The sequence below is a fragment of the Lithobates pipiens genome, unplaced genomic scaffold (assembly GCF_037356315.1).
Source record: "Lithobates pipiens isolate NorthernLeopardFrog02 unplaced genomic scaffold, aLitPip1_a1.2 Scaffold_18, whole genome shotgun sequence".
NCBI lineage: Eukaryota > Metazoa > Chordata > Amphibia > Anura > Ranidae > Lithobates > Lithobates pipiens.
In genome coordinates this window covers 227947793-228019881 of record NW_027507758.1, presented here as the reverse complement: position 1 = coordinate 228019881, position 72089 = coordinate 227947793, and positions in this window count along the sequence as shown.

Sequence of the window (72089 nt, the reverse complement as noted above, 5' to 3'; positions counted from 1 at the left end):
CATATTTTCTCTTTTCTGAATTTCTTCACCTTTAAATTGTTTACATCTTCCTCCACCATTTTTTTTTAAAACGTCCAAACTTTCATTATTTTTAGATTTGGGATTAAAAATGGAATTATTCCTTAATTGGGTATGTTTAAACTCTGTATCAACTATTTTTCTTTAAGGGATTTGTTTTGATGCAAAAAAGTTTTTTATGTTTAGTTTCCTAATAAATTTCTGCAGGTCAATGTACACTTCGAACTTGTCTAGAACTTTATCTGGAGCGAATTTCAGACCCAGTTTTAATACCTGCATTTCTTCCTCATTGAAAGTGATATCTGTTAGCCCTTGTATACACGGTCGGAGATTCCAACGGAATGTGTCCGATCAGACCGTTTTGTCGGATATTCCGACTGTGTGTGGTCTACACCGGACTGTTTCCGTCGGAGTATCCGACGGACCAAGTTTTCCAACTTGTTGGTAAAATTTTCGGACAAAGTGCCACGCATGCTCAGATCAAATTCCTACACCAAAGCTATTGGCTACTAGCGTGAATGTAGTCCCGTCGTAACGAAATAACGTCATCACGTCAGATTTTCCAACAACTTTGTCTGGCCGCGTGTATGCAACAGTTTCGGACAAAATCCGTCGGACAAAATCCGACAGATTTGGTTGTCGGAATCTCCGACTGTGTGTACAAGGGCTTAGATTAAAAATACCATTCCCTAGTATTCTTACCTTCTTTTTCTTTGTCCCCCCTCATTTACCTCTAGTCCACTTTCACTTTCCCATCTTTGGGGTCTCTGGGGGGCTTCTTGCCTGTCCCCCTGATGGGGTCTTCCGTAATCCCATTTGACTTCTCTCTGTACTGGGTAGTCGGCCCTCTGATGTCTCTGTGTGTTGCATCCTCCATGGTTCCTTTGTGGTCCCCAATTTTGATAATAATTTCTTTGGGGTCTTTCTTCTCATTGTGGTCTTTGTGGTCCAAAACCCCGTCTTGTTCTTGGGGGTCTCCCCCTGTTCCCTCTGGGAAAAAATCCCTCCTTTTTTATGGTTCATTTTGAGGGTAACCTTGATTGATGTGTCTAGGGGGAGAGTACCTGTTGGGATGCCTTTGAAACCTTGGTGTTCTCTGAGCATTCCCGCGATGGTACTCATTCGGTAATCGCTCTTGATTTCTCTGATCTCTGTATGTGGGAGTTATTTCACCTACTCCATGTGTGGGACTTCTTTCATTCCTTGTTGCAGGTCTGGGGGTTTCTGCTGTCTGTAGTCTGATTTTATTCCATCCTATTGTTTCTCTTTCTAATGAGGGGTCCCTAGAGTCTTCTGTCATAGAGATTTTATTATCTTCCTCCAGATAATTATCATCTGCCTGCCATTTGTAAACCTGTTGATTCCTATAATCTAGTACATCTCTGCGGAATTTCTTTTGTTTCTTTTGTTGTATTTCCTTATCATATTTTTTAATTGCTTCTTGAAGGTTGGTTTCCTTCTCTTTAAATTCATTTTAATCAGCAAATGGGAGGAGTTGTTCTCTTAGGAGTCATACTTCTGTTTGTATGTTTTTTCATTTGTGTTGTCTCCAAATGATTATTTTCAGGACATTCATGCAAGCCAGAAACATGTACAGACACAGGCACTGCCCATTTTTCATCATCCAGGAGGAAACTGCTCTGCATGTTTTCTGGGAGTTCCCCTTTGAGGGCCTTGAAACCTGAACTTAAAGACTTTGTGCCACAGACTGCCATCACACACTTTTGTGAAACATATTCCCAGAAGGACATTGACAGCACCGGGTAGGTGCTGTGTTGCTTCAAGAACATTTTATGGTGCGCCAGAAAGCACCTCATCCACCAGCAGGAGAGGATGTCCATTGAGGGCGGTCACAGACTGGTTCACAGTCTGCTCAGAGACCATAACTTGATGGACTTTAAAGAGGAAAAGGAGGTCTGAAGACTTCCCCTCCCCCCTCTCCCCTGTGTATCCTTGGCAGTTCAATAAAGCTTCGGGCCTGTGAACTCTTTTTCCCATCCCGTATCCCCCCCACCCCCATCACACCCGTTGCCTGTTGAAATGTAATTAGTTTGAAACGCTACATGATTTGCTTAAGTTATATGTAGCCAGTAACATGTTTTTAGCTTTTGGGGTAATGCGGTGTCATCATGCATGATGAGATTGTTAATGTGCAACACATTAGGCATCATACCGAAGGATGAATGTAAGTTATTGTATGCTTGGAACTGTATTGTTATGTAGTGTATTTATGCGCTGTGTCACAGTACAGGAGGAATGTACCCTGCTGAAGTATTTGTTATTTGTATATTTTAATGCAAAATAAAGTATACATTTTCAATCAAAAATTGGATTTGATTGACAGCAGTGGGAGCCAATGGCTGCGCTGCTACCAATCTATCCAAAAAATAGCCGAGAACCCTGGCCAGAGAGGTAAACTGCATCTCCAGCATGGGAATTACAGGGTTCAGCTGAGTAAAAACAGGGGGATGCATTAAGTTGCAAAAACATGAGGGTTTACAACCTCTTTAAGTTTGCAAGTTCGTGCCATTTTCAGGGAAATTACGTATTCATGACAGTCTGGCCACCTTCATTGCATATCTAAACAAGGGAACCTTTGAAGTGAATATTTGTAGAACAAAGAGGTTTGGGTCTCATTGTTTAGATAAATGAATCAAGGCCCCTGCAGTGTCTGTGAAAAAGACTTCTCACATAATTAGAATAATCCCCCTGACAACTTAACCCATCCCCACCTGTATAATAAGGTCTTCTGGGAAGCTATATTACACACCCACATTGATACAACTCTACATGAAATATATTCATAATTACAATATTATTTACAGCTGTTAATTGAGATTTCACATAAACTCATTATGTCGTGGTAAGATTTAGAATAAGAAAGCAAATTTAAATCTGCTACAGGAAAATACTCTTGATGAGATGTATTTGGATTTTGCCAAGCATCTGATACTGTACATATAACATTTTGGTATAGAAGTAGAGGATGCAAGGGGTAGGGACTTTGTATATGGGTGAAGAATTGGGTTAAAAAAAGGGCGCAAACTATTTTAAAATGTTAAAATACAAAAAGTTAGCAGTGATGCATGAATGTTATCATTGGCATTTGGCTTAGTTTTTTTTAATCTGGGAGAAGTAATAGAAAATAACATTACTGTCTTTGCTAATAACGACATAGACAGTTAAATGGCAAATTACGTTTAATGTTGACAAATGGTTGTTTACCTATGTAAACAGCATTGTCTCTATTCATGGCAGGGAATACTCTTAAGCAAAACATAGCTAGAGAAGTGAAGTAGGATTTTAGGCACTGATACAAGATGATCTTGAACCTGATGGAAACAGTCAAAGTAAATTTTCAAGTGAGTACTGGCCTGAAAGCTCATAGAATGTCTATTGATAGTTCATGTGATAGTTTAGTTTTTGGGGTCAAAAGTATACTTTTGCCTAGAATCAGGAATTAAGGGGCTAGATTACAGTTAGGTTAAAGTAGAACTAAGGACAACATATATTTTTTTTTATTTTGGATAGAGTAAGGGAGGAAAAAAACCCTGTCAGGTTTTTCAATCCCATGTTCCTTATGGGAAATCTTCTCAAAGTGAGGGAATCTCTGGTTGTCTCCAGGGCCATCATAATTAGTTTTCCTGTGGAAGTTTTCCCTTCTTTCGTGTTTCTGAGGACACACCAAAATTTGGGATTTTCTTTCACTTTTAGTGTTAATGGGAAACATGAAAAATAGAGAGGGTGAATCTCCCTAATAGGGGCACAAACAGAAATACAAATCTGACAGGTATTCTGATTCCTCTCCACTCTATCCCCCCAAAAATATGGACTTTAGTTATTCTTCAAGGGTTAGGATTAGGGGGTTTTAGTATGAATGTTTGATTAGTTGTTAAGAGGTTTTAACCACATGCCGACCGGGCCATAGCCGAAAGACGGCTGCAGCATGGTCGGCTTATTCTAGGAGGACATCCATGGACGTCTTCCCAGAATCTTGCTCCCGTGCGCCCCCTGGGGAATAACCCGGGAATATCCATGACCGTCGGGTCCAGAGAACCCAGCGCATCACGGGTCACGATAAATGGCCAGTCACAGCAGCTGTTTACCATGTGATTGCTCAGTCAAATGATGGAACGATCACTAGTAAACAAACTGGTGTCATGTCCGGTTCCTCTCTCCCCTCCCTGTACTTATTGATACAGTGCGAGGGGAGAGGCGAAAGATCAAGTGCTGCAGCGCTGTGAGCTGGATGTGTAGTGCCCACAGTGCTGCTCTGTGCCCAATCCAGCCATCCATCCATGCTCACACAAGTACTCAACCATCCATCCCATCCATGCTCACAGAAGTGGGCGGCACAGTGGTGTAGTGGTTAGCACTCTCACCTAGCAGTAAAAAGAGTGGCTGGTTCGAATCCCAAACATGACACTACCTGCCTGGAGTTTGCATATTCTCCCTGTGCCTGCGTGGGTTTCATCTGGGTACTCTGGTTTCCTCCCACACTCCAAAGACATGCAGGTAGGTTAATTGGCTTCTGTCCAAAATTGGCCCTAGTATATGAATGGGGACCTTGGTTTGTGGGCTCCTTGAGGGTAGGGACTGATGTGAGTGTGCAATGTACAGGGATAGGGACAATTGTAGACACTCACTCGTGTTAAACTGGATAGACTGGTGTCTTAATTCAACCTTTCTAACTATGTAACTATACTAACTATGTAAGTACACATCCATCCATCTCATCCATGCTCAGAAATATTCATCCATCCCATCCATGCTCAGAAGTACTCATCCATCCATGCTCAGCAATACTCATCCATCCATCCATACTCAGCCATACCCAGACATCCACATTCATGGCTCAACCATGCTTAGCCATCCCCATCCACAGCTTATCCATGCCACTATAGTGCCTCAAAGTGTAATAGGTAGTCAGATTAGATTTGCCATTTATGCCCCTAAAACACCTGACAGTGCTCCCTGCATGTTGGGCCTCTGTATGTGGCCAGACTGTGTAAAAGTCTCACACATGTGGTATCACCATACTCAGGACGAGTAGGAGAATCTATTGTGGGGTGTAATTTTTGGTATGTACATGCTATGTGTATTGTATAAATGGACAGCTTTGGGTAAAAAAATGCGTTTTCTTTTTCTTTCCACATTTTCCAAAAACTTGTAGAAAAAATGACTTGTTAAAAAGACTCAATATGCCTCATAGATTATACGTTGGGTTGTTTTCTTTCCAAAATGGGGTAATTTTTGGGGCGTTTCCATTGTCCTGATGCTTCAGGACCTTCAAAAAGGGTAGTCAAGAAATGAGATGTGTAATTTATGCCCCTAGAACGCCTGATGGCGCTCACTGCATGTTGGGCCTCTGTATGTGGTCATGCCGTGTAAAAGTCTTAGCCCTTGTACACACGGTTGGACATTCCGACAACAAAATCTGTCATATTTTGTCCGACGGATTTTGAACGAAACTGGTGTTGCATACACACGGTCGGACAAAGTTGTCGGCAAATCCGATTGTTCAGAACGTGATGACGTTATTTCCTTACGATGGGACTACGTTCAGGCTAGTAGCCAATAGCTTTGGTCTTGTAATTTGATCTAAGCATGCGTGGAACTTTGTCCAATCGGAATTCTCTACTAAAGATCGGACCATGTTGTCGGAGAATTTTATAGCCCAGCACTCGGAAACAGTCTGATGGAGCCCACACACGGTCGGATTATCTGACAACACGGTCCGATCGGACATTTTGCATCGGAATGTCCGACCGTGTGTACAAGGGCTTACACATGTGGTATCGCCATACTCAGGAGTAGGAGTAGTAGAATGTATTTTGGAGTGTAACTTGTGGTATGCATATGCTGTGTGTGAGAAATAACCCGATAATATGACACTTTTGTGGAAAGAAAAAAAAGAAAAAGAAAATCTTGATTTTGCAAAGAATTGTGGAAAAAAATTACAACTTCAAAAAACTCACTATGCCTCTTTCTAAATACCTTTGAATGTCTACGTTTTCAAAAAGGGATCATTTGGGGGCTATTTGTACTGTCCTGGCTTGTTAGGGTCTCAAGAAATGAGATAAGCTGTCAGTACTTCAGGTGTGATCAATTTTCAGTGATTGGCACCATAGTTTATAGACTCTATAACTTTCACAAAGATCAAATAATATACACTGATTTGAATTATTTTTACCAAAGATATGTAGCAGTATAAAATGGCCAAAACGTATGAAAAAAAATTCTTAATTTGCAAAATTGTATAGAGAAAGAAAGAAAAATGTATTTTTATTTACAGAATTAAGTTTTTTTCATTTATAGCACAAAAATAAATAAAAAACAGCAGTGATTAAATGCCACCAAAAGAAAGCTCTATTTGTGTGAAAAAAAGGACAAACATTTCATATAGGTACAGTGTTGCATGACTGAGTAATTGTCATTCAAAGTGTGAGAGCGTTGAAAGCTGAATTGGTCTGGTTAGGAAGGGGATTTAAGTGCCCAGTTGTCAAGTGGTAAAATTGTATGTATAACCAAAAACTGAAGGCAAAATATTTTTATACAATTTTAGAAAGAGTGGATTAGAACATGTGTCCATTTTTATTTCTGTCTGTATCCCTGTTATGGAGATACACCCTCTCTTCTGTTATTACTGAAAGTGAAAGAAAATGTCAAATTTTGAGAACTGTAGTAGAGGGGAATTTTTTCAAATCGGGACACTTGTTCTGGTGACCCTGGTGACAACTAGAAATGTCCTCTTTAGAGGGACTCCTCTCACTTCCAGTTGCAGCTATATGAAAAGAAGTGAGGGAAAGTAAATGGGAGGGTGAATCTACTCACCAGGGACACTTACAGCAATATAAACATGACAAGTCTTGACATGACATTTTCCACCATGACAGGTAAAAAGAAAATAGTCAAGTGTGAGAGTGAGGCCGCGTACACACGGGCGGACTGTCTGACGGACTTGGTCCGCTGAAACGTGTTTTAGCGGACAGTCCGCTCGTGTGTGGGCTTCAGCGGACTTTTTCAGCGGACAGTCTGGTAGACTAAGTCTTTCGGAATTTCCGTAATATTGTCCGTCCAACTTTGGTTTCAGCGGACAGTCCGCTCGTGTGTAGGCAAGTTGGACGGACTAAGTATGGCGCATGCTCAGAAAGGATTTACACGGCCGAAGGTTGCATTGCAGTGTATTGGACGTCGTATTTCTAGTCCCGTCGTACGTGCTGTACACGTCATCGCGCAAGCTTTCAGCGGACTGTCTGTTCATCGTGTGTGGTCAAGTCCGTTCATTCAAAAGTAGGACGGACTGTCTGTCGGATTGTCGGACGGACTTAGTTGGCCAGACAGTCCGCCCCTGTGTACGCGGCCTGAGAATCATAGGGTGGGTCATTTTAAGAATATGAATGATTACAGTGGAATTAACACATGATCTTGGTTAAACAATAGAAAGCAATAACAATTGATAGGATGGGAAAAATCCTATCTTAGGTAAAGGCACCGTATATAAATAAACAGATATGCTGTGTATGGTACAAAAAATATTCCAGTTAGTGTTGAGTTTTCTAGATGCCTGTTCAAATTAAAACAGTGTTTCTCAAACAAAATGTATGTACCCATGAATAAAAATAGATGCTTACAAAGTACCCCCTGGTGCTTTAGATTATGTCAAAGGCTCCTCATAGTGCATGCCGTTATTGCCAACAGGGGCATATGTACAAATGATATGGACCTACTGCACAATTACTATAAGGCCCCTGGGACCTTAACCTCCATCTAAAAAGACAGTCCCACCTCTGAGACCAATGCCAGTTTAAACCAGGAACCAAACACTGCAGCAAACAAATTGCTTTCATAGTATTGCAACATACAGTGGCTGCTTCAACTATAAACATAAAAAATGTTGATGTACACACAGGAATAAAAAACAGTTGTGCTTACATGGAGCTCTGTTCCAACAAAAAGTACTGTGTAAATACCAACTGAAATGAATAGCCATTAAATGAAGACATCACAAAAAAAAAACATAAAGTAAATAAGACACGCTATTATCTGAAAAAGCACTTGCATAAAAATACAAGAAATGAACACATGACAATAAAAAAAACATAGAGAAAATGTCTAAACATATCTCTGTAGCAGGCGGCCCATGCACATGTTAAAACCATATATAATTGCTGACAATATAAATATATTTACAGTATATAATTCAATTTGTGAGCACTGCCTTTACTGTCAAGCTGTTGCTAATATACCATGAAAATGACGTGTGTGGTAACTATTCTGTTTCATGCCTTCAGGTTTATACTAGTATTTAAAATTATGTTGGAATTGGTGGTTGCACTCATTAAATATACAATAAGCTATATGCTAAACCACTATAATATACTTTTATATCCAATTCTAAATAATTTTGTCATGGAAAATGCACTACGTACAGTACGGTTGAGATCTCAAAGTTTGAGAAATTTGTATGTGTTATTCTTCTTTATTTTTGCGCATTGTAAGTAATTCACTGGCAGAAGGCTGTCATGTTTTACTTTTTTTTAAATGGAACTCCAAATAAAACATTTGTATTGCAGGGCAAGGAAGGATTAGGCCGCGTACACACGGGCGGACTGTTCGCCCAACTTTGTCCGCTGAACAGTGTTTGGGCGGACAGTCCGCTCGTGTGTGGGCTTTCAGCGGACAGCTTCAGCGGACAGTTTGACGGACAAGGTTTTTCGGAATTTCCGAAAAACTGTCCGCTGAAACCTTGTTTCAGCGAACAGTCCGCTCGTGTGTAGGCTTGTTCGTCAAACAAAGTTGCGCGCATGCTCAGAAAGGATTTTCACACCGAAAGCTATAATGCAGTGTATAGGACGTCGTATTTTTCGTCCCGTCGTACGTGCCGTTCACGTCATCGCGCACGGTTTCAGCAAACTGTTCGTCCGTCGTGTGTGGCCATGTCCGTCCATGCTAAGTTTGAGCGGACTGTTTGCCGAAACTGTTTGACGGACAAAGTTGGGCGAACAGTCCCCGCGTGTGTACGCGGCCTAAGAGTCTATGTGAAGATTGTATTCCATTGGGGAGATTTCAGCTCCATTCCTATTTCAGAGACACAACGGGGCTGATTTACTAAGATGAATGTGCTGCGCCGGTTCATACCTCAATTTGTGCACCAGATAAATTATCAAGTGAGCGTATAAACCGGCGCACGCATAAGCGCAACACATTATATGCCGGCGCAATTGATAATAGTGCATGCCGTATCATTAACAGTCCAATCACACAGGGGCAACACGACTTCCAGCGCAACTTTGGGAGGCAACTTGGACACGACTTGAGTGTGAATCACAGCGCAACTTGGTGCGAATTACAACACAACTTTAAGTCGCCCCCAGGCCAGGGGACTTTAATTTTTTTTTTTTTAACGGAATGGGTTCCCCTCCATGAGCATACCAGGCCCTTCAGCGCTAAAAAAAAAATGGTGTGGGGGTCCCCCCCAAAATCCATACCAGGCCCTTCAGGTCTGGCATGGATTTTAAGGGGAACCCCGCGGCAAAAAAAATGGCATGGGAGTCACCCTCAAAATCCATACCAGACTCTTATCCGAGCACGCAACCTGGCAGGCCACCGGAAAAGAGGGGGGGACAAGAGAGAGTGCCCCCCTTGAACCATACCAGGCCACATGCCCTCAACATTGGGAGGATGCTTTGGGGTCCCCCCAAAGCACCTTGTCCCCATGTTGATGAGGACAAGGGCCTCATCCCCACAACCCTGGCCAGTTGTGGGGTCTGCAGGCGGGGGGCTTATCGGAATATGGAAGCCCCCTTTAACAAGGGGACCCCCAGATCCTGGCCTCCCCCTGTGTGAAATGGTAATGGGGTTACAAAAGTACCCCTACCATTTCATCAAAAAAGTGACAAAAGTATTAAAAATTACACAAGACAGTTTTTGACAATTCCTTTATTAAAGTCTTCTTCTTTCATCTTCTATCTTCTGCTATTCTTCCTTCTTCCTTTCTTCATCCTTCAGTTTCTTCCTTCATCTTCTTCTTCCTCCAATCCTCTTCTTCTTGCTCCAGTGTTCTCATCCTGCATCTTCCTCCACGGTGTCTCTTCTTCGTTCTCAGGCCGCTCCAAGCAATGGGAGGCTCCCGCTGTGTGATGCTTCTCTTCTTCTAACAGGTCTTATATAACGGAGGGCGGGGCCACCCAGTGACCCCCGCCCCCTCTGAAGCATGGTTCCGTTATATAAGAAGTTTCAGAAGAAGAGAAGCATCACACAGCTGGAGCCTCCCATTGCGTGGAGCGGCCCGAGAACAAAGAAGAGACGACGTGGAGGAAGAGGCCGGACAAGAACACCAGAGCAAGCAGAAGAGGATCGGAGCAAGAAGAAAAGGATCGGAGGAAGAAGAAGATGGAGGAAGAAGAAGATGGAGGAATAAACCAAAGGATGAAGAAAGGAAGAAGGAAGAAGACCAGAAGAAAGAAATGAAAGAAGAAGACTTTAATAAAGGAATTGTCAAAAACTGTCTCTTGTAATTTTTAACACTTTTGTCACTTTTTTGGTGAAATGGTAGGGGTACTTTTGTACCCCATTACCATTTCACACAGGGGGGAGGCCAGGATCTGGGGGTCCCCTTGTTAAAGGGGGCTTCCAGATTCCGATAAGCCCCTCGCCCGCAGACCCCCCAACCACCGTGAGGATGAGGCACTTGTCCTCATCAACATGGGGACAAGGTGCTTTGAGGGGTCACAGACCCCCAAAGCATCCTCCCAATGTTGAGAGCATGTGGCCTGGTACCCTTCAGGAGTGGGGGTACTCTCTTGTCCCCCTCTTTTCCTGTGGCCTGCCAGGTTGCGTGCTCGGATAAGGGTCTGGGTCTGGTATAAGGATCTAGTATGGATTTTTATTTGAAATGATATATGCAGCAGAACATGCGAACAGGCAAAAAATTTGGCAAGAACACACAAACACCATTAAAGTCTATGGTACACGAACATGAATAATCAAAAGTGCTAATTTTAAAGGCTTTTTGCAAGTTATTGTCATAAAAAGTGTTTGGGGACCCGGGTCCTGCCACAGGGAACATGTATCAATGTAATTTTTTTTTTAAACTGACATTTTTGCTGGAACAGGGATTTTTTTAATGCTTAAAGTGAAATAATGAAAATGAAATATTCCTTTAAATATCGTGCCTGGGGGTGCCTATAGTATTCCCGTAAGGTGGCACTTTTTTCCTGTGTTTAGAACAATACCACAGCAAAATTACATTTCTAAAGGACAAATTGTCATTTAAAACTGTTTGCAGCTGTAATGAATTGTTGGGTCTCAGCAATATAGATAAAACTCATTGAAAAAAAGAACATGGGATTCCACCTGTCCATTAGCAGGCCCTTTTGGGTCTGGTATGAATATTAAGGGAACCCTGCACCAAATTAAAAAAAAATCGCTTAGGGGTCCCTCTAAAATCCATCCCATCCCAGACCCTTATCTGAGCAGCCAACCTGGCAAGCCACAGGAAGAGAGGGGGGACGAGAGTGTGCCTCCCTTCCTAAACCATACCAGGCCACAAAGGGCCTCATCCCCACAACCCTTGCCCAGTGACATATGCGGACGGGGGACTTATTCTGAACCCCCAGATCCTGGCCTCTCCCCTGTGTGAAATGGAAACGGGGTTACAAATGTACCCCTACTATTTCACAAAGAAGTATCAAAATGTTAAAAATGATGAAACACAGCTTGGGGACAAGTCCTTTCTTAATAAAAAAAATGTCCTACGATGTCCATTCATCTTCTTCTATCTCCCCACTATGGACCAAAAAAAAAGCTGAGACTAATCCTCCTCAATGGAAGTCTCCCACCATGTGGCGCTTCTTTGCTTGTGAAATTCTTATATAACTGATGTCGGGCCACCCAGTGACGTACCCGGATGATGTACCCAGGTGACCCCACCCCTCTGAAATTGCTTTGAGGTTCCCCTTAATATTCATACCAGACCTGGACTTAATCTTATCTATATTGCTGAGACTCAACAATTCATTACAGCCACAATCCGTTCTAAATGTAATTTTTTCCTTTACATAGGTACATAGTTACATAGTTAGTAAGGTTGAAGGTTGAAGTAAGGTTGAATAAAGACACCAGTCCATCCAGTTCAACACTCATATCATTCCCTACCCTCAAGGAGCCCACAATCCAAGGTCCCCATTCATATATGCATGTGCATATATGCATGTCTTTGGAATGTGGGAGGAAACCGGAGTACCTGGAGGAAACCCACGCAGGCACAGAAGAACATGCAAGCTCCAGGCAGGTAGTGTCCTGGCTGGGATTAAAACCAGCGACCCTTCTTACTGCTAGGTGAGAGTGCTACCCACTATACCACTGTGCTGCCCTTTAGAAATGTAATTTTGCCGTGGTACTGTTCTAAACACGGGGAAAATGTGCCACTTTACAGGCATACTATAAACACCCCCAGGCACAATATTTAAAGGAATATCTAATTTTTATTGTTTTATTTTAAACATAAAAAAATTTCTGCTTATGAAAAAACAGCCGTTTGAAAAAAAAAATCATTGATACATGTCCCAAAACACTTTTTATGACAATAAGTTGCATATAAGCCTTTAAAATTAATACTTTTGATTTTTCATGTTAATGCCCCATAGACTTTAACAGTGTTCCAAATTTGCCCTGAACACCGCATATTGTTCAGTGTTCGCAGAACATCCAAACAACCAAAGTTTGGCCTGAAACTTATGCTCAGGCCGAACCATTCACCCATCCCTAGTAGAGAGGTGGGGATATTGAATCCACACACTCTTTTAGTACTATTTGTGAACCACACTATACTTTCGGACCTATTGTGTGAAGTTATATTGTGTATATCGAACACACTATGTTTATACTGTTTTTGTTTTCATTTCCTCATTCTTTTTTGTTTTTTGTATATTGTTATATGAGAAACTTTCAATAAACAACATTGATAAAAAAAAAAAGAAAGGCCACAGAAGGAGCGGTGGAGAAGGTGGCCATCTGACTGATGCGTTCAGACAATTTTTTAGTCCGCAGCCCCAAGGTATGATCAGTTCCAGCAACCATCGCCAGCATCTGATTTACATGGTGCAGGAATACCTAGGGGCAAGGTCAGACTTGGACACCTTTCCCACCGAAAATCCTCTGGCTTACTGGTTCTTGAGCATGGATCACTGGCCAGAGCTTGCACAGTATGCAATTGAGCTACTGGCCTGTCCTGCATCCAGCGTTCTTTCGGAACGCACCTTCAGTGCTGCTGGAGGCTTTGTAACTGATAACAGAGTGCGCCTATCCACTGACTCGGTTGATCGACTGACCTTCATAAAGATGAATCAGTCTTGGATCACCACCAGCTACCAAGCACCTGAAGCTGATGTAACCAAATAATTTGTTTTGAAATGTCACATCCCTTCAAGACTGCCTATGCTGATGCTGAGTGACTGTCCTGCTATGTTGACTGACTATCCTCTTCCTCCTCAATGATCCTGCTGATAGCTTGGAAGAACATTTTTGGTTACACCACCAGTGGCTAAGGCCCAATTTTTCAGCCCCTATTTAACAGCGGCATTTAATTACAATTTTTGATATAATATTTCACAGCAGGGTCCGTTCCTGCGCCCACTGAGAGTAACTGTGAGGACTTATAGTGTTGTGGCACCAGCACCACCACCACCACCACAACCACCAAAGGCCCAATTTTTCTACTACTATTCAACAATGGCATGTAAGTACAATTCTTGATATAATCGTTCACAGCAGTGCGCTCCAGCACCCACCAAGAGTCACTTTGAGGGCTTACACTGTTGTGGCAACACCCACACCTTAGGCCCACATTTCTGCAGAGCATATAGGGTAGGCCCCTACTTTCAAACATCCAACTTACAAACGTCTTCTACTTGCAAGCGGAAGGAGACAACAGGAAGTGACATGAAAAAAAGACGGACGGCCTAAAAAATTATACAGGGGTGATAACCCTTCCCTATGTTTTCCAAAAAGCTTAAAAATAGATTTTTTGACTGGAGCTACACTTTAAAAATGTACCAATTCAAAATTACAAACAGATTCTACTTAACACAACAAACATATGCAGTCCTTGTCTTGTTTGCACCGCATGTATACTGCTGTTCTGAGTATATAGGGCCTGGGGGCCCCATGCCTTTCCTTTTTTAATTTAGGTACGGGGTTTCCCTTTATATCCGTACAAGACCCAAAGGGGCTGGTAATGGGCAAGAGGGGCTACCCATGCCATTTTTTTCTCAATGATTTTCATCCGTATTGCCGAAACCAGATATTACATTAAAACCGTAAGCAGTTTTCCGTTAAATGTCATTTGGTGCAGGGACTGTTCTAAACACGGGAAACACCACTTCACAAGCATACTATAGACACCACCAGGCATGATATTTGAAGTAATATTTCACTTTTTTTCACAACAATTTTGGCATTGACCCATGTCCCCTGGGGCAGGAGCCGGGTCCCCATACCCTTTTTAGGACAATATCTTGCATATTAGCCATTAAAATTAGCACTTTTTTATTTTGAGTCCCATAGACTTCAATGGGGTTCTAAAGTTCATACGAATTTTCGGTCCATTAGAAAGTTCTGGTGTGAACCAAAGCGGGGGGAGGGGGTATTCGGCTCATCCCTATATGCTACTGAGTTCATACATTGATAACCAATGTTTGTAGTGAGTCTACACATTGAGAATAAATATTTATACTTCATTAGACACTGCTGCAAGTTTGTTAACCACTTGCTTACAGGGCACTTAAACCCCCCTCAGTCCCAGACCAATTTTCAGCTTTCAGTGCTCTCACATTTTGAATGACAATTACTCAGTCATGCAACACTGTAACCAAATGATTTTTTTGTCCTTTTCTTCATACCAATAGAGCTTTCTTTTGGTGGTATTTGATCACCTCTCGGTTTTTTATTTTCTGTGCTATAAATGAAAAAAGACCGAAAATTTTGAAAAAAAATGGATTTTTTCGTTTCTGTGATAAAATTTAGCAAATTAGCAATTTTTCTTCATAAATTTTGGCCACAATTTATACTACTACACATCTTTGGTAAAAATAACCCAAATTATTGCATATTATATGATCTGTGTGAAATTTATAGAGTCTACAAGCTATGGTGCAAATCATAAAGATTTGCAAAAAAAGATCACATCTGATGTACTAAGGCCTATCTCCATTCTTGAGACCCTAACAAGCCAGGAAAGTACAAATGCCCCCCAAATGACCCCTTTTTGGAAAGTAGACATTCCAATGTATTTAGTAAGAGGCATGGTGAGTTATTTTAAGTTGTCATTTTTTCCCACAATACTTTGCAAAATTACAATTTTTTTTTCACAAAATTTTCATTGTAATAGCTTATTTCTCCCACACGGAATGTGCATACCACAAATAACACCCCAAAATACATACTCCTACTCCTCCTGAGTATAACGATACCACATGTGTGAGACTTTTACACAGCCTGACCACATACAGAGACCTCATTTTGAAGTAGCACCTTCAGGCATTCTAGGAGCATAAATTACACATTTCGTTTCTCAACCACCTATTACAGTTTTGAAGGCCCTGGAACACCAGGGCAATGGAAACGTCCAGAAAATTACCCCATTTTGGAAAGCTAACACCCCAACGTATAATCTATGAGGCATAATGAGTCTTTTCAATGGTTCATTTTTTTCCAGAAGTTTTTGGAAAATGTGGAAAAAATGAAAACGCATTTCTTTTTACACAAAGTTGTCCGTTTATAAGATATTTCCAACGCATAGCATTTACATAGCAAAAATAACACCCCAAAATACATTCTACTACTCCTCCTGAGTATGGCAATACCACATGTGTGAGACGTTTACACAGCCTGGCCACATACAGAGGCGCAACATGCAAGGAACACCGTCGGCGTTCCAGGGACACATAGCCTGCACATAACAAGAATTACACCCCCAAATACATTATGCTGAGCAAAGGGTAAAGAAAAGATTACCTGTGGTTTTAGAAGGCAGTTGTCCACAGGAGGATATCACTGGTCCAGGCAGCAGGCAGGGACTTGGTTAGCAACAGCGAACACAGTTTTTCAGGCAGCAGGCAGGGATACTGTCCATATTACAGTCCAGGGTCAGTGCAGAGATGTCAGCAGTGGCAAAAATATTGGTCCTGGTAGTAGGCAGGTCCTTGTGGTGTGATCAGTGTGGCATGACGGCAGTTAGTCCTACAGGAAGCAGACAGAAGTAGAGCCTCGTTCAGGACAGAATGGGGATAGGGGTAGAGGCTTCTCCCTCCCAAATCTCTTTGAAGCCTCCGAGTCTCCAGACCCTAATCTAGGAATAAGAAAACAAAGAAAATTGTTTTCTTCTTCCAGAAAAACTATACTGGAGCCCCTCACATATGTGAGACCCCCGTGTTAAATCCCACTAGTCCAGTTGCAGAATACAAGATCAGTCCAAGAGGCAGGCAAATATCGTGGTCAAACAGTCCAAGGTCAGTTCCAGATCAGGCAGAGGTATGTACAGAATCGTTAGGCAGAAGCATGGTCGAATAACAGTCCAGGGTCAGTTCCAGATCAGGCAGAGGTATGTACAGAATCGTTAGGCAGAAGCATGGTCGAATAACAGTCCAGGGTCAGTTCCAGATCAGGCAGCGGTATGTACAGAATTGGCAGGCATAAGAGTGGTCAAATAACAAGCCAGGGTCAGTTACAGAGTAGGCAGTGGCATAAGGGGTGTGAAGGTGTATGAATGCAGGAACTGAGGATTATGTTTACCATACTTCACTAAAAATGTATTGAAGTATGGTAACGCCGAAAACAGTCGCCTATGCAGAGGCCTGGTTGGGAAGGACATTGTGCACAATAATAAGATGTGTCTCTTCTGACTCCTGCTCTGGTACACACCTTACATCTTATTTGACGTCTTTGGCCTGTTGGTTTGGGAGGGATTTTATCAGGAAAGTGGCGCTCGGAGAGTCGACTAATAACATCTGATCGGATATTTTCTGGTGGGCAGTTTGGGAAAATAAGGGCAGTGAAAACTTCCTCCTGGTAGCCAAAGAAACGTTTGGGGTTTTGGGTGGAGTTGCGGTAAATGACATAGGAATTGTAAATGGCCAATTGAAAAAAATAAATTGCTACTTTTTTGTACCAATGGTATGTCCGTCTTGTGACAAGATATGGTTCCATCATTTGGTCGTTGAAGTCGACTCCCCCCATGAACAAATTGTATTCATAAATGCATTTTGGTTTTTTTACGGGGCCATTCCTTCTGGGGATTTCCACGAAGGTATCATTGTGGATAGAAGACAACATATACACATCCCTTCTGTCCCTCCACTTCACTGCCAGAACCTCCTTGTTTCTCAGACTTGCGGTTTCTCCTTTTTGCAGCTTCTTATTCACAAGACTTTGAGGAAAGCCCTTCCGATTCCTTTTTACGGTGCCACATGCTGGCGTCTTCTTCCGGTTGTGGAACAGGGGCAGAGATGTGTAGAAGTTATCTACATACAGGTGGTAGCCTTTATCCAATAGGGGGTATAGGAGGTCCCAAACAACTTTTCCGCTGGATCCCAAGTAGTCTGGACAATTAGGGGGCTGCAGCTGGGTGTCCTTCCCTTCGTACACTATGAATGAATATGTGTACCCTGTGGCTCGGTCGCATAATTTGTAGACCTTCACCCCATAGCGGGCCCTTTTGCTGGGCATAAATTGCTTCATTTTAAGCCTGCCGCTAAATTTAATAAGGGACTCATCCACACATATGTGTTGGTCCGGGGTAAACGATTTGGGGAATGTTTCTGAAAAATAAATAAGTATTGGTCGAATTTTGTAAATCCGGTCGTAATTTGGATCATTTCGTGGAAGGCACTGGGAATTGTCGCGGAACTATAAGAACCTCAGGATCATCTGATACCTGGTTCTGGGCATTACCGCGGAGAAGAGCGGTGTGTGGTGGAGGGGGTGGGTTGACCAATAGGTACGCAATTGATTTTTTTTGTTGAGTCCCATGTTAAATGTGAGGCCTAAAAAAACCTTGAACTCCTCCACCGTTAGGTCTCTCCATTCGTAGGGACGGGCATAATAAGATGTCGGATTTTTCAAAATAAATTGTTGTGCATACAGGTTGCACTGGGCCACAATTGACGACAACATATCCTCCGTAAAAATTAAATTAAAAAAATCTATTGGGGTAAAATTCTCCGTGTCCACCTGGACTCCTGGCTGGGCAGTGAAAGGGGGAACATTGGCCTCTCCTGAATTAGGAGGAAGCCACAAGGGGTTCTGAAGGGCATAGGGAAGGCCGGCATGGCTCCTAACCCTTTGGGGCTGAGATGACACCCCACTGGTACTTGGCCTTTCTTGCCGGGGCACTGCGGTGCTGGTGGACGGCACTTCGGTGCTGGTGGATGGCACTGCCTCACTAGAATGCCTTCGTTTGATGGGCCGGATATCTTCCTCCTCGGATTCAGTCAGTGTTTCACTGCTGAGGACTGGCTCATAATTTATGTCGGCTTCAGAATCCGAATCTGAAAAGGACTCTGAAGAGGAGAACTCCCCGTTGCTCTCGTCGGCCGTGGAAAGAATTTGGTACGCCTCCTCGGCGGAAAAGACTCGTTTAGCCATGGTTACTAGTTAAGCCTGCACTGATGGGCACTGATGAGGTGGCACTGATGTGCACTGATTGATGGCACAGATGTGCACTGATGAGGTGGCACAGATGTGTACTGTTGAAGCAGCACAGAGGTGGCACAGATGTGTACTGATTGTACAGATGTGCACTGTTTAGGTGGCACAGATGGGCGCTTTTGAGGTGGCACAGATGGGCGCTTTTGAGGTGGCACAGATGGATGCTTTTGAGGTGGCACAGATGGGCGCTGTTGAGGCGGCACAAATGGGCACTGATGGGTCGGCACAGATGTGCACTGATTTATTGCACATATGTGCAAATTTATTGCACAGATGTGCGCTGATAAGGCAGCAGATGGGCACAGATGGGCACTGCTGAGGCGGCACAGATGGGCACTGAGGCGGCACAGATGGGCACTGCTGAGGCGGCACAGATGGGCACTGCTGAGGTGGCACAGATGGGCACCGATTGGTACAGATGGGCACCAATTGGCACTGGCGGGCACTGGCGGGCACTGGCGGTGCACAGATGGGCACTGCTGGGCACTGGCGGGCACTGGCGGTGCACAGATGGGCACTGGCGGTGCACAGATGGTGCACAGATGGTGCACAGATGGCACAGGTGGGCACAGGTGGCCACAGGTGGGCACTGTCGGGCACTGGCGGGGTAGAGATGGGCACTAGCAGGGTAGAGATGGGCACTGATGGCACAAAAACACTTTTTTTTTAACTTACGGAATCTCTCTCCTCACATGCTATCTCTGTGTGAGGAGACAGATTCGGCAATGGGTGATGATCTCATTTGTTTACATTTGAGATCATCACCCGTTGGAGGCGGCGATCACACTGTAAACGGCCGCTGTGATTGGCCGTTTACAGTGATCTGTGATTGGCCGTGTCCAGGGGACACGGCCAACACAGATTTTCCCTGATGCACGCTCCCGGGAGTGCGCGGGGAGCCGTTAAAGGGGACAACGTCAATAGACGTCCCGGCAATCGAGATCCGCGCTGTAGCCGTCATTTGACTATAGCGCGGATCTCAAGTGGTTAAGAGTCAACTTATTTGATCCCCTCTTTTTTTAATACATTGTCATTGTTTAGGAGTTTTCTGCAGGTGCCAACTCTCCCATTCCTCGGAGGACGTAACAGTGTGGCCCCTTGTAAGCCCTTTTGGCTGGGCTCCTTCCTCTTGGGGAGGTGGGGACAGCCATGGAGCCTTCCGGATCATTCAATCGATTTTAAAATTTCTGGTCACAAGATCACTTATTCATCTTCATCAGCGGTAAATATAGCACTGTGGTTTATATTGAATGTGGCGCATGATGAAATGTTGTTTTAATTCTGAAGATGTTTAATAGATCTTAGAGTTAATTATCCCCTGAAGAAAACCGCAACTGCACAGGTCCAAACGTGTCAGTGTTTTCGCATAGTCAAACATTATGTAATGTAACACTGTGTATATTTGTATTTGCATTTCTTTATTGTGGAATATGCATTGTATCCTGTGGCCAGAGCTTATATTTTTATTGTAACATAACATTGGCCTATTTCAAAATAAAGAATTTTATATTTATTCCTTTTTTTTATTCTGATACATTGCTGCTAAACAAAAAAAACCTTGGGGGAATTTTCCCATGTTGTCTGTTTTGGGGTGTGCAGCCCATACATCTCTCTTATATGTTTCTTTCCCATATTCTGATTCTTAAAGGTTTTTCTAAAAAAGTTTTCACTGATAAAATAAACAAACAAAACTTATTATGAATCTTCAGCAGTGAAACTGCATATTTACATTAAATATAAGCAAAAGAGATGCAACCTTTTTATCACAAGCAATAAGGCTATCTGCTATAAACGAAACATATACATTTACTGCTTGCTTTGCATACTGGGGCACACAGCACTGGGAGCTGAATTAAAGCTTGTGAATTGGGTTACACTCAAATATCTGAAGCTGCAAAAACCACCACCTCCAGGAACATAGAAAAAAACCTACACACATTTTTTTATGCAATTAAAACACAATGGAGACCCTGAGTTAAAATGCTTTACTTGAACTTGTGCCACTTGACCTCCCACAAAATGGACACCTCCAGACAGTAATTTTATGCAGATTGAATTCATTTTGTGAAATATGTCATAATAACATAAGTCTTATTAAAATGCCTACATCAAGTATGCAAATTATAAATCAGCAAAGTTACAGAACAGCTCAATTTAAAAATGTGTCAAAAGCTTATGCTTGCATTTCTTTTACATTGTACAGTATAAACGATATTTACTCAAATGTCTCATAGTAACTGAATATAGCTTAGCTATCTTAACTTAAAGATCATGATACTTAGATTTAAACTCCAACTATTTTAAACATTGAACTATAATAATTTGCTGCATAAATCAAAAGACAGGAAGGAAGATTAGGGATTTTGGCGGTGCAGGTTAACAAAGTATAATTAGGGTACAAAATTTGTAGTACAAATATTTATTAAGTTTGAAGTTAAAATCAAATAGCAAGATATGCTTAACAAGTACAGGATAATACAATACAGTGGTTGTTCTTGTTAAGCACACATAGTCCCGACATGTTTCGCATTAGGTTGCTTCTTCAGGGGATGTGTGAAAGTTTGAACAAAATCTAAACCAAAAATACAAAATAATATAGTAATAAAGTATATCACAAAATTCATAAGTGCAGACATGAGAAAAAAAAAAAAAAAAGGACACACATACATCAAACCCACCTTCAACCACTACGTTGATGGTAAAGTAGGGGAATTGTCCACGTCAGGGGTTAACTGCAGCAGCGCTGAATCGCAGGGGGCTAAAAAGCCAACCCAGGAAAACTAGTAATAGAAAAATTATACGATAGAAAGTAGAATTTTGCTTTTGGAGTAGTTAAAAATTCTTTAGTACATGGCTTAATCTAAAGGTTGCTAAAATAAATCAACCTATAGGGGTGAAAAACCCTCAAAAGTACAAAAATTGAAAAGGGTAGTACAAAGGTATTTTAATTCCAGATATATTACTTACATGGATTGGATTTACATGGGTTGGTCGTATTTAAAAAAAAAATTTTGAGCACTCAGGGAGACACACCTGCACGGAAGTACCAGCTGGGTGGCCAATCAAAAGAAAAAACAAAACGAAAATTAGAATAGTTGGGTAAATAAGATATAAATATCTCAACATGGAGGTGCGTGCATCAACATCTAAGTGTTATAAAAACACAGACATTCAAGCATGTAAACACACGCTGGAAATTACACAGTGGCATCCCAAAGCATAGAGTTCTAAGCCAGGGAGTCAATGCGGACATAAAAAAAAAAAAAGGGGGAAACGGATTCAAAAAATAGGGAAGATCGATTAAAGTAAATATAAAAAGATATAACATTAGGCTTACCAAGAGATACGAAGTCTGGAGGATCAAGCGTCACCCTCAGCTGCGGCCCGCAAGGAGTGACGGTATTACGAAGGCTTTTTATAAGCCCCGCCATCAAGCCGGCGTCTGACGTAGTCGGCCTGATGCGGACAAAAAGAGCGCTATTGCGCATGCTCACCAATGGGACGAGACTGAGTAAGCCTACAAGTCCCATAATACCTCAAGCCAGTGGGCGGGGGAAAGAGGGGAACGAACAATGTCATGATCGCCGCCCTTCGTGAGAGGCAACGGCATAGACGAACGTGACCACCAATCCAACCGCCCAATCAGGCATAGAGAGGCAAAAACGATGGAAAAAAGAAGGTCGGAAGGAAATGACCAAAAAGTGGCCAGTCTTTCCGACCGATCTAAGGGGAGCGTGGCAGCGCTGAAAAGGGGCAGCGGTACACAAGGCGCCTATGCCCCCGGGCGTCCGTGCGAACAGCACTGATGGGGAAACCGAAGAGGTGGACTGTTGTGTTGGGAAGAAAAAGAGAGAAAAGAAAAAAGAAAAAAGAAACAAGGAAAAATTCATAATTGAATACAGACTGAAATAAAAAATAAAAAAGAAAGAAGGATTTTTTTTCCTCCCGAAGCTGCACATAACAGTACCATGAACACATAACATATTAATTATTACAATGAAGTAGTCTTGTAACTATTAGCATAGTTATTTACAAACAGATCAAAACATACATATTGCAAATATAATAATGAAAAAAAAAAAATACAAATAACTCAGTGAGGATTATTACTTGCTATTCTAACCAGCATCGATCTTTTTGTCCGCATCAGGCCGACTACGTCAGACGCCGGCTTGATGGCGGGGCTTATAAAAAGCCTTCGTAATACCGTCACTCCTTGCGGGCCGCAGCTGAGGGTGACGCTTGATCCTCCAGACTTCGTATCTCTTGGTAAGCCTATTGTTATATCTTTTTATATTTACTTTAATCGATCTTCCCTATTTTTTGAATCCGTTTCCCCCTTTTTTTTTTTATGTCCGCATTGACTCCCTGGCTTAGAACTCTATGCTTTGGGATGCCACTGTGTAATTTCCAGCGTGTGTTTATATGCTTGAATGTCTGTGTTTTTATAACACTTAGATGTTGATGCACGCACTTCCATGTTGAGATATTTATATCTTATTTACCCAACTATTCTAATTTTCGTTTTGTTTTTTCTTTTGATTGGCCACCCAGCTGGTACTTCCGTGCAGGTGTGTCTCCCTGAGTGCTCAAATTTTTTTTTTTAAATACAACCAACCCATGTAAATCCAATCCATGTAAGTAATATATCTGGAATTAAAATACCTTTGTACTACCCTTTTCAATTTTTGTACTTTTGAGGGTTTTTCACCCCTATAGGTTGATTTATATTAGCAACCTTTAGATTAAGCCATGTACTAAAGAATTTTTAACTACTCCAAAAGCAAAATTCTACTTTCTATCGTATAATTTTTCTATTACTAGTTTTCCTGGGTTGGCTTTTTAGCCCCCTGCGATTCAGCGCTGCTGCAGTTAACCCCTGAGGTGGACAATTCCCCTACTTTACCATCAACGTAGTGGTTGAAGGTGGGTTTGATGTATGTGTGTCCTTTTTTTTTTTTTTCTCATGTCTGCACTTATGAATTTTGTGATATACTTTATTACTATATTATTTTGTATTTTTGGTTTAGATTTTGTTCAAACTTTCACACATCCCCTGAAGAAGCAACCTAATGCGAAACATGTCGGGACTATGTGTGCTTAACAAGAACAACCACTGTATTGTATTATCCTGTACTTTTTAAGCATATCTTGCTATTTGATTTTAACTTCAAACTTAATAAATATTTGTACTACAAATTTTGTACCTTAATTATACTTTGTTAACCTGCACCGCCAAAATCCCTAATCTTCCTTCCTGTCTTTTGATTTATGCTCCAAATTTTCAGGGATGTGGTGCCATATTTGTTAGGTGTTGTGTGACGCTGAACCATCAAAATTATTCCAATAATAATTTGCTTTTTTTGGAGGGTCTTTTATAAAATAAAAATACTGTTGTAAAATTATTTCTTTCTATGCAACAATGTCTCCACAGTTGTGTATACCTTGCTAGACAAGGTGGTTCAGTGCCTCAGACGAAATGACTGAAACAGGTTAGCTTTCTGAATTTGCAGTGCTGTAGTCTTGGTGTTATAGGGTATGGCAGACTCTCTGTGTTACAGATGAGCGACAGCTGACTGTGAGACAAGGTCAGAATCATTCAGGAGGCAATAAATCAGCAAGAAAAATATATGGCAAAAACAGAAACAAGCTCAGGGTAGGCAACAGGTTGGCAGAAGCAGAACTGATGGGCAGTCCAAGCAGTGGCCAGACAAAGCACAAATACCCCTGAGCAGGCACCAACTGAATGAACAAATTAATTCAAAAACTCCTGAGAGAGCCAGTGCAGTGATTCCTGCAGTGATGGTGACAAGGGATGAGCCAATGGTAGTCCCTGGGAGCTATGCATCATATGATAGCATCCTGCTGTCACTGGGTCCTAAGGAAGCCATGGTGTCCCTAGGAACCATTGATGTAATGGGGAATCCATTCTTTTTTTAAGAAAAGGGGTAGAGATAACAGTGACAACACTGTCCAAATGTGGCCACTGGTGATGTCTTAGGGGTAACTCCTGATGAAAGTGTATTTTTTCTATTACATGTGTTAGATGGATAGCCAGAAATGTCCCCCAGAGATCACTGAGATACCTAAAAAAACTGAACTGGAGGTCTCTCAGGACAAATGTGGAACCACCTAATTGTGACCTCACTCTCCCAAAAGGTTGGGAAACATGCAGGTTAACAATAGAAAACCAAGGTCACATGCCCGTCGCTGAGGAAGATGGAAGCCTGAGGCTGTAGCTCCGTTCCACCCGGTACTGTATCATCGCCCTGAGGGTCACCATGCTCCCTTACCTTAACGATTTCAACACCCCTCAGGTTCCCTAAACACGGTGCATGCCGGCGAAGAAGAGAAAATCCCGAAGCGCGATCCACAACATGCTCACGCAGTATGGCCTCCGTGCATGCAAAGGCTACAGCATGGTACAAGATGGCGCCGAGCGGAGCTGTATCACCCCTACACCTGCCTTACAGGCATCGCCGGACCCCTCACCCGGGAAAACTCTGAATGGTGAGTACGCAGCTCTCTCTAAGGCAGACCTCGATTCTAGCCTGGAAGCTATGTACACTAAGCTGGCTGATAAATTTAAAATGGAGCTGCACAAGACGTCACACACCTTATCTCAGGAGATTGCTTCCTTGGGCTCCAAAACAGAGAGATTGGAAACAAAGCATGATGAACTAGCGATAGCCTACAATGATCTCAGCAGAGAACATGAAGTCTTAGTGTCGGCATTTACAACGATACAAATGCAAATTGAAGATCTCGACAACAGAAATAGGTGCAATAATTTGCGCCTCCGCGGTATACCTGAATCAGAAACAGAACTAATCCCGGCTGTTATCCGTTTATTCAAATCTCTCCTTCCAGAGTGTGACTCCACAGCTTTTATGTGTGACCGCATACATAGGGCACTTCGCCCAAAGCCACCGGAGGATAAACCACCAAGGGATGTAGTTTTATGCATGAAGGACTTTTTAATTAAAGAAGAGATCCTAAGAGCGGCTCAAAAGGAGCAGCGGATCACTCTTGATGACAACCTCATCCAGATTTATCCGGATATTTCCCCTGCAACCCTGAAGAGAAGAAGAGGACTTAAGGAGATTACCACGGTGCTCCAAACAGCCCTCATTCGCTACAGATGGGGTTTCCCATTTAAACTGCTAGTCTTGCACAACGGCAGCACCTACTCAGCGTCAACTCTGCAAAAGTGCCAGGAGATCCTGGTGAAGTTAGGCCTCCTTGATGCAGTAGAAGTACGCAGACTTCCTCCCACTCCAGTTGTCTCATTATATTATTTTTCAATATTCTCAGGTAAACAATTTTTTTTTTCTCTTTACCTGACCCATTGAGAAAAAAACTATTATTGGAACTGAAAATAGAAGAACGCCGCGCTTGACAGAGAAAGTTAAACAAAAACCTGAAAAGAAAAGCAGCAACCCAAATGTTATACTACATTTGGCATAAAAGAAAAAAAGAGTGGGCTGCGCTACAAAAAATAAATAAACTAAAAAAATATACCCATGTGAAAACTCACAAAAAAGTTTGAACTTAGTGGTGTGTTTGTCGCAAACTAAAAGAAAAATTAGAATGCGACAAAAAAATCTACAGATTTTGAGATTTCTAAAGATAGAAAATGCTATGTCAGTAAAAATAGCAAATACTTCATAGTGTAGTTATACAAAGAGTACCCTTAATAGAAGTGAATAATCAAATGAATGTGAACAAATGCAAGCAAAACTCTGCTAACAAAGCCCAAACATATAAAAATAAATAAAACAAATATATTGCACCTAATGGTATCTGAAGATTAAAATTAGGTATCGGAAAATATGTGTAACAAAACTAAAAAAACACCTTAAGTGATATTCATAATATAGAGTGAACCTGCAAAAAAGATCAAATAAGATAACAAAAAAAAAAAAAAATTCTCTTATTTTAGAACAATCGTGAAACAATGTAACAACCAATAGTCCGTTAACTTATAACATTAGTGAAACGTGAATATGGGGATTGTTTAAGAATACAATGAGAATGGAGCAATGTTTAGAAAGTCCATATACAGTCTCTGTTTGTAAGGTTTCCCACAGTGAAGTAGTGACAGTAGAACTATCCAACACGAACGTGACTTGTGCTCAGCCTCCACCAATGATATTAATGCCGCTTACCAGAAACAGATGGTTCCTTATTACAGAGAACCATGTATAGCAGTTGACTGATTCCCCCAGTCCAGGGTCTACACGAATGAAATATAAGGGACTTCGGAGCCCGCTCGTCTCTCGATACAATCCCGTTCGTGGATTTACATAAAAGGCAATGAGACTCACAATAGTGTAAAACCCAAATATAACTTTTAATCAAACGAAAAAGACAAATGCGCACTTACAAAAATGAAGATAAAAATGATCGTTACAGCAAAACCGAGCCGGCCGGTCTCAGTTAGCGCCCGTTACACCGAAAACATACAACACGAGATGGTGGCGTCAGGACGTCGCTCCTCCTCCCTACGCGTTTCGTCACTATAGGACGTGGTCACGGGGTACGGGCGGCGTCCTGACGCACCGCTTAAATAGAACAAATAATAAACCAAGCCTCGGTTTGACCCCGAGATCGAAACGAAAAATGCCATATTGGTTTAGGGAAATTGGCAATACTACTGCCAGAAAGCAGCCTTCATATTGATTGAATAAGCCCAGCATATATAAACCTTAAAAAAATTATTAAAAAATGAATGTAAATATCTATATACATCCACAGAGAATATACATTCAATAGAAAGGATAAATAAAAATAAAACAAAATTTATACTATTTGCCCATAGAGGTAAAAATAATATAAAACAAAGATAATATGGTTACCAATGTGGCCATCTTAAAGGGCCCCCGGAAAAAATTCTGTTTTTTATTGTAGGAAGATCAAACAGTGGGCACCATTTAAAACTGGGTGAATAGAATAAACAATCTAAAAAGATTGACCACATGTATGATCCGCTCGGTTCCAGGGGTCAAACCATGCATGCATAGCACATATAGGGCAACTTTAAACTAAGAAAATATATCCATAATAAACATTTAAAACAATATATATAAGCATAATGCGACCTTCGTTATAACCTAATGGTAGAACCGTAAATGTATATGCGGACAATAAATATATAAAGACATACACAACCTCCAAAGATTATGGAGACCTAAATGTACTCCCTAAACTGAATAAAGCCACATATATATCCCTAACATTAAGTTCGAACTATAAATGTTCTGTTCAATAAATGACCACAGCAAAGTTAAGATGAAGTAACACTATAACGATAATTACATCGAGGGTCACAAAAAATGCCATACTGTGCCCAAAGGTTTGAACATGTATAGAGCATGAGGGCATAGGTGACTAAAAAACTATTACTAAATATAGAAAAAAATCTTTTTTAAAAGTGTAATACAAATATCGTATTAATATAAGAATATACAATAATCATGAGTTATCAATGAAACAATTGACGTCAACGTCAATATTCAACCCGAAAGGGGTGTAGCTTTTTAATTTGTGTACCCAGGCCATCTCCAACCTGGAGATACTACGGACCAAGCAACTACCTCTCCAGTTTGGCCTATATTTGTCTATGCCGAGAAAAAGGGTGTCCGAAGGGTCCCTATCGTGAACCAATAAGTAATGCTTGGAAACGGAATGTTTGGTAAAACCTTTCCTGATGTTGCTTATGTGCTCGTTGATCCGGACCTGAAGAGGTCTTTTTGTCCGGCCCACATATTGCAGGCCGCACGGACATTGGAGTAAATAAACAACACCTGTGGTGGAGCAAGTGATAAAAGAATCGATAGGAAAGGTTTTGGAAGTGCAGGTAGACGAAAAACTAGTAGTTCTTCTCGTAGTGCAACGATTAAGCTGGCACACCTGACATCTTCTACATTGATAATATCCCTTTAGTTCCGAGAACAGATTTGTTATCTCCCTAGGGGGATTCACACCACTTCTGAGGTACTTAATGTGATCAAATCCCTTAAATTAGGTTCAGCCCCCAGCCCTGATGGGTTTTCTGCGATTTATTATAAAAAAATTCTGCACATCTGGCCCCTAGGCTCGCCTACCTCTTTAACTGAGTGATGCGGGGGGGGGGGGGGCTTTCCTGATGAGATGTTATTGGCAAATATGTCCCTGATTCCAAAACCCAACAAAAACCATACCCTCCCACAAAACTACAGACCCATCTCAGTCATTAATAATGATCTGAATATATTTAGTAGAATCCTCACAGATAGGTTAGCCAAGATAATCCCCTCCCTTATCTCCCCTTTTCAATCCGGGTTTATTCCACATAGATTGATCACAGACAACATACGCTTAGCGACAAACATTATCCAAGATGCAAATATTAATTCCCGAAAACTCCTTTTACTTAGCTTGGACATACAAAAGGCGTTTGATAGTGTTTCGTGGACCTATCTTATGACCCTTTTACAACACATGAGGTTTCAGGGCGAATTCCTGCATTCATTTAAAAACCTTTATCAAAACCCGATGACGAGAATTAAAATCCCTGGTTGTAGCTCAGAATTTTTCTGATTAGGTAAAGGTACTAGACAAGGGTGACCTCTGTCGCCATTAATTCTTGCCTTAGCACTTGAACCCCTGGCTATAGCTATCTTAACCAACCCTGACATTTCCGGATACACTAAAGGCCCCTCATCCTACAAATTCTGCATGTATGCTGACAAAGTATTGATGTTTATAACGAATCCATTCATCTCATTACCTAACCTATTTGAAAATCTAAATTTGCTGTAGTCTCAGGATTATCTATTAACGTATCCAAATCCACTGTCCTCCCTGTGGGTATCCCACCTGCAGAACTTTCCCATCTTAAACAATCATACTCTTTTAATTGGTCTGACTCCCAACTTTCGTATCTAGGTATAGATCTCCCTGGGAATTTTAACAAATTATTTGAAGTCAATTACCCCCACTTATAATAAAATTGAAGAAAACTTTGAAACTTTGGTCAAACCTCCATATTTCCTTTATAGGTAGAATAGCAGCCCTCAAAATGAACATTCTCCTCCGCCTCCTATACATGTTCCGCTCCCTCCCAATTAATATTTCAAAATCTTATCTGTGTGGCTTCCAGGCCAATCTTAATAAATTTATCTCGCAGTATTAACCTCCCAGATTTGCTAAAGAAGTCCTTTATCGCTCCTCAAAACGGGTGGCCTGGGGGTCCCACAGGTTTGGCTCTACTATTTAGCCAGTAGATTTACGCAGCAAGCCCAATGGAACATTAGAAATTTCAAGGTCCCCTGGGTTAAATTCAAACAGGAGTCTTTAAACCCTTTATACCTCCCAGGCATTATGTGGTCCTCATATCAGGCTAACCAAACTCAAGCCCCAAAAAAACAAATTGTAACTAAGGGGTTAAAACTCTGGAATCAATATAAAACCAAATACAACCTCAGCTCACAACCCCCCTTGGCTCCTCATATTTGGGGGGCCACAGATTTCCGCTAGCTTATGTACAGCCAGCCTCTTTCCAACTCTGGATAGATTGTGGACTCATTTCGCTTGGAGACTTTCTGTTGGGTCCGAAATTTGCTACTTTTCTAGACTTGCAATCCTGATACCCGATCCCGGAAATGAATACCTCCACTATTTACAAATCCGTAATTTTTTCCAGCAACATTACTCAAGCCCCTACCCCGATGCCTCCACACACTTTGAGGATATTTGTCATACCACACCTCATCAAAAAGGACTCATATCAGGGGTCTATAAAATATTAGAATCAGCAGAAGAAAGAGGTAAATTATAATATAGATCCCAAAGGGGAACAAGAATTAGCAGTAGATGAAAATACAATAGATTGGGAGAAGGGCTGGAGAAATATGTGCAAATGCTCGAAGTCTCTAACCATTAGAGAAATGGGCATCAAACTAACCACTAGATGGTATTATACACCAGTACTTTTACAAAAAAAAATTCTCAAGCTTCCCAAAGATGCTTCAGGGGTTGCCCTTGCCCAGGATCTTTTAGACATATATTTTGGGAGTGTGAGAAAATTCAACCAATTTGGCAGAAAGGATTTAAGCTGATCAATAAACTAAAAGACAAAAAAGAACCGCGCTGTCCTAAGTATGAACTTAGGTCATGTGTTTCCCCATTAGTGAAATCAATTTACAAAATATTGTTACAATATCACAAATTATGTGAATAAAAAAAATTATTATAAGGAAAAAAATGATTAGTGAATACTCCTAAAAAACAGTGAAAACAAACACCTATAGCAAAAATAGGTATGTATATAGTAACATCTGTAGCCACAATTCTATAGGTGCAGATATAAACTATATAAGCTTAACTACACAACCAGTGCTAAACAGAGTCTTAACTCAAATGGATAAAACACATGGTATATTGCTATATCTCTCGATCGTCTCTCGGGTGCTGCCGCTGCCATCTTGGGTATGGGAATCAGGAAGTGGAGCCTTTCGGCTTCATTTCCCGGTTCCCTACTGCGCATGCGCGAGTCGCGCTGCGCAATAAGGATGGTCCCGCTGCCTCTGGGATCTGTGTGTTTCCCAGCAGGCAGCGGGGGACTTTCGGAAAGGGGCGTAGATCTACGCCCCTTTTCGCAGTTAGCTATGCTGCACCCCCTCCCCCCTGAAAGGTGCCAATTGTGGCGCCGGAGGGGGGGAGGATTCCAATGAGCGGAAGGTCCACTTTAGGGTGGACCTCCGCTTTAAGGAAATCTTTGTGGATCAAAGAGGCTCCCTTTGTATCAAAAGTTATGAAATAATTGTGTCATTTGTTGCTCACTTAATTGAGCCACCACCAGTCAGCCAGATTGGTGGAAAGTGTCAATAAATTCTGAAATGTATGCTGAAAAATATAGTGGACTAACATGGGAGAGATTGGGACTGTCTGTTGCCTTATTTATTGTTTGCAATTCAAAAAGTCCCACAGTCTTTTTATAAGAATTTTTTTTTGATAGCTTGGGAGAATGATGCCATGCCGTACAACAGAGGGAAAGCTTAGACACCCACTGTCAGGGAATATATATGACAGGCTCAGGAGGGCCAAAGATGCATGTATAAAACATCAACAAGAGTAAAATTTTCTACCCAGAAAAGATGTAAACAAACAATGTCACTTGACCACCGAAAGGTTTTACCCCCTTCATGATCAGGGTATATTTTGTTATTCAGCAACAGCAATAACTCGATCATGCAACACTGTATGCAAATTAAAGTTTTACCATTTTTTTTTCAAACAAGTAAAGCTTTCTTTTGGTGGTATATTTTTTTTTTTATTATTCTTTACTTTTGAAGTTTTCCAAAATTTACACACAACAATAGTATATATAAACCATTTCACATAGTAATAAATACAACATTATTTCTTTTAAGAGTGGTCTTCCTTTTCCCTCCCCCACCCCCGAACCCCCCCCCCTCCCCTCCCTACCCTTCTCTCACTCGATCCTTACCCAAGGGTTTCTTTTTAACTAACATTCCAGCATCTTCAAATAGTTTTCAGTTTTTCCATATTGTACCCAAAGACGCCACTTATTCTGGTACCTCCCCTCCAAATTGTCCAATTTGTACATTGTCTCTTCAATAATTTGTGTCCTTTCTAATCTTTCTACCCACTCCTTCATCGAGGGAGGATCAGATCTTTTCCATCTTTGCGGTATCAATGATTTAGCAGCGTTCAATAAACAGGGGATCAAGGAATACCCATACTCCCTCTCCCCTTTTTCCAGATCATGAAATAAGCATACCCATGGATCCCTCCTAATCCTTTCACCTGTTATTTCAAAAATAGCTTCTATTATTTTATCCCAAAATGTCTGTATCTTGGGGCACTGCCACCATATATGAGCGAATGACCCCACCCCCAAGCAACCTCTCCAACATGACCGGGGGGTCTCACTACATATTTGATTTCCTTGTTGTGGGGTTATATACCACCTTGTTAAAAGTTTATACGACATCTCTCTTGTTTGTGAGTCTATAGCAACCGAGTAGGTTCGTCTAATTATCCTATTTCTATGATGATCATTACTTAAGGGCCCAATTTCACTTTCCCACTTTTCTAAGTAGGGGGGGTAGTTTTGCTCTATTACTTCTATTAGGATTTTATAAAGTTTTGAAATCCTTTTTTCTAGGCATTGACGGTTCACTAATAGCTTCTCCAATGGTCTAAATTGTTCCTTACCCCGTAATGGCTGTGATAAAGACTGAGTGAAATAATATAATTGATAATATCTCCATTTATCTAATGGTTTGTGACCCCATTTCCCTATGATTTCCTCATATGTGCATATCCTATTTCCTTCCATCACCTCCTGTAGTTTAATGTTATCTTTCTTAACCCATCTACTATAATATAAATATTCCTCTTGACCTGGAATAAAAAATTTAGTGTCCAATAGTGGCATTAATGGTGAGTTGTGCTCCCAGTTATGTCTCTTATTTATTGTGTCCCAAATCTGAACTAGGTTTTTTGTCAGTGTACTTGTGCTATGGCCTAATTCTCTATATTTTGCAGGTATCCATATTATTTCCCCTAATTCCCTTCTACTTAACTTAATTTCTAATTCCACCCAATCCTTTCCCTTTTTATTGTGTATCCAATCCGGGATTCGTGAGATTGCTATGGCCTCATAATACTTTTTAAAATCAGGCATTGCCAGCCCTCCCCTATCTTTACTTCTTATCAAAGTGTTCAGTGCCACCCTCACCGCTTTTTTTTTCCATATAAATCTTTTAATCATAGTTTTAAGTTTGCTTAAATAGACCTGGGGTAACGCTATTGGGATCATTTGGCATGTATAAGTAAAAATTGGTAAGATAAACATTTTAACTACATTTATTCTACCTATCCATGATAGAGCTTTGTATTGACACCTTTCCAAATGTTGTTTGATTTTATTTAATATGGGGATATAGTTGGCCTCAAACAGGTCACCCATCTCTGCTGTCAACCTTATTCCCAAATAGGCCAATTCCTTCCCACACCATCTAAAGGGAAATTTAGATTGGAGGATGCTCTGCTCTACTATTGGCATATTTAAGTTCAAAATTTCGGATTTAGTTATATTAACCTTGAAGTTAGAAACTTTGCCAAATTTTGATAATTCTTCCATAATCACCGGTATGGAAGACCCAGGGTTGGAAATATAGAGCAAAAGGTCGTCCACAAATGCTGCGACCTTGAACTCCCTCTCAGCAGCCCGTATCCCATGGATGTTTTGATTCTTCCTAATGGCCATCAGCAGGGGTTCTAGCGACAATATAAATAATAATGGGGAGAGCGGGCAACCCTGTCTTGTCCCGTTGAACAACTCAAGGAGACAGGACAGGGCCCCATTTATTCTTATTTTAGCTTTAGGGTGGGTGTATAGGGCTTCTATCCAGCCCCTCATCCTCTCCCCTAATCCATACCATTCCAGCACTTCGAACAGGAACCCCCACCTTACTCTGTCAAATGCCTTTTCCGCATCTATCGACATGAGCACCGTGGGGGCACCCTGTCTTACAGCTTCTTGGCATAACATAATGGTCTTTAGTGTGTTATCTCGTCCTTCTCTCCCTTGAATAAATCCAACCTGATCCTGCTGTATCCACTCTGACACACGGGGTCCTAATCGTTCAGCGATAATTTTTGCAAACAGTTTAATGTCTGAATTTAGTAAGGAAATTGGCCTATAGCTTTCTACTGCAGTTGGGTCCTTTCCCTCTTTCAAGATCAGAACCACATGTGTTAAGAGTGTTTCTTCTCGGAATTTTTCACCCTTCCCCACTGAATTAAAATAGTCGCATAGTTTTGGGACTAGCTGTTTTTGGAATTGCTTGTAATATGAAATCGGGAAACCATCAGGCCCCGGGCAACCTCCCTTAGCTGTGTTTTTAATCGCCCTCTCGACCTCCCCCATTGATGTTGGGGCTTCTAGTGCTGCCATTTCTATTTGCTTGGCCCTGGGGATATCTATCCCCTTTAAATAATCCTTTATTTCCTCCCGTCCTCTATTCTCTGCCTTATCCTGTTGTCCGATATTATAGAGGCCCCTATAATATGTATAAAATGTGTTCACAATATCATCTGACATATTTTGTATATCCCCCTCACCATTTCTCACTTTTGGGATAAAAGTTCTACTTTTCTTTTCCTTCACCCTCCTAGCCAGCCATTTACCTGGTTTATTCCCCCACTGATACCTTTCTCTTCCCAAGATATGGTAGGCAGTTCTCCTATCCTGCTCCAAGCAGTCATCTAGCTCTCTTTTTTTTATTATTAAGTCTTGGGTGTCCCTAAGTCCCCTTGGTCTTCTCATCTGCTCCAGTCTCTGGATTTCCTCATATAGTAGGGTTTTCCTCCTCTCTCTCTCTCTCTTTTTCCCTGCACCAATCCCTATTAATACCCCTCTTATTACTGCTTTGTGCGCTTCCCATAATACAGGACTAGAGGTTTCCGGTGTGTCGTTCAGTCTAAAAAATTGTTCAATCTCATGCTCAATCCTTCCTACTGTATCCTCATCCGGTAGTAGAGATTCATTCAATCTCCAATTCGTCCTCGGTCCATGATCCTTCCCAATCTCCAACTGGATCAACACAGGTGCATGATCTGAGACTGTTCTTATTTTTATTTCGGCCTTCTTAAGTGCCCTTAGAAATGAATGTTCCAAGAAAATATAATCTATTCGGGAGAAGGAACCATGGACCGAAGAGAAACATGTATAATCCCTATCTTTTGGATGCAGTATTCTCCAGGTATCCTGTAATTGGTATGAGGTTAACGCCCTTAAAAACATTCTCTGTTTATGTTCAGATATCCTGGGGCCCGCCCCTGTAGTATCTATTTTAGGGTTCATACTCCAATTGAAATCCCCTGCCAGGATTAATTTCCCCTCTTTAAAGTCTTCTATTTTATTCAGTACTTTCTTCAAGAATCTACCCGTATTCTTGTTTGGGGCATAAATGTTGACAATTGTACATTTAAAATTAAACAACATACCTTTTAGACACAGGTATTGACCCTCCGGATCCACTAGTCGCTCTTCTAGATTAAACCCCGTTGTTCTGCTAAAGCCTATCGCAACCCCTCTAGAGTAGGGGGATGGGGAGTCCCCATAAAACCATACCGGAAAATTCGCCGAATTCAATCTAACCCCAGAAGTGCACGTTATATGCGTCTCTTGAAGACATACTATATTTGCTTCCATGTATTGCAATTCGTCATTAATCCTATATCTTTTCCTTTTTGTATTTAAACCCCTTACATTATAAGTAATAACATTAAGTACTACCATACCTCCCTACCCGGGGTAATTCCCTCTCTTTTTTTTTTTTGGAGCGTCCAGTGGATCCAGTGGTACCTGTCCCTACTAACCCTATGGGAGGACCGAGTGAGAGCCCCAAGAATCAACCAAAAACACCCCCCCTCCCTCTCCCTCCCTCCCCCCATCTCCCCTCCCTCCTCCCCCCTTGTCCTATAACGGAACGTCTTATGAGACTGGGTAGGACTCCCCCCTTCCCGTTAGACCTATGGTACTGGTGGACCGATATTTGTATTCGCCTCACCCCCATAGTATCCATGGGGCTCGCACCCTTATCCATCTGAGACTCCCCCAGCCTTCCCTCCCACCATCCCCCCATCCCCCCCCCCCCGCACTCCTCAGCTCCCAGCGCAGCCCATTAAATCAACTCAACTTCAAGTGATCGGGTTCTTTCGTCTCCAAGTACTCGATCCTTCCTGCCTCTTTCTCCCCTGGGTACTATTCCCCTCACCCCCTAATGCATCTTCACTACCCCATTCTATCTGTGGGATAGGCTGTATTTCTAACTGCTCACAAAATTCTGGGAGGTCTTCTGGGAAGCGTAGAACTGCAGATCGTCCCTCTTTATTCCCTATGAGGCATGCTGGAAATCCCCATTGATATGGGATGTCAGCCGCTCTCAATAATTCCGTAAGTGGCTTTAAACGTCTCCTTCTTCCCAGTGTCTCCCCCGCTAAGTCAGAGTAAATCTGCAGTTCCGTGCCCTCATGAACCACCCCAGGCTGTATTCTAACTCTACTCATTACCTGCATTTTTTCTGCTACGTGATGGAATCTCACTATGACATCTCGAGGTGCTTCTGATCTGATTCCCAGAGGTCGTGTCATTCTGTGTATTCTATCTATTTTCAGTGGGACTGTAACTTCCTTGTCCAATAGGGGGTTAAAAATCTGTTGAGCTATCCCTCCAAGGGCGGAACCGCTATATGTCTCAGGGAGACCTTTTATTCGTATGTTCTTCCTCCTGCTTCTATTTTCTTGGTCCTCCAACTTATATCTAATTGTTCTATTTGCCCTCCGAAGGGCTGTTATCTGCTCTAAAATTCCATCCATCTTTTGCTCATGAATCTCAACTCTGTTTTCTATCTCCTCCACTCTCCCTAAGACCAAACCTATATCACTTCTTATCGTTGCAATATCCGCCCTTAGAGAGACCTCCATTCTCGAGAACATCTCAGAGAGCATCTCCCTAATTTGTGGGGGCTGGGGGGTTTCCCTATGACTATCCAAAGCCATTTCTCCTGCCTCCCTGTTCACCACCTCCACCTCTCCCCGGGAATTATTCTGACCTACATCTTCATTCTGTGGGTTTACTCCATTTTTTTTTTTACCTCGCTTAACTTTATGGCAGGATTTTTTACCCCCCTACTCTCTTCCCCCTTCTGTCTACTTGGGCCCAAGCGAGGTGGCTTTTCTATCCTGGGACTACCGGTCTCTTCATCTTCTCTCATACTAGAATTTGCGCCCATGTATTTTTGAATTCCGACCGGACTTGCAGCCGGGGTGATCGTCTTATTTGCTTTACCTGTTTTTCCTCTCATTTTGGCAGGGCCAAGACTCCCCTCCCGCTATCTAACTATCACCGGGTTATTCTCTTTCCTATTTTCCCCCTCCCTTTGTTCCCAACTACCTCCACCCTAATCTAATATACCCCCCTCCCAAACCACTAAAAATCTCCTAAATATCCAAAACCACCCACAATGAAATTCAATTAGATCAAAAACATCAACAACATCCGTTAGCTTACTTATTAATTTTCACAAAAAAAAAGGGGGGGGGAATAATTCAATTGCTTTCAACGTTACGAATAAATCCTCTGTCTAGGTCCAAACCGTATAACTCCACGGTTTACTTATAGTGTAGTATACTAGGTAAAGGAAAATTATTAATATTGATATTGTTATAGCTGTTATGATAAATTCGTCTTTCAATGGTAATAAATTATAACTACTTAAAGTCAGAAAGCGATATCAAATATATCCAGTCCTTTAACCGCCAGATGGAGGAGAGAAAAATATTCACACAGCAAAGGAAGGGCATAAATCCATTTTTCCAGCGGGAGAAACTCTTGCGTCAACATCAAGATACATCCAGCACTCACTGTTCAAAGCGGCACAAACTTCACCCTTTGGTTATATACATATACATTAAACTGTTCTTTATGTTCAAAGGGGGGGTCAAAAGATGGAGCAGGTTCCAGCAGCAAAAAGTTTTTACTTTTCTCTTCTTTTCTCTTCCCCCTCTCCTCTCCCAAAGCACTCAAAACATAGCAGCAGCAGGTATGGGACATTTGCAGGGGTAATACTGTCCTTGGGGGGTCCACATTCAAACCAGCCTACTTATTCCATAGAGGAACGGGTGGGGAGGGGTACACTCCCAATAAGCCAGAGATATAGCCAGGGGGATATCTTCCTATCTGATATAATGTCCGTGCCCACCTCCATTCAACCTTAGGTTGCCCCCGTCCCCATCTGAACGCTTGCCTTACCGCTGTCCCAGCACCATGGATCGACCGCCGAGCACAGTTCCCTAGATCAGCAGCTCCCCTCCAAGCGCCAGGTTCAGATGTCTTTGAACAGGGATCTTCCTCGCTGACAGGGGGGCATCCACCGGACCATCCACCGATTCACGGCACCGAATAGAGGCAGACTATGAGCGTTTAATGCATGCTGAGGCTCAGGCTGCACCGGCCAGCCGACTAGCGCGCGTGCCGGGACCACGAGAACCGCCGAAGCTGGTTCGAATCGGCGCGGCGTTGCTGACACTCTCCGTGAGCCAATGGAGTGGCACGCAGCGCAGCATCGAGTGCACGGCGGGGGGAGACAGAGCGAGGCCCTCAGGAGATCCGGCGAGCGGCTGCTCCTACGTCATGGCGCTCCGCCCCTCAACTGTCTCTTTTGGTGATATTTAATCACCACTGGGTTTTTATTTTTTTTACTATATAAACAGAAAAATACCCAACATTTTGAAAAAAACACATTTTTCTTAGTTTCTGTTATAATTTTTGCATACAAATAATCTTTCTCTATAAATTTAGGTCAAGAGATTGGGGGTTATTTACTAAAGGAAAATCCACTTTGCGCTGCAAGTGCACTTGGAAGTAAAGTCACATTTTAGCTTTTACATGAGTGGATGATAAAATCAGCAGAGCTTCCACTCATTTCAGATCTACCCCTTAGATTTAGAGTGACTGCACATCCAAGTGCACTTTCAGTGCAAAGTGGATTTGCCTTTCGTAAATAACCCCCATAGTCTGCTACCTTTCTTTGGTAAAAATAATACAAATCAGTGTATATTATTTAGCCTGTTTGAAAGTCAGAGTCTACACACTATGGTATACATATTTGAAAATTTAGTAAAAAGCATGGTAATTTTTTTTGAAAATTAAGAAATTAACCACTTAAGGACTAGAAGGTTTTACCCCCTTACTGACCAGGCCATTTTTTTGTGATACGGTACTGCGTTGCTTTAACTGACAATTGCGCAGTTGTGCAACACTGTACCCAAATAAAAATGATGTCCTTTTCTTTTCCCACAAATAGTGCTTTCTTTTGGTGGTATTTGATTAGCTCTGTGGTTTATATTTTTTTCACGATAAACAAAATAAGAAAAAAAAAACAATACTTGTTACTTTCTACTATATACCCAATAAAAAAAATGTAAAAAATTTAATTTCTTCATCAATTTAGGCCAATATGTATTCTGCTACATGTTTTTGGTAAACAAAATCTCAATAAGTGTATATTAATTGGTTTGCACAAAATTTATAGTGTTTACAAAATAGGTGATAGATTTATGGTATTTTTATTTATTTATGTTTTTACTAGTAATGGCGGCAACGAGTGTATTTTAGCTGGACTGCGACATCACGGCAGACAGATCTGATACCTAACTGACACTTTTGACACTTTTTTGGGAACCAGTGACATTATTACAGTGATCAGTGCTAAAAATTTTGACTAACGCTGTATAAATGACACTGGTGGGAAGGGGTTAACATCAGGGGTGGTCAAAGGGTTAACTGTGTTTCCTAATTGTGTTTTTCTACTGTGGGGGGGGGGGGGGTGAGCTCACTGCATGGACATTGTGATCCATGTTCTTATTTAGCAGGGACACTAGATCACAATGTTCATGCCTGACAGCACTGTGGTCTGCTTGTTTACATCGGCAAACCACCATTCTATCTCTCTGGGGAGCAATTGCTGCTTCCCGCCGGCCATCGCAGCCATCAGACCCCCTGATTGGCTCCCCCTGTAGTCAATAAGCACCAGTGTGCCACTGCAGGGCAGACGCGCACCAACCAGTGGCTATTGCACGAAATGACCTACAGGTATGTCATTTTGCACAGCCGAGTCACTTGGCCGCAGTACAACTGTGGCGGGTGGTTGGCAAGTGGCTAAATAGAATTTGCTTTTCTTCACATATTGTCACCAGTGCAATACAGCATTATTATATGACTGCTGTGGCAGTGATCAGGGATATTGAGTGGTGACAGTATGCAACAAAAACATTTTTTTTTATAATTTTTGAAGACCACTGTTAAAAGAAAAAGTTAACTGTCATGAATGGCTTTCCATTCATGAAAGCTGGTTTACTGTCGACATGATGTGAGTGGCTACAGCTAATCACATGGTACTGGGTGCTGTGATTGGCCTAGGTACAATATGATAGATGTGGGCCAATCACATCATCACAATAGTAAACAAAACAGTCATGAACGAAAGACAATAGTGGCTGTTTTGTTTACATTGTAATCGTGTGATCGCTATGACCAATCACATTGGTCGGATACAAAGCATCATGATAGTGCCACTGTATGGGGATGCACCAATGTGCATGTGCACTATGACATACCAGTAAGACATTAGGGGTTATTTACTAAAGGGAAATCTACTTTGCACTGCAAGTGCACTGAAAGTGCACTTGGAAGTAAAGTCGCTGTAGATCCGAGGGGGATATGCAAGGAAAATAAAAAACAGCATTTTAGCTTGCACATGATTGGATGATAAAATCAGCAGAGCTTTCACTCATTTCAGATCTACCCCTTAGATTTAGAGCGACTGCTCTTCCAAGTGCACTTTTAGTACACTTTCAAGTGCACTTGCAGTGGAAAGTGGATTTGTCTTTTGTAAATAACCCCCATTGTGTCTTCGACTGGCATCCACTTGCAATACATTTACTGTGATCTGGTCAGCAAGTGGTTAAAGGTGTACATCAACTGTATTATGCAGGTTAAGCTACCCTCAAAACATGTTATTTAAATAAATTGAGTATTTTACAAGAATAAGTTCACCTTTAAAAAAATAATAATAATACATGCACATGATTTTGGAGGTAAAAATATGTGCATTTATAAAAAAAATTCTCAGGAGGCTGCAGAGCATGGCACCTATGATTAGTATATCTCTTTTGCAATGTCAGTATATAGGGTTGAGTGAGGTACAGTCTGCTAATCACAACCTACTAGTTCCACAAAGGTCCTTCTAAGGACTGGTAAGGTATAGAGTACTACAGTATATAGGGTTGAGTGAGGTACAGTCTGCTAATCCTTAAGGACTGGTATAGGTGTACAATATATAGGGTTGAGATGCACTACTGCTGACTGCTGCCCTATTCTGCAGCAGTCCTTTATCAGTATAGGGACTGAGGTACAGTCTGCTAATCACAACCTACTAGTTCCACAAAGGTCCTTAAGGACTGGTATAGGTGTACTATTTGGTGTGCAGTATATAGTTGTGTAATACACGTATAAAATACTTGCACATATAGAAAGCATATTATAGTGCGTTTCCACTGTGCAGCATTGTGACTGCTGAGCGGTTCTGCAGAGATACTACAAAGAGTGACAAACGCAATCCAAAAAAAAAAGTATTGTAACTGGTGTGATAGACCAGTGGCCCCCAAAAAAAAACAGATTGAAGCGGGGTGTTATATACCTTCTTCCACATACATACTGCACTTCTGTAGAGAGTTTTGTCACAGGGTCATTTAAAAAATGACAGGCAGAGGAAGAGGCAGGCCCTTCCGCAGGGGTGGTAGGGGTAGGGCAGGAGCAACAGGCTTGAGCCAAAGTGGGAAATTGCAGAAGGTGCGTGCGATTACATCAAAGGAAGCACCAGAATTGGTTGAGTGGCTCACTAAGCCTTACTCTTCTGCACCCTCCTCATCCTCACGATCTGCACCCTCTTCTTCACTTTCTGCTATGTGCACCCCCAAAGACACTACCACCAACAACACCACCACCACCACCACCACCACATACCTTCCGCTTGAGTCACAGGAATTATTTTCCGATCCATATCAAGACATTTCTGATGAGCAGCCACTCTTGGCATTGGATCAGGAAGAGGAGGTAGCAACAACCGCCACTCAGCAGTCTTATGACAGTACCCAGATCAGCCCAAGGAGGAGGTTGGTCACCAGTGTTGCTGCCTACTCCGAGATCTCTAATTATAGCGGTGGGGAAGGTGACGTCGATGATGACGTGTCTAGTGATGTCACGTGAGTGCCCACAAGAGAGGAAGAGGAGGGGAGTTCAGAGGGAGATATGGACCAGCAGATAGGGAGGAGAAGCAGGAATAACTTACATTGCACAGGAGGGACAAAGCAGACTGCTAATTTATCAGGAGCGAGTCACCGACCATGTACGGTCACATCTTGCGCTCCCAGGACGCCGGCACATGGCTCCGCAGTGTGGGCTTTTTTTAACGTGTCCGCTGCTGACAATAGTGTTGCCATCTGCAATCTTTGCAGTCAACGCATTAATCGCGGTAAGCCCAACACTCACCTAGGGACGACCGCCTTAAGAAGGTACATGAGCTGCCATCACCGAGCCCAGTGGGAGCAACGGAACACACAAAGCCACACTCCAGGCTCTCACTGTCCAGCCTCGTCTTCTACTTCTCCTTCTCCTCTCTCCTCACAATTGTCCTCCACTCCACCTTCCATCACGCCAAGCTCACGTTTTTCTGCAAAAAGGCAGTCTTCCGTGGGCCTAATGTTCGAGCGTAAAAAAATGATGACGCTGGATAACCCTCTTGCCCAACGGTTGACGGCTGGCTTGTCAGAACTGATAGCCCGCCAACTACTGCCATATAAACTGGTGGACTCGGAGGACTTTCGAAAATTTGTGGCCATTGGAACACCACAATAGAAGGTCCCAGGAAGGAAGTATTTCTCACAGAAGGGCATCCCAGAGCTATATGGCCATGTTCAGCGGCAAGTGAATGTATCTCTGGCACACAGTGTCGGTGCCAAGATACATCTGACCACAGACACATGGTCTAGCAAACACGGGCAGGGAAGGTATATCCCTTTTACTGCCCACTGGGTGAACCTTCTGACGGCCGTCAAGCATGTAACCCGTGTAGATTTGGTTTTACCGCCACGGATTGCATGCAGGCCTGGCTCTTCTTCTCCTCCTCCTCCTACTCCATCCTCCTCCCTCTCCTCCTCGGCTGACTCCTCCTTTTCCGCTGCTAGCGTCTCTTCCGCTGCGCCGCCCAAGCTCCCCAGAACCTACTCGACATGCCAGGTGAGGCGTTGCCATGCCGTGCTGCGTCTGTTGTGCCTGGAAGCCAAGAGCCACACTGGCCCGGCACTCCTTTCAGCTTTGCGTTCACAGGCAGATCAGTGGCTAACACCGCTCAATTTGACAGTTGGTAAAGTGGTATGTGACAACAGTGCCAATCTGCTTAGCGCATTGAAACAGGGCAAAATTACGCACGTGCCATGCATGGCACACGTCTTAAACTTGGTCATGCAGCGATTCGTTGTCAAATACCCTGGGGTCCAGGACATCTTGCGGCAGGCAAGGAAAATCTCGGCCCATTTCAGAAGATCTTACATGGCTATGGCTCGCCTTGCTGACATTCAGCGGCGACACAATCTGCCGTCCAGATGTCTTATTTGCGATTGCCCGACGTGATGGAACTCAACCTTCTACATGCTTGATAGGCTGCTCCAGCAGAAACGTGCAGTTAATGTCTACCTGTATGAACTCTGCGGCAGAACAGGTTCTGGGGAGCTGGGTTTTTTTTCACCGCGCCAGTGGCTGCTCATGCACGACGCATGCAGACTTCTGCGGCCATTTGAGGAGATCACCAAACTGGTCAGTAGCAGCCATGGCGCCATCAATGACATGGTACCTTATGCCTTCTTTATGGAGCGTGCATTGCGTTGTGTCATTGATCAAGCTGTGGAGGAGCAGGAGCGGGAAGATGAGGAAGTCGCAATGCTGGATGATTTCCCAGGGGGGGCTACTCTATCTGAGACAAGTGAACAACAGGAGTCTGAAGAGGAGTCAGAGGAGGATGGTGCCAGGGCAGAGGAGGAGGAGCAAGAAGAGCATGCTTTAAAACTTTCTGGGATCTCTGTTGTTGTGCGTGGATGGGGAGAGGAGAATGAAGAGGACGACATTATCCTGGATGATGAGCAGGAGCCAGGCCACCACACCGCTTCCAGTTTAGTGCAAACGGGGGCCTTCATGCTCCAATGTTTTAATAGGGCCCCCTGTATAAAAAGCACAAGGGTCAAGGACCAGTACTGGCTGGCAACGTACTTAGACCCCCGGTACAAACACAAAATGGCGGAAATGTTACCGCCGTCACAGAGTGCTGTCAGAATGGAGCACTTCCAAGCCTTGCTTCGAGAAATGCTGCATTCTGCTTTTGCGTGCGCTGGCAGAGGAGCAATTCCCACTCCCAGAGAAGGAGTTGCGGGTACCAATCCAACAGCGCCTGCAAGAAGAGGCCGGTTTGAAGATGTGTTGGTGACTTCTGATATGAGGTCATTCTTTCAGCCGACCCATCGACAGGTGTCATCCGGATCCAGCATCAGGGAACGCCTAGACCGTCAGGTGTCCGACTACATCTGGTTAACGGCCGATGTGGATGCTCTGAGGAGTGATGAACCCCTGGACTACTGGGTGGGCAGGCTTGACCTCTGGCCAGAGCTTGCCCAATTTGCAATCGAACTGTTGGCTTGCCCCTCGTCCAGTGTCCTGTCCGAAAGGACGTTCAGCGCAGCAGGGGGGATCGTGACCGATAAGTGTACTCGCCTAGCTCACGACAGTGTTAACTACCTCACATTTCTAAAAATGAATGAGGCATGGATTTTGGAGGAATTCAGCACATGTGACCAGTAGACCATGTATATGTCTATAAACAATTTTTTTAATCGAGCACACAGACCTTCTTTCTTCATTTGGCTCACTTCCTTGTACAAAAAAAGCACACGTACTATATGCCCGTACCCTCCTGTTTGAAGAGGTTGAGCGGTGTCATATTTCTACTGGGGCTGCTTATTATGAGGGGATCCCACCATCCCTGTGCTGTGCTGACTTCCTCCTGGGGCTGTACCTCTGCTGTGCATATTATGAGGGGCTCCCACCATCCCTGCGCTATGCTCATTATGAGGGGCTCCCACCATCCCTGTGCTATGCTCATTATGAGGGGCTCCCACCATCCCTGTGCTGTGCTGACTTCCTCCTGGGTCTGTATCTCTGCTGTGCATATTATGATGGGCTCCCACCATCCCTGTGCTATGCTCATTATGAGGCGCTCCCATCATCCCTGTGCTATCCTCATTATGAGGGGCTCCCACCATCCCTGTGCTATGCTCATTATGAGGGGCTCCCACCATCCCTGTGCTATGCTCATTATGAGGGGCCCCCACCATCCCTGTGCTGTGCTGATTTCCTCCTGGGGCTGTACCTCTGCTTTGCATATTATGAGGGGCTCCCACCATCCCTGTGCTATGCTCATTATGAGGCGCTCCCATCATCCCTGTGCTATGCTGACTTTCTCCTGGGGCTGCTTATTATGAGGGGCTCCCACCATCCCTGTGCTGTGCTAACTTCCTCCTGGGGCTGCTTATTATGAGGGGCTCCCACCATCCCTGTGTTGTGCTGACTTCCTCCTGGGGCTGTACCTCTGCTGTGCATATTATGAGGGGCTCCCACCATCCCTGTGCTATGCTCATTATGAGGGGCTCCCACCATCCCTGTGCTATGCTGACTTCCTCCTGGGGCTGCTTATTATGAGGGGCTCCCACCATTCCTGTGCTGTGTTGATTCCTCCTGGGGCTGTACCTCTGCTGTGCATATTATGAGGGGCTCCCACCATCCCTGTGCTATGCTCATTATGAGGGGCTCCCACCATCCCTGTGCTATGCTGACTTCCTCCTGGGGCTGCTTACGGTGCTGCTGTCAGTGCTGTATATCACAGTGCTGGTGTCAGTGCTTTATGTCACGCTGCTGATGTCAGTGCTCTCTATCACGGTGCTGGTGTCAGATCACTCTATCACGGTGCAGGTGTCAGTGCTGTATATCACTGTGCTGGTGTCAGTGCTTTATGTAACGCTGCTGATGTCAGTGCTCTCTATCACGGTGCTGGTGTCAGATCACTCTATCACAGTGCAGGTGTCAGTGCTGTATATCACGGTGCTGGTGTCAGTGCTTTATGTCACGCTGCTGATGTCAGTGCTCTCTATCACGGTGCTGGTGTCAGATCACTCTATCACGGTGCAGGTGTCAGTACTCTATATCACGGTGCTGGTGATCATCTCCTGCACCCTCTTCTTAGCCTACCCTGACCTTTTCTCTCCTCCATTGCCTTCTTGCACTCCTGAGTCCTGAATTGTCAGAATTTCACATATAAAAAAAGAATGCTTGTAGTTGTCGATCCCAGATTCACCTCATACATGTGTTATGTCATTGGCCATGTGGTGGGACTATGTGTGCACAGCTAGTAATTATTTTGTGGCTGAAAATTTGACCTGTGGGTTTGTAAAGTTCGCCTCTCATTAAAGTCAATGGGGCCCGCCGCGAACGTTACGGTTTGCGAACTATCGGCCACGTTCGCGTTTCACGTTCGCGAAACGTCCCGTCGGAAGTTTGTCCATCACTACTGACCAGCCAGTGTACCTGTTACACCAGTGCAGCCATCATCAGTGCCCTGATCAGCCAGTGTACCTCTCTCACCAGTGCAGCCATCATCATTGCCCTGATTAGCCAGTGTACCTGTCACACCAGTGCCATTGTCCTCATTGCCCTGATCAGCCAGTGTACCTGTCTCACCAGTGCAGCCATCATCAGTGCCCTGACTATCCAGTATACCTGACACACCAGTGCAGTCATCATCAGTGCCCTGATCAGGCAGTTGAGATGGGTTGAAAACCCTCCTGTTTGGTTTGCAACAGAACTCCTAGACAGGTGAACATTTCTGCCCTAAACCTCAAACTCCATTGAAGTCTATTAGAGCCGAACATGAGAAATCAAAAGTCCCCATTTTGAAGGCCTATATGTAACTAATTGGCCATAAAAATGGTCCGAACATTGCCCTGGGAGACAAGTATCAATGCAATAACATTTTTCAAAACCATCATTTTTAAAGGAACAGTGATTTTAATGATGCTTAAAGTAAAACAATAATAAAGGAAAAAATCCTTTAAATATAGTTCCTGGGGGGACCCTTAGTTTGCCTATAAAGTGACGCATCTGTCGCATTTATAGAACATGCTGCATCAAAAATGACATTTCTAAAGAAGAGTCAAATGACATTTAAATTGACTCATAATTGCATAATTGCAATTGCCATCATCAAATAAAGGAAAAATGGTGCAGACCTTGGGTCTGGTATGGATTTTAAGGGGAACCCCACGCCATTTTTTTTAACTGGCATGGGATCCCCCCTAGAATCCAAACAAGACCCTTATTGGATCATGCAGCCTGGCAGACCAGGAAAGAGGGGGAATGAATGAGCCATACCATACAACATGTTCTCTTTTTTTATGAGGAGGCTGGAAAGCTGTGTTTGCCATAATTAACTCTGTCTGTTCCATGCCAGCAGATATCATCTCATAGGTTGAATTTGATTAGAACCTGCTCTGTCTTAAGAAAGGGTTAAAGCTTTGACAACTTTGAGACAGATAGAACTTTATTATGATGGTATTAAAAACTATTCTGAAGCACATTACGAAGTAATGCTAGCCCAAAAAAACGAAAACATATGGCTCAACTGGATTACCCATCCTAAAGCCTCTAAACTACTGAAAGAACTTTACAAATACTCTTAGTTAATGATAAACGTTGTCCTTTCTATTAAGGATGTTAAAGTAAACCAATTGCTTAATGTATACAGGTTATTTGCTTCCTTCATATTAATGATATGAAATGTGCTCTCCACTTCTATATGCCGCTTTTTACAGTTAGACCCCATAGGGGTAAATAGGGTAGTAATGGTCATAATCTACCTCAACTGAAAATGACTACACTTGCAGGATTCTAACGGTTAATTTGTTATAATTACAAATCTGATTCACATATGGTATGGATACCAATCCTGACTTCTATAGAGAGAACAACAAAACTTTTTTTGTTTTTTTGTTTTTTGGACTCTATTCTGTAACCTTCAATTATACCGAATAAAAATATTTAGAACATTTAAAAAAATAAAATAAAATAAACTATTCTTATACACGTCTTTATCTTAATAAAACAATCCCACAATCATTGGTAATCAGTGGCATTTTAAACTCACCACTTTTAGAAAAACAATCCTACAACTATTTGAGGTCAGGGGTACGTAAACCCCTCCTTTAAAATAAATCCCACCATCATTGGTGGTCAATGGCACTTTAAATCCACCCCTAAAAAAGCAATCCCATAATCACTGCTAATTAGTATCACCTTAAAAACCCCTACCTTCACAACTGATCTGCCTATCTTCCTCCCTTTTGTATTTACAGAAATCAAGCCTATTTTAAATAGAGTAAGGGGCGCTTCCTCCCTTGTGAATTTGCTGAATGTTTGTAAACACTACTAGTGTAAACTTTGGTAATGGTTATGATTGGTTCACAGTGATCACAAGGTAAAAATACATTCTAATTGACTCTGTACATCATGACTATAACCTGAGCTGTCCCATTATTTCACAGCACTGCAGAAATAAACTTCCATTTTTTTTAATACGGTGGTCTGGAAGTGTATGGTGTTATAAGAATATGACTAAACCACCTGGCACCTAAACATAGTTATGACTTGTCCATTTAATTCCTTTTTTTGAAACACATTTTTTTCTAAAGCAGTATTTGTTCATTTTTTCTCTACATGCTAAAAAGGCAGACTCATAGAAACTAGTCATGACTGAAGTTTTGTTTACAAGAGTGCTTATAAGAGCAGAATCTTCAAATGTAAGTGAGAAGTGACAAGCCTGATCATTTTAAGCATGTCATAATTGTAAGTATCGATAAAATTGCTGCTTAGAGAGACTGAATGAGATAAAGAACTTAAAAGGGTTAGACAGATGCAATTTATAAAGATAGGCAATACTGTGAGAATTTGTTCTATGCATAATAAATTATTTGGAGAATTAGGTAGAATTTTTTCATTGTGATATGGCCTTGTTTGGCTGTGATGTGATTATGCTGGTATTTTCTTATTTTTAGTCACAGATTGAAGATGTTCTAATATGTCCCCAGCAATTTTCTTAAATTGACCTCTTCCCTTTGCACGTAATTTCCTGTTTGGGAGACCGTGGGAGAAGGCTAATCAGCCAGCCACGTGTGTGTGGGAAGATTTGGAATATTTAAACAGTGTAGTGACGTCTGAGCTCCACCCTTACTGAAGAAGTGCCTTGACGACATGCGTTAAGGGAGTGGAGCCTGCGTACTACCATCACATTGCGGCCATCTCAATACCTTGCTGTTTGAATGTTGTTCCATCTAGCACAGCTTATAGTGCCACACTTGTAAGTGCACCCTCTATTTTTTATAATAAAAAAATATTCATAGACCAAGAGCACTAGATTTTGCCTTTTTTACATACCTATACCATCGGGCAATATGATCAGGGTTCTGTGGAACCCAAAGAAGCAGCTGTCTGAAATGAAGGAGTGACAGTGTCTATACCACGCCAGTTATTGTCATTATCCCCAGAGGGGAACACTGCTGATTTTGACTCATGTGTGAGGTGAGCAACCTGTGATACTGTAATGGTGGATGCGAGCACAATCATTTATCTGTATTTTTGCACTTTTGGTGAATTGATATTCTTGGATCCACTTCAATCATTAACTTGATATTTATGATGAACTTTGATTCTACTTACATATTTATTTGGAATTATTAGTAATATTTATCTTTGTATTATATATGGTTCTCTGAATCATATTGGTTTGCACATTTAATCATAAAGTAGAGCAGCACTGTTTTTATACTAGTCCAAATGGAGTGAAGTTTGGCTGTGATTGGCCGTTTACAGCGATCTGTGACTGGCTGTGTCCGAGGGACGCGGCCAGCACAGAACTTCCCCGATGCGCGCTCCCGGTAGCGCACATTGCGGAAGTAAACAGGAGGACGTCCAGGGACGGCCTCCCGGCAGAGAGTGTCCGCTCTGTAGCCGTATTTCGGCTATAGGGCGGGCGCGAAGCGGTTAATAAAGGACTTTTTCAAAAGTGTATTTGTCTTAATTAACTATTTTTTACACTTTCTTTGTGAAATGGTAGGGGTACTTTTGTACCCCCTTACCATTTCAAACAGGGGGGCCGGGATCTGGGGGTCCCCTTGTTAAAGGGGGCTTCCAGATTCTGATAAGCCCCGCGCCCGCAGACCCCCACAACCACCGACCAGGGTTGTGGGGATGAGGCCCTTGTCCCCATCAACATGGAGACATGGTGCTTTGGGGGGGACAAGGCCTGGTATGGTTCAGGGGGGGCACTCTCTCGTCCCCCCTCTTTTCCTGTGACCTGCCAGGTTGCGTGCTCGGATAAAGGGTCTGGTATGGATTTTTAGGAGAAACCCCACGCCAATTTTTTTTTAAATTTGAAGCAGGGTTCCCCTTAATATCCATACCAGACCTGAAGGGCCTGGTAATTGAATTTGGGGGAATCCCACGCTTTTTATTTTTTTTATTTTTATCAATGACTTTCAATGAGTGTTCTCTGTATTACGGGAGCCGACAATTCATTATAGCCGCAAGTGATTTTAAATGACTTTTTTTCCTGCAGAAATTACACTTTGTGCAGGGACAGTTCTAAGCACAGGAAACGCGCTCCTTCACAGGCATACTATAGACACCCCCCAGGTACGAAATTTAAAGGAATATTACACTTTTATTGTTTCACTTTAATCATTATTAAAATCACTGCTCCCGAAAAAACTGCCATTTTTAAAACTTTTTTTTGCATTGATACATGTCCCCTGGGGCAGGACCCAGGTCCCCAAACACTTTTTAGGACAGTAACTTGCATATTAGCCTTTAAAATTAGCACTTTAGATTTCTCCCATAGACTTGTACAGGATGTTCCAGGACTTTTCAAATTTGCCGCGAACACCCCAAATTGTTCACTGTTCGCTGAACAGGCGAACGGGCAATGTTCGAGTCGAACATGAGTTTGACTCGAACTCAAAGCTCATCTCTGTTGAGTACATTAAAGGAAGAATTATAGAAAAATTAACAACCTCAGTACCAAACACTTTCACCCAATTTTCAGATGTCAGCACTATTACAGTGGGAATGACAATTGCCAAGTCGTGTAACACTGTACTCAAATAACATTTCTATCATTTTTTTTGTCAGATAGAGCTTTCTTTTAATGGTATTTAATCACCACTGGGTTATATATATATATATATATATATATATATATATATATATATATACATATGACATTTTTAAAACATAAACATGTTTTCTTTAGTATTTTATACATTTTGCAAATAAATATTGTTTCTTTAAAATGTAGGCAAAAATGTATTCATCTACATTTTATTGGTAAAAAAAAAAGCCTATATCAGTATATGTTATTTAGTCTGTGTCAAAGTTATAGAGTCTGCACACTATGGTAAATACAGTATATATTTGAAAATGTATAAATTTTGATGGACTGGTGGCCTATCTCATTTCCTGAGGCTTTAAAATGCCAGGACAATACAAATACCCATTTTTGGAAAGTAGAAGGTATTTAGTAAGAAAGGGAAAAATCAGGAAGTGCCACCTGAGTCTAGCATTAGTGTAAAAGATTAAATAGCAAATAACCTAACACACACGGAATAGAAATGAAAAAAATGCTCATCTGGTGTATAGTGTCACACTTGTCTCTCTTGGCATCTTTCAAACTGCATCCACTGGCTGCTGGGGTAGAGAGAGGTCTATAGCACGTCCTGTGGCCACCAGGAAGTCAAACGGAACCAGTGGGGAAGGCACGGAAATTACATCATCGGAAGTGCTCAAGAAACAATTTTGCAGGTTGAGAAAAAAATTATACTTTGGATATAAATTATACCTCACAGGGGCAAGTACTCAAAGATGAGTTAGTAGATAAGGCATACAACTCCAAGCTAATCTATAGAGTCCATCAAGAATGCTGCACTGTTTCCATTAGGATGGCTAATGCTGAATTAGCATTCAATTCAGACGTTAAATTCATCACCCAATTCCACTGCAATCATAAGCAGATGGAAATAATAAATATTTCCCTTCTTTACCTATCTTCTGTAAACTCACAGGGATATATTGTAAAAAGGAAAATTGCAAAATGTTTAAATGTGTCCACCTTCGACAGAAAGAATTGCATGATAACAGTGGGAAAGCATACACCATAAGATCTTTCTTTACATGTGATACAGACTTTGTGGTATACTAACTCTCCTGCCCATGTGGCCTCCTCTATGTGGGCCACACGGTTCTGGGACATATGTTTACTACTATAATAGTATATATCCACTTGTTTTATTTGTCTCCCTGTTTTATATTATCCATCTTTTAATACATTATTTTTTTATCTATTTATCTGTATCTATGTTATCTATTCATTCCCATTATATAAAATTGTATTATTCTGAAATTGGATTAAGGATATTCTCAAAAGGCAAACCGACTCCCACACTTTGGAAGCACTTTGGAAGCATAGAAATGCTTTATTTATTGCAGGATAAAAGTAACAATCATGCTTCCATGTGTTTAAGCCCTATGCAGGCCTTAATTATAGCAAAGCAGAAGATACAACAGCACTCTTTTTAAAACTACTTTTTTGTAACTATCGGTGACTGAGTTACATATATTTATAGTAATTATTATTACCTTGGGTACAGTACATGGTAACAATAATTATGTAAAAAGAAAAATAGAAAAAGGTATTGGTTTTCCAAATTACAAACAACAAACACATTTCTCAGCACACTTACAAGCTAGCCTGCAAGAAAACAAACTAGTCCTGTCTAATGCCCCGTACACACGAGCGGACTTTTCAACATCCAAAGTCCGTCAGACCGAGTCCGTCAGACTATCCGATCGTGTGTGGGCTGCAACGGACTTTAGCTTCGCAAAAGTCTGACGGACTTTAGAAATGAAGCATGCTTCAAATTTTCCCGACGGAACTCCGCCGGACCCGGTCCCCTTCGAAAAATCCGCTCGTGTGTATGCTACTCCGACGGACTAAAACCGACGCTAGGGCAGCTATTGGCTACTGGCTATGAACTTCCTTATTCGAGTCGGGTCGTACGTCATCACGTTCGAATCCGTCGGAGTTTAGTGTGATCGTGTGTGGCCAAGTCCGTTCGGCCGAAAAGTCTGTCAGAACTCCGTCGGAACTCCGGCGGAACTCCTTTGGAAGTCTGTCGGACATAAGTCCTCTCGTGTGTACGGGGCATAACAGTTTATGTCAAAGACAGAGGGTTTAGTTGCACACATCTGCAAATATATGTGAAAGCCACAGTGCCACATCAAGGATCCACTGTATATTGTGATCCTAACCCTATTGTTTTAAGAGTCTCCAAATCAGAGCACACATAGCTGTGGATAAATTAAAGGTAGGTTTGCCTGGAGGTGGCCCAAACCCCCTTAAGGCTAGGTTCACATTGCTGCGATGCGGGAACGCCGCGAATCCGCGGCGTTTTCCTGCATCGCATACCTCCCGCCGGCAGTTCACACTGCCCTATGCGGACGGCTGGGGGTGTCAATGTTATGTTAATGCCACCCCCAGATCCGTCGGCATATCGCAGTGCGATCTGCCGACTCGCACAGGAATCGGATCGCATGGTGTGAACCCCCATGCGATCCGATTCCGTTGCGGACCCAAAAAAGGGTCCCGTGCGAGTTTGCTGCGGGACCGCTGCGAGTTCAGCCATACTATCTGTATGGCTGAACTCGCAGCGCAGATAGTATGGCTGAACTCGCAGCGGTCCCGCAGCAAACTCGCACGGGACCCTTTTTTGGGTCCGCAACGGAATCGGATCGCATGGGGGTTCACACCATGCGATCCGATTCCTGTGCGAGTCGGCAGATCGCACTGCGATATGCCGACGGATCTGGGGGTGTCATTAACATAACATTGACACCCCCAGCCGTCCGCATAGGGCAGTGTGAACTGCCGGCGGGAGGTATGCGATGCGGGAAAACGCCGCGGATTCGCGGCGTTCCCGCATCGCAGCAATGTGAACCTAGCCTAAAGGCACAGGGGCACACTGGATACCCAGCAAAAGCATAATGGCAGTCGAAAAGCATCTCATGCATCTCTACGTGCAATTCAGCTGACAAGCTGGGCAGATAAGTGGCAACCACCACAATCGATAACTAACCTTTACAGTAAGGTTCACATGGAAGGAGCTTAGAACATTACCAACAACAAAGACATTGTCCCACCACACTTACCAGCTAGCCTGCAAATAAATAAATAAATAAACAAATTTGCCCTTTTTAACAGTTCATGTCAAAGACAGAGGGTTTAGTTGCACATGTTTAGTGATGGACGAACTTCCGACGGGACGTTTCGCGAACGCGAAACGCGAACGGACCCAAACGTTCGCGAAACCGAACGTTCGCCGCGGGCCCCATTGACTTCAATGGGAGGCGAACTTTGCAAACCTTCATGTCGAATTTGCGGCCACGTGGTAATTATTAGGGGGTAAAACGTAGTCCCACCATCTGGACAATGACATAATACATGTATGAGGTGAATTTGGGATCGATAACTACAAGCATTTTTATTTTATTTGGGAAATTGTTCTAACAATTCAGGACTATGGAGCTAATGAAGGCAATGGAGGAGAGGGAAGGTCAGGGACCAGGGTAGGCAAAGAAGAGGGTGCAGGAGATGATCACCAGCAGCGTGACATACCGGAATGACACATGCACCGTGATAGAGGCATCTGACAGCAGCACCGTAATACAGAGCACTGACAGCAGCACCGTGACATACAGCGCTGACAGCAGCACCGTGACATACAGCGCTGACAGCAGCACCGTGACATACAGCGCTGACAGCAGCACCGTGACATACAGCGCTGACAGCAGCACCGTGACATACAGCGCTGACAGCAGCACCGTGACATACAGCGCTGACAGCAGCACCGTGACATACAGCGCTGACAGCAGCACCGTGACATACAGCGCTGACAGCAGCACCGTGACATACAGCGCTGACAGCAGCACCGTGACATACAGCGCTGACAGCAGCACCGTGACATACAGCGCTGACAGCAGCACCGTGACATACAGCGCTGACAGCAGCACCGTGACATACAGCGCTGACAGCAGCACCGTGACATACAGCACTGACAGCAGCACCGTAAGCAGCCCCAGGAGGAAGTCAGCACAGCACAGGGATGGTGTGATCCCCTCATAATAAGAACCCCCAGGAGGAAGTCAGCACAGCACAGGGATAGTGTGATCCCTTCATAATAAGAACCCCCAGGAGGAAGTCAGCACAGCACAGGGATATCATAAGCAGCCCCAGTAGAAATATGACACCGCTCAACCTCTTCAAAGAGGAGGGTAGGGGCATATAGTACGGTGTGCTTTTTTGGGTCAAGGAAGTGAGCCAAATGAATTAAGAAGGTCTGTGTGCTTGATTAAAAAAATAGTTTATAGACATATACATGGTCTACTGGTCACATGTGTTGAATTCCTCCGAGATCCATGCCTCATTCATTTTTAGAAATGTGAGGTAGTTAACACTGTGGTGAGCTAGGCGAGTACGCTTATCGGTCACAATCCCCCCTGCTGCGCTGAACGTCCTTTCGGACAGGACACTGGATGAGGGGCAAGCCAACAGTTCGATTGCAAATTGGGCAAGCTCTGGCCAGAGGTCAAGCCTGCCCACCCAGTAGTCTAGGGGTTCATCACTCCTCAGAGCGTCCACATCGGCCGTTAACCCAATGTAGTCGGACACCTGACGGTCTAGGCGTTCCCTGATGCTGGATCCGGATGACACCTGTCGATGGGTCGGCTGAAAGAATGACCTCATATCCGAAGTCACCAACACATCTTCAAACCGGCCTCTTCTTGCAGGCGCTGTTGGATTGGTACCCGCAAATCCTTCTCTGGGAGTGGGAATTGCTCCTCTGCCAGCGCACGCAAAAGCAGAATGCAGCATTTCTCGAAGCAAGGCCTGGAAGTGCTGCATTCTGACAGCCCTCTGCGACGGCGGTAACATTTCCGCCATTTTGTGTTTGTACCGGGGGGTCTAAGTACGTTGCCACCCAGTACTGGTCCTTGACCCTCATGCTTTTTATACGGGGGTCCCTATTAAAACACTGGAGCATGAAGGCCCCCATTTGCACTAAAGTGGAAGCGGTGTGGTGGCCTGGCTCCTGCTCATCATCCAGGATAATGTCGTCCTCTTCATTCTCCTCTCCCCATCCTCGCACAACAGGGATCCCAGAAAGGTTTAAAGCATGCTCTTCTTGCTCCTGCTCATCCGCCCCGGCACCATCCTCCTCTGACTCCTCATCAGACTCCTGTTGTTGACTTGTCTCAGATAGAGTAGCCCCCCCTGGGAATTCATCCAGCATTGCGACTTCCTCATCTTCCCGCTCCTGCTCCTCCACAGCCTGATCAATGACACGACGCAATGCACGCTCCAGAAAGAAGGCATAAGGTACCATGTCACTGATGGCGCCATGGCTGCGACTGACCAGTTTGGTGATCTCCTCAAATGGCCGCAGAAGTCTGCATGTGTCGCGCATGAGCAGCCACTGGCGCGGTGAAAAAAAACCCAGCTCCCCAGAACCGTTTCTTTCGCAGAGTTCATACAGGTAGACGTTAACTGCACGTTTCTGCTGGAGCAGCCTATCAAGCATATAGAAGGTTGAGTTCCATCGCGTCGGGCAATCGCAAATAAGACGTCTGACCGGCAGATGGTGTCGCCGCTGAATGTCAGCAAGGCGAGCCATGGCCGTGTAAGATCTTCTGAAATGGGCCGAGATTTTCCTTGCCTGCCGCAAGATGTCCTGGACCCCAGGGTATTTGACAAGGAATCGCTGCACGACCAAGTTTAAGACGTGTGCCATGCACGGCACGTGCGTGATTTTGCCCTGTTTCAATGCGCTAAGCAGATTGGCACCGTTGTCACACACCACTTTACCAACTGTCAAATTGAGCGGTGTTAGCCACTCATCTGCCTGTGAACGCAAAGCTGAAAGGAGTGCCGGGCCAGTGTGGCTCTTTGCTTCCAGGCACAACAGACGCAGCACGGCATGGCAACGTCTCACCTGGCATGTGGAATAGGTTCTGGGGAGCTTGGGCGGTGCAGTGGAAGAGACGCTAGCAGCGGAAAAGGAGGAGGCAGCTGAGGAGGAGAGGGAGGAGGATGGAGTAGGAGGAGGAGAAGAAGAGTCAGGCCTGCATGCAATCCGTGGCGGTAAAACCAAATCTACACGGGTGCCACGGGTTACATGCTTGACGGCCGTCAGAAGGTTCACCCAGTGGGCAGTAAAACTGATATACCTTCCCTGCCCGTGTTTGCTAGACCACGTGTCTGTGGTCAGATGTATCTTGGCACCGACACTGTGTGCCAGAGATACATTCACTTGCCGCTGAACATGGCCATATAGCTCTGGGATGCCCTTCTCTGAGAAATACTTCCTTCCTGGGACCTTCCATTGTGGTGTTCCAATGGCCACAAATTTGCGAAAGGCCTCCGAGTCCACCAGTTTATATGGCAGTAGTTGGCGGGCTATGAGTTCTGACAAGCCAGCCGCCAACCGTTGGGCAAGAGGGTTATCCGGCGTCATCATTTTTTTACGCTCAAACATTAGGCCCACGGAAGCCTGCCTTTTTGCAGAAAAATGTGAGCTTGGCGTGATGGAAGGTGGAGTGGAGGACAATTGTGAGGAGAGAGGAGAAGGAGAAGTAGAAGACGAGGCTGGACGGTGAGAGCCTGCAGTGTGGCTTTGTGTGTTCCGTTGCTCCCACTGGGCTCGGTGATGGCTGCTCATGTGCCTTCTTAAGGCGGTCGTCCCTAGGTGAGTATTGGGCTTACCGCGACTAACGCGTTGACTGCAAAGATTGCAGATGGCAACGCTATTGTCAGCAGCGGACACGTTAAAAAAAGCCCACACTGCGGAGCCATGTGCCGGTGTCCTGGGAGCGCCAGATGTGACCGTACATGGTCGATGACTCGCTCCTGATACATTTGCAGTCTGCTTTGTCCCTGCTGTGCAATGTAAGTCATTGCTGCTTCTCCTCCCTATCTGCTGGTCCATATCTCCCTCTGAACTCCCCTCCTCTTCCTCTCTTGTGGGCACCCACGTGACATCACTAGACACGTCATCATCAACGTCACCTTCCCCACCGCTATAAGTAGAGATCTCGGAGTAGGCAGCAACACCGGGGACCAACCTCCTCCTTGGGCTGATCTGGGTACTGGCGTCAGACTGCTGAGTAGCGCTTGTTGCTACCTCCTCTTCCTGATCCAATACCAAGAGTGGCTGCGCATCAGAAATGTCCTCTTGATATGGATCGGAAAATAATTCCAGTGACTCAAGCGGAAGGTATGTGGTGGTGGTGGTGGTGGTCGTGTTGTTGGTGGTAGTGTCTTTGGGGGTGCACATAGCAGAGAGTGAAGAAGAGGGTGCAGATCGAGAGGATGAGGAGGGTGCAGAAGAGTAAGGCTGAGCGAGCCACTCAACCAAGTCTGGTGCATCCTTTAAAGTAATTGAACGCACCTTCTGCAACTTCCCACTTTGGCTCAAGCCTGTTGCTCCTGCCCTACCCCTACCACCCCTGCGGAAGGGCCTGCCTCTTCCTCTGCCTGTCATTTTTTAAATGACCCTGTGACAAAACTCTTAGTCCCTATACCGATGAAGGACTGCTGCAGTATAGGGCAGCGGTCAGCAGTGGTGCACGTCAACCCTATCTATTGTGGACCGATAGCGGTCCTTACAGAACAGCAGACTGTACCGCACTCAAGCCTATGTACCGTAGCACCCTATACCAAGTTACCAGTCCTTATAAGAACTTTTGTGGAACAAGCAGGTTGTGTGTTAGTGATTAGCAGACTGTACGTCAGTCCCTATACCGCTGAAGGACTGCTGCAGTATAGGGCAGCGGTCAGCAGTGGTGCACGTCAACCCTATCTATTGTGGACCGATAGCGGTCCTTACAGAACAGCAGACTGTACCGCACTCAAGCCTATGTACCGTAGCACCCTATACCAAGTTACCAGTCCTTATAAGAACTTTTGTGGAACAAGCAGGTTGTGTGTTAGTGATTAGCAGACTGTACGTCAGTCCCTATACCGCTGAAGGACTGCTGCAGTATAGGTGAGCGGTCAGCAGTGGTGCACGTCAACCCTATCTATTGTGGACCGATAGCGGTCCTTACAGAACAGCAGACTGTACCGCACTCAAGCCTATGTACCGTAGCACCCTATACCAAGTTACCAGTCCTTATAAGAACTTTTGTGGACCAAGCAGGTTGTGTATTAGTGTTTAGCAGACTGTACGTCAGTCCCTATACCGCTGAAGGACTGCTGCAGTATAGGGCAGCGGTCAGCAGTGGTGCACGTCAACCCTATCTATTGTGGACCGATAGCGGTCCTTACAGAACAGCAGACTGTACCGCACTCAAGCCTATGTACCGTAGCACCCTATACCAAGTTACCAGTCCTTATAAGAACTTTTGTGGAACAAGCAGGTTGTGTGTTAGTGATTAGCAGACTGTACGTCAGTCCCTATACCGCTGAAGGACTGCTGCAGTATAGGTGAGCGGTCAGCAGTGGTGCACGTCAACCCTATCTATTGTGGACCGATAGCGGTCCTTACAGAACAGCAGACTGTACCGCACTCAAGCCTATGTACCGTAGCACCCTATACCAAGTTACCAGTCCTTATAAGAACTTTTGTGGACCAAGCAGGTTGTGTATTAGTGTTTAGCAGACTGTACGTCAGTCCCTATACCGCTGAAGGACTGCTGCAGTATAGGGCAGCGGTCAGCAGTGGTGCACGTCAACCCTATCTATTGTGGACCGATAGCGGTCCTTACAGAACAGCAGACTGTACCGCACTCAAGCCTATGTACCGTAGCACCCTATACCAAGTTACCAGTCCTTATAAGAACTTTTGTGGAACAAGCAGGTTGTGTGTTAGTGATTAGCAGACTGTACGTCAGTCCCTATACCGCTGAAGGACTGCTGCAGTATAGGTGAGCGGTCAGCAGTGGTGCACGTCAACCCTATCTATTGTGGACCGATAGCGGTCCTTACAGAACAGCAGACTGTACCGCACTCAAGCCTATGTACCGTAGCACCCTATACCAAGTTACCAGTCCTTATAAGAACTTTTGTGGACCAAGCAGGTTGTGTATTAGTGTTTAGCAGACTGTACGTCAGTCCCTATACCGCTGAAGGACTGCTGCAGTATAGGGCAGCGGTCAGCAGTGGTGCACGTCAACCCTATCTATTGTGGACCGATAGCGGTCCTTACAGAACAGCAGACTGTACCGCACTCAAGCCTATGTACCGTAGCACCCTATACCAAGTTACCAGTCCTTATAAGAACTTTTGTGGAACAAGCAGGTTGTGTGTTAGTGATTAGCAGACTGTACGTCAGTCCCTATACCGCTGAAGGACTGCTGCAGTATAGGTGAGCGGTCAGCAGTGGTGCACGTCAACCCTATCTATTGTGGACCGATAGCGGTCCTTACAGAACAGCAGACTGTACCGCACTCAAGCCTATGTACCGTAGCACCCTATACCAAGTTACCAGTCCTTATAAGAACTTTTGTGGACCAAGCAGGTTGTGTATTAGTGTTTAGCAGACTGTACGTCAGTCCCTATACCGCTGAAGGACTGCTGCAGTATAGGGCAGCGGTCAGCAGTGGTGCACGTCAACCCTATCTATTGTGGACCGATAGCGGTCCTTACAGAACAGCAGACTGTACCGCACTCAAGCCTATGTACCGTAGCACCCTATACCAAGTTACCAGTCCTTATAAGAACTTTTGTGGAACAAGCAGGTTGTGTGTTAGTGATTAGCAGACTGTACGTCAGTCCCTATACCGCTGAAGGACTGCTGCAGTATAGGGCAGCGGTCAGCAGTGGTGCACGTCAACCCTATCTATTGTGGACCGATAGCGGTCCTTACAGAACAGCAGACTGTACCGCACTCAAGCCTATGTACCGTAGCACCCTATACCAAGTTACCAGTCCTTATAAGAACTTTTGTGGAACAAGTGAGTTGTGAATGTTTAGCAGACTGCAGCAGAAGGGCAGCAGTCAAGTATAATATCCTTTCTATATTTGGAAGAAAGAATATTATACATGTACAAGCCTATTACTGTACCACTGATACCAGTCCTGAAAAGAACCTTTGTGGAACTAATAATAACAGCAAGTCTTTAAAATTACCCTCACTGCCTGACAACACTGCTTCCTTCCTGTCCCTATACAAATTGGCAAAAAAAGAGAACGATTAGTGGTTACTGGAACAGCTCTTTTGTGGACCTTGATAGTAACAGCTAATGATGATGATGATGATGATGATGATGAAAGACTAATCTGGCTGTCCCTGTAGCATACACCGTCCTTTCCCTTTCTCTAAACTAACAAAAGACACTCAGGCTGCTGCAAGAATCAGCAGCACAGCAAACCTATCAACACCTAACACCTATACCAGTCCTGAAAAGAACTTTTGTGTACCAAATAGCTAGTGGTTTATCTCTCCCTACTCCACACAGGAACCTGTCCCTATCGTAACAGAAGAAAGAATGTAAAATGGCCACCGGATCGGGTGTATTTATAGGTTAGGGGGAATGTACAAGTGTCCATGTGCTGTCATGTCTCAATTGGCTGTCCTGTATCACATGATAAACGTGTCACCAAAGGTTAAAGTTCTTGTATACATTAAACACGTAAGTCCGCCGCGGCGAACGACGGAAAAAGGCGTTCGAACGTGCGGACCGCGAATGTCGGAAATTCGCCGCGAAACGACCGCCGGGCGAACCGTTCGGCCATCACTACACATGTTTGCAAATATATGTGAAAGTCACAGTGCCTCATCAAAGCTCACCTTAACAGCTTCCTATGACAGTCATCTCCCTTTCTCCTTTAACATTTTTTTTTCACCAAAAATGGCTTTTGACACCAAAGCTAGCAAGTTTCCATTTAATGCTCATTTGCGATTCAGAATAGTGTTAACCAAAAGGGATTCACCCGCCATATACATTACTTAGAAGACTCCCACATATTAAGCTTGGACAACAGTGTGAAGCAATCTGAGAGTTCTCACAGACAATAATGGGAGGAAACCCTATGTATATTTGGAGGAAATCCCCAGAGCTAGATAAATGTGGGAGAGGCAAGCATATGTGTCAGAATAACAAGAGAAGCACTTAAGGGTCAAGTTTCATTCCCTACACACATCTTTCAAGCTCATTTTCTAATATACCTGGAAAATAGAGGGGTATTATGCTCCAGTTTAGGATGGGTAAGAGATATTTTGTCCAGCGCAGGACTAAAGTAAATACAACACAAATTATGGCGTGGTACCATGATGTACCAGTCTGAGCCATTATAATCAGCAATGGCTAAGACTGGTACATCACGGTACACTGTCATGAATTGTGCTGTGTTTTCTTTAGTCATGAATTGTGCTAAGTGTTTCAGGACATCAGGAGAGAAGGATGGAGGAATGTAAACATTTGCAATTACACTTCTACATACATTCAAAATACAGAAAAAGAAGCACACATCTGCCATTACCATTTATATTTGCTGGACTGCAGGGGAAATTCAGCCAAGAATAAAATAGGATGCTAACACCTCCAGAAAATACTGTATGTTGAGTAGAATTGCTTATCAAATATCCTACAACTATTAGCAACTGGGTGGAGTTTGCGTTCAAGTGTGTTTCCAGCAAGTAAATAATGGAGGGGTAATAACCAATCCAATGCAATACACATTGCTTGACACTTATTTGGGTCACCTAATCTACTACTATTCCAGAAAACTATAGAATGGTGCCACAACAGCTTTAGAGAGAATGATGATAATACTATATGCAGGATATCTGATTTGATTGCTTGCCAATTAAATCAGAACTGTAGAACTGCCAGTAATTGTCCATGTAGAAGAGCAGTAATCATTTAAGGTATAAAATAAGAATACAAACATGCCACCTTGCAGTTGTATGAAGGGCAATCAGTAAAATGTAAATACTGAAACAAACTTTACAAGAGCCATGTGTCCATCACTTCTTTAAGATGACCCTCGTTGCAGTAAAGCCATTGCATTGCCACCTTCTGGAAGAAAAAAAGTCTTCCTTAAAACGCTCAAGCTCACTGGTAAGGCCTGACAGAGAGGCATATTAACTTTAGAGATTATGTCTCTTGAAGTTGGTCCCCCTGTATCATTTATAGTGCCAGCAGGGTCTGTATCACTAGAGACAGGGGCATGGTTACTTACTGCTCTCTAAGAATCATAGCTGGTATCCTTCTCTTCCACAGCAGGCCTAATATGAGTTGCATAGCGCCCTGTGTCTGTCTGGTCCACTACACGCTTGTTGATTTTTCTGCAACCCCCTCTAGCTGAATAGTTTCTGTGCAGATTCTTTGTACTTCTCCTTGGTGGATCTCTGTGAAAAGGTGCCATCTTGGAAAGAACAGTCTGCATTGGCCTAATCGTCATTGTTTTTGGAGAGGCAGACTAAGATCACATGGGTCTCCAAGCCACGCCCCCTGCATTTATCATTTCAAACACTCATACCTCCCAGCATTGCAGCTCTTGTCATGCTATTTAGCTACTGTGAGTAACTCATGAAGCATTGACAGGCAAAATATTTTACCAGAAATAGGACCCCAAAGCGTAGGTTAAACATATTCTATGATAACCTAACATTGCATCAAGATCCTCAGCCTTTTTTCTCTTGATTTCTATCTGTGGATAGAGCGATCCTTTCTATTTTCACTGCATGGGCTAGAAAAAATGTTTTTCTATGCATACAATTTGAATGCAGAGCTGATGTTTGAAACATTGTGCGATTTTGTCAAATTAAAAGGGAAATTCTCTTAGCCACATCTAGACAGATTTATAATACTTAAGCCATGTGTTTCCATCAAAATAAGCCACAGGAGGCCCAGCAGCCTTCACTGGGATTGTTGACCAGATGGTTGCTCTGTTCAGGCAACCATAATATAAGTACTGATATAAGAAATAGTAGATCTGTCAGAATTGTCAGATTATGTAGAGCAGTTGTTAGATACATTAAATCATGTTATGTGATTTATAATGCAAAATGTAATTTCTTTATAGAGTGATCCTGGGAACTACAGAGTGAATAACTGTGCAATGCAGATTTGTTCATAACTCTCTGAGACTTTTAGTAAAATGCTTGTTCTCTTGGTTACCACTGTTGAGGGAGACCTGTATAGAGAATGCTTTCAGGAATCAGTGGAGGTGAGCATATAATAACTTCCGTTCTCTTGTTCTGCAACAGCGAAGTACTGGTTCTAATGCATTTCCAACAGCTGCACCCATATAGTATGTGCAATCTCCCTTAGTGTAAGAGAATATAATCATAAAATTCTATAGAACCAACACATAGCACCTAGAATATTGCAATAAAGGGTGTAAATGCCATAGTTAGTGTTTTCAAAAGGAAAGAAAAGAGTTTGCACATTACCACGGTCTGTCAATTCATAACAAATAAAAATTAGCAAAACAGAAAGGTCTCAAACAAAATCAGTTTACAGGCAAGATTTTACAACAACATGATACATTCTCTACCCTAACCCACAAAAATATCTAAAATATCCTCTTTCATTTAAACCCACAATTTTTAAACAGTGAAATCACGTTTATGCTGTGGAATTAGTCTTCTATGTTACCACAATGTAAAAACAACTACAAAATATATACATTATACAAAAATATTAGACCTACATACAGTATATGGTATGTATAATGCATGTTACAAATATGAAACATGCAACATCGTTTAATATTAAACCTATACTGTATGTATGCCACCACAAACTGATAGGGTGCATGCTGTATACTGAGAGGTAAATGAATAAAACCCTGTCACCATAATAATATAACTCACATCACAGAAAGTTAACACAAAGAGATAGGATGAAACAAGTAAGAGCTGGGGGGACCCAAGAATTCCACATTTTTGGAATTGTGGTTTCCCTGCAGATAATGGGGAGGGGAACTCTTGAAGGAAACAGTGTCTGTGGCTTGGACAAAGTGTTTTTTAACAACCATTTTTTATGAGAGAGTGACTTGTATTTGAGGAAAGATTAAATATAATGAATAATGATAATGTAACAGTAAACAACAAAGTCTCCTTAAATTATTAACCCCAAACTTTTATAAATATTGCTAAAAAATGCACTGTTAAGCTTGTTTCCCAACTACTAGATTATGAAAGAGATTTATTTTAATTGTATTACAGGCAATCAGCAATACACTGATGAATCATATTCCCAATTTCTTTAGATCAATCTCATTTTACTAAAACTTTTTTTTAAAGTAGGAAGTTCTGTTTGTAACAGGCAGGCCTATCATCACTATTATTTCCACTGTTTATTTCAATTTCCAAGAAAGAAAGTTGGAAATTCACTTTTGTAATGAGGTTCCAAATGACAGAAGCTGGACAATTCTTCCTACAGTATACAATACAGCTCTGAAAGATATTTCAGAGAAAAGACTTGATTCTACAGATAATGTTGAACTTCCTTTGTGCAATGTTGAGAAATATCTGGCCTTTGCCTTACACATGACGCAGTTAGGCTTCACAGCCTCCAAGCTCAAGGCATTTTTTAGATGAATAGGAAGCCTCAACCAATTAGTTTGGTTAAATAGAGCTGTTTCTTAAGGATTGGAAAAGTTTGAAACTTCTTACAAAAGAATACCAAAAATAGAAAGAAAAACATTTCTACACACATGTAATAACTGCCTAGATATGTTTCAATTATAATTCCATGATGATTACTACAAAATAATAAAAATATAATTGTATATATTATTTTAATGTGCTACTAGCTCTTTTGACAGTAGAAAGACAAAAAATAGGGTCTAATGCTTCCTGACCCATTCTTGATAATGTGAAATAAACAAATGTAATTGCCTTGGAAGTTGTATTGAGTTGGCAGCAGAGACATTAACAATTAAAGAGGACATTGTACTCTAATAAAGACCTTCCTATTTATTGAAGACTCCCTCCCCCTTTCTACAATGATGCTCTGAACTGAAAAAAAAAAAAAAACTTTGGGAAAAAAAAGACTAGTTAACCACTACAGATCCGTGCTATTGCCAAATGACGGCATTAGCGCGGACCTACATTTCCGGGACTACGTCTATTGACGTCGTCCCGGTTACGAGCGGCCTGCGCGCCCCCTGAGGGGCGCGCGCGGCGCGCTCTGTGATCGGCGAGTCCGTGAGACTCGCCTGATCACCGATCCGTGTAAGGGGTCGATCCCGACCCCTTATCACGTGATCAGCTGTCAGCCAATGACAGCTGATCATGTGATAGAACGGAGCCGGTAATCGGCTATTATTCCTCCTCGCGCTGACAGCGCGAGGAGAGAAAAAAAAAGCCGATCACCGGCGGCCGTGATCGGGACATCAGTCCCGATCACGGCCATCAATACAAGGGACCACCTGCCACCTGCCTGTGCCCACCTGCCTCCCGCAGTGCCATCCTGAAGTAAAATAAAAGCAAAAGTAAGTGCCCCCTGTCAGTGCCCCCCGTCAGTGCCCATAGTGCCCACAGTGCCACCCACAGTGCCACCCACAGTGCCACCCACAGTGCCACCCCACAGTGCCACCCACAGTGCCACCCACAGTGCCACCCAATCTGCCTCAAAGGTGCTGCACCCCAGTGCCGCCCATCAGTGCCCAGCAGTGCCGCCCATCTGTGCCCAGCAGTGCCGCCCATCAGTGCCCAGCAGTGCCACCTATCAGAGCCACCTATCAGTGCCACCTATCAGTGCCCATCAGTCCCATCTATCTGTGGTACCTATCAGAGCCCATCCGTGCCACCCATCCGTGCCACTTATCCGTGCCACCCATCCGTGCCATCTTATCTGTGCCCATCTTTGCCCATCAGTGCCGCCTTATCTGTGCCCATCGGTGCCGCCTTATCTGTGCCTATTAGTGCCGCCTTAACTATGCCTATCAGTGCCCACCGGTGCAGCCTATCAGTGCCCACCAATGCAGCCCATCAGTGCCCACCAATGCAGCCCATCAGTGCCCACCAATGCAGCCTATCAGTGCCGCCTAATCAGCGCACTTCAATGAAGGAGAAAAATGACCCGTTTGCAAAATTTTATAACAAACTATTAAAACATGATTTTTTTTTTTTTTTTTGCATCTTTTTTTGTTTGTTTAGCAAAAAATAAAACTCCGAGCTGTAACTAAATACCACCAAAAGAAAGCTCTATTTGTGGGAAAAAAATGATAAAAATTTCATTTGGGTACAGTGTTGTATGACCGCGTAATTGTCACTCAAAGTGCATCAGCGCTGAAAGCTGAAAATTGGTCTGGGACTGAGGGGGGTTTAAGTGCCCAGTAAGCAAGTGGTTAAAGAAGGAGTTGGACCAAAGCTGAATGAAGTGTACTCCTGTGACCCATATAAAAGTTATAAAGGCTAAAGTCTGCTGTTTGCTGACATCACACCAGTCTAAATTCTGGAGGGATACTGAGTTTAATGCAGAATCCCCATAGGCGCCTGATGGGCAGTTGGCTAAGCCTCTCAGCGTGCTGAGAGCCTGAGCTAGGCACCCCCACCCCCTCCACAGCCCGGCACTCCAGTGAACATTGGAGGAACAGAGCAAAGTGCAGATGACTGACAGTCACTGGCTCTCTGAAGAAATTATCAATCTGTGCAGATTGATGTTGCATCCACCTAGGTGATGTATGTATGTATGCTTTTTCATATCCTGTATTTCTCTTTTATTATGCTTAACCGTCCCTTGTTTCTGAACTGTAAGAAATGATATCACCATCCGTTATGATGAGATCCAGTGAAATGCTGAATTGCTACTCCAGCACAAATTTCTCTCACAGTTCGATTTGGCCTACTCTATATTCCATTGGATCTTGCTTTAAGGATGGAGATATCAGTCTTGTGCATGAGAGAAATGTAATTATGTACGTACTTTTACCAGATTTTTTTTATTAGTTAAGAGCATAGTTTTAGCTCGCTAAATAAACGGAATTTGCTAGTTCAAATACTATTTAAAGTGGAAGTAAACTCCCCTATCATTTTCAGCCAAGGAAGCTGCCATCTTTGCCTCTGTTTAACCCTTTCATGACTAAGCCTATTTTTGGAATTTCGTGTTTACAAGTTAAAATCCATATTTTTTGCTAGAAAATTACTTGGAACCCCCAAACATTATATATATTTTTTTAGCAGAGGCTCTAGAGAATAAAACGGCGATTGTTGCAATATTTTATGTCACACGGTATTTGCGCAGTGGTGTTTTAAACGCAACTTTTTGGGAAAAGGGACACTTTCATGAATAAAAAAAAAAAAAACAGTAAAATTAGCCCAATTTTTTTGCGTAATATGAAAGATAATGTTACGCCGAGTAAATAGATACCAAACATGTCACACTTTATAATTGCGCGCACTTGTAGATTGACGACAAAGTACGGTACCTAAAAATCTCAATAGGCGACGCTTTAAAAACTTTTTACGGTTACCAGGTTAGCGTTACAGAGGAGGTCTACTGCTAGAATTATTGCTCTCGCTCTAACGATCGCGGCGATACCTCACATGTGTGATTTGAACACCGTTTACATACGCGGGCGCGACTTCCGTATGCGTTTTCTTTGCTTCGCGAGCTCGCGGGGACGGCGGGCGCTTTGAAATTTTTTTTTTTTTTTTTATTTATTTTATTTATTTTAAAATGACTAAATTGTTTTAAAAAAAAAATAAAAAATGTGATCACTTTTATTGCTGTCACAAGGAATGTAAACATCCCTTGTGACAGTAATAGGTGGTGACAGGTACTCTTTATGGAGGGATCGGGGGTCTAAAAGACCCCCCACCCCTCCTTTACACTTCAATGTATTCAGATCGCCGAAAACGGCGATTCTGAATACCGGATATTTTTTTAAAACCGGCGCCATTGGCAGCCGAGTAAACGGGAAGTGACGTCATGACGTCGCTTCCGTGTTTACGACGAGGAGACTGGAACGAAGCCGATTACGGCTTCGTTCCAGTTCCTCCCCAGCAGCCAGAGCCGACGGATAGCTAATCGGTGCTCCCGATCGAGCGGGAGCACCGGTAACAGCGGCGAGAGGCGGCGGGAGGGGGGGGACGTCCCCTCCCGCTCCTCCGGCATAACAGCCGAGCGGCTTTTAGCCGCATCGGTTGTTATGGCTGGAAAGCCAATCGCCCGCTGTAAAAAACGGTACCGGGATGATGCCTGCAGGTGCGGGCATCATCCCGGTATACCCCCCGGAAGCCGAGTACGCAGATCTGCGTACGCTCGGCGGGAAGGGGTTAATCTTCAACTGCTATGGTGTTGCACATGTGATTCGTTATGACACCAGCCATTGGATGGTTTGATAGTTTGGCTAAGAGCACAGCCAATGTGCAGTTAGCATTCCCGGCATGCCTTTTTTTTAACTGTTTAAATCCATGGATTTACTTCCACTTTAAAGTGACACTAAACAACATCCTTATTCTCCAAAAATAGTCTATAGGAATCCATGACTTAAAGGTCATGCAATTTATTCTTCATGGAACTGTTTATTACAGTATTTATAGATACAGGGAAGAGTGGGACTTTAACGGCGCTTCAGCATTAGCAATACAAGATATGTTTTTTTATATAATAAAAAATTCATTTATTCAAACAACAGTTTAGATATTACACACAACATCTTTTACAATAAGTTACATAGACTCGTTATAACTATAGGGGTCCTAAAAAGCCAGAAACTGAGGCGATCATTGCACACTGTCACGACATGTTTCGCCTGTAGCTTCTTCAGCGGATGTGCAAGCTAATAGTAGACATATCAAGGAAAAAAGAATAGAGTAAATAGCAAAAATAAAGACATAAATTAGTACATATAAATAATAAGTATACATGTTATTTATTTGGTATATTAGAGCATCCTGCAAAAAGACTCAGAGAGAAGTGCTTACCCTCAGCCAAAACCCCAAAGGGCAGGCTAGCCTCAAAGAGTTGGAAATTGTAGGCCACCAAAATCCCACCTCCTGTGATGGGCATTCCATGGTGGGATTTTGGTGGCGCCCGTGAGGTCAGAAGCAGATACATGGTGTACTTTGTGGGTAGGGGTGTCACTGATATGCCAGACAATGTCTGAGATATTTTTAAATAAATTTATATTTGAAACTGGAATAATATTTGTTTTCATTTACTGCTTGGGTTTCTTTTAACTGTCACCTAGGTTTTTTTGTTTGATTTTTTTGGGCCTTTTTCTTCAACAATGCAAACCAAATTCATCTGAGGTGACAGTATTTTCTTCAGATAATATTATTATCATGTTGTGGGTCTGCTACATACACACCTTGTTTTTGTTGTTAATTTATGTAGTGCATTACTGACAAAAATATTCAACATTTTCAGCACCATAACAGAAATTTGTGGAGTCATGAAAATGGTGTGATTGGGGCAAATGAAAAAGCACTGTGAGTGTTATTTACTAAAGGCAAATTCACTTTGCACTACAAGTGCACTGAAAAAGTGCACTTGAAACTACACTTGTAGTGCAAAGTGGATTTGCCTTTAGTAAATAACCCCCATTGTCACAGAAAACACCAACTTTACTACAAAAACTGCTTTTGAGCATTGAAAGAAGAAGCCATACATTGTTGATGATAATAAAACTTTTTACTCAAAGCACATTCACCTGTGCATTTATAAAAGGGTTTTTCAACAAACCAACATATTTGGTGTAACGTTATTTTTTGTAACATAAATATAACTAGCTGTTTTTGGTAAAACAGGCATGTTTCAAAGCATAAAACATACACAACTTAGAAAGTTCAAAAAGTGAAGGAAATATCAGACATTAGTATGTCTAAACTGTGTTGATATTGCCTTCATCAGATGGGATATCAACCCTATAAAAGCCAAATTTGGAAGATGCACACAATTGGGATTCAAATTGGGCATTTTCCTTCTGATCCCATGCCTAATGTCAACATGTGCTATCTCCCATCATGGGGGATCAATGTATGTGTTTTGGGGGTGCAACCCCTTCATCTTAGCCACTTTAGTAGCAAGGAAGGGGTTGCACCCAAAAATGTGTACATTGATCCCCCATGATGGAAGATAGCACACGTTGACACACTGTGTACAGAAGAATTCCAAATTTGGCTTTTCCAAAAAAAACAAAAAACTGGATTTTAAAATCTCAAATCGATGCTAGCATTACATTAAATGTTCATTATTATTAATAATCAGTATAGGCACCATACTTCTTTGGGATAAAATCAGGATTAATGTATTTAATGATCAAAAAAATAAAAAATATTATACATACAAGGTTAAAAAGCCCTCAAGGTGGAAGGACATAAGATATAGACATGTATGCTAATTTACCTGGGATGCAGCTTTACATACCAGGACTAACAAAGGCTGATATGCAATATAATTGTACAGGTACTATATGGGTCAAGCAGCATAGGCAGTTGAAGCTAATTTTAATTGGGATGCAAGACTGCATCATGTACCATCATATCTGAGAGGAAAACAAGGAGAAGTAGACGCTCCCATAGCACAGTGAGGAGGCCAGCAGCATATATGTCAACAGGCA